This window comes from Gobio gobio (genome assembly GCF_949357685.1).
Source record: "Gobio gobio genome assembly, chromosome: 19".
NCBI classification, from domain to species: Eukaryota; Metazoa; Chordata; class Actinopteri; order Cypriniformes; family Gobionidae; genus Gobio; species Gobio gobio.
This window is the reverse complement of record NC_137112.1, coordinates 16,592,057-16,655,395: the sequence shown is the minus strand read 5'-3', so window position 1 is coordinate 16,655,395 and position 63,339 is coordinate 16,592,057. Positions and strand designations below refer to the sequence as shown.

Here is a 63,339-nt window from a genome sequence, read left to right as displayed (position 1 = left end):
GCTGTTACAACACACCCCACCTGCGCAACAGGGATTTAAACTGCGTCTCGTTTCTTCTCCTGGTTAGATCAGCATTAAAGAACGATCTCAACTGTTAAATAACAGATATAAAATTAAAATATCATATTTGTCTTATTTTAAATAAACACAAAAGAGATGAAAAATGAACTTAAGTAAGAAATGTACTTTTGCTATGGTTAAATAAATGTTCAGTGATATCTTCCAAAGATTTTTTAATTTTGGTCTAAATAATTTTGATATGGCAGCAATCAAATACACTAAGTTTCATCATCCTGGCATGTGTGGAAAGTTTTAAACCATGTGTGTTACAACTAACCCTGTGTTAGGTTGTGCCTCGCTCTCCCCTATAGTGTATTTTTAAAGCCAAAGCTTTTAGATCAAAATATTTATAAAATATTAATTTTGATCATGAGTAACAAATGTTCGAACTTGATGGCCAAGAAGGATTTTTCATTCTGACTCTAATGTATGAAGTCCATGAAATGCATTAGATTTTTGGCAACATCCTACAATAGTGCACAGACGTTTGCTTAAATGTGTGGAATTCAGTTAACAAGAGAATGCCAAACATTTTTAGACTGCTCATTTAGACCTGTAAGAATGACAGGCTATCAGGTCTACTTGTAAAGAGTGGCAGCAGGTTTCTGAACAGTCTGTTAATGTGACTGCTCTTTGCTCTCATGACCATACACCCCATCAAAGAAATGTAGCAGGGCATCATTCAAGCAAGTGTTAATAAAAGAAAAAAGAAAAACAAGACAGAGCTGTCAAAATCATATTTTGTTGATTTTACAAAAGGGTTGGGCTTACATTTTAGATAGTAAGAAGATTTTCATATCAAGATCTGTTGTTTAAGCAGTGACACTCGTTGAGAGCTAGGAGTGCCACTTGGGAATGTAAATAAAAAACGTATTTAAACATGTAAATAAGTAAAGAAAACTGTGGAATGTCAACAGAAATAGCAATGAGTTTAGTCATACCATACATTTGTACATTCTAAACTCAAAAAAGTGAAACAACTGTGTAATTTATTTAAAGTGCATTTTTATATTGGTCTATTCAAAACGTTTTTTTTTTTTTTTTTTTGTGTAAACCTGTGTTAAGTGTATTTCTTTTTGTAACATTAAGGTCGTTCGAAGAGAGTATTCCAGTCTTTATTTATAGAAAGTTAAACATTTAACAAAACATTCTACTTTAGAAAATGTAGCTTTTGCTTATGGTGAAAGTTGTAAAAAGCCAAATATATATTATTGTAACATGTAGTCCTATGTCTGTTTAGTTCATTGTGTTTTTGTTCTGTTTTCCCTGTTCAGGGGTGCGTTTCCCATGACTTAACTCACTGTGTAACTACAGTACGAAGCATCATTGAAGAAATCAAACTAAAACTAATCAAAAATCAAATAAAAACTAGTTAGTCACGACTGTTTCCCGAAAACATATTGCCGGAAATTTGTCGTTTAACAATGTTGGTTGGATCTCCGTTTGAGATGGAATTAATGCTAGATTTTTTGCTATAAATTATGGACATTTGGGACATTGCATTTGAGGACTAATTCTCATTTTCTCAGTGATTTTGCTTTATTTCCAGATTAAATCATAGGCTCATTCTTACGTAATATGCGCACTCTTAAAAAATGTTGCTTTAAATCTCTTGACAAACTAAAAGACGTAAATTACATTTGTATTTATTCAAAATAAAATATACAGATTGTACTGAATGTCAGCTTGCTTATTTTGCTCAAGATGAGGATATATAGGACCACATGTCATGCAAACAAAAAATATGCTTCTAACCACAGGTCTGACGACCTGTGTTTGCGAATGTTTGTTGGAACTACACTGACTCGTTATTCTATATTTGGTCTCGTTTGCATTTATGTTGGAAGTGGGTGGTTTTTTTTCACGACTCTCCTATGTGTTCATTATTAGATTGTGAATAAATAACTACTTTCTGCTTATTCTGCAATGTTATGCACTCAATGTAACTGGGACAATAAATGTTTTTGATTAATATTAAATCCAAATGTTTGAACCAAACCATAAAAATGATATGAGAAACACTATTAATTTGCCTGTAACAGATTAGTTTTAAGTTGGTCCTAAGTATTTTTTCCAGTCTGTAAAATGTAATTTTCATCGATTTTCATAAAATTGGGCACTGAACAGGTTTGACGTAAACACAAGATGCAAGTTTGACTTATATTGGCTGCTTTCATGATGTATTTATTGTGATTTTGCCCTTGTTGGAGCTTGACAGGTGTGGTCACTATAATTAGGGGCCAAGCACCGAAGGTGCGAAGGCACCTATTGAAACCGTTAGCGTTCCTATTCTTCTTCTTCTTCTTCTTCTTCTTCTTCTTCTTCTTCTTCTTCTTCTTCTTCTTCTTCTTCTTCTTCTTCTTCTTCTTCTTCTTCTTCTTCTTCTTCTTCTTCTTCTTCCGCCATGGGAGTCTATGGCAGCCCATAGAACCGTTTGCTGGAAAGTTATGAAATTTGGCACACTCATAGAGGACAGTCTGAAGTGTCAACATAGCAAATTTGGAGTCTCTAACTCAATCCCTCTAGCGCCACCACCTGTCCAAAATTTGACTCATGTTTATGCTAATAACTTTTAAACCATAAGGGCTAGAAACAAAATTCAAATTTTTTTCCTCTGATTCCTTGGCTCAATATGATTCGATTGCACCCTATGACGTCATTTTCCGTCATGAAAATGTTCCCGAAAACCGATCCTAGACGGTTCATCCGATTTGCACGAAAAATGAACCAGATCATCTTCAGACCATGCTGACAAAATTCAAGTGGATTCGTCAAATCGTTTTCGATAAACACGCAAACAGATTTTATGTAACGCTTGCGAAAATACTCATAAGGCTATATCTCCGCAACGCTTTATCGTATTCAAACCAAACTTGGTACACGTCATGACAAGCATGACTTGAGGCAACATACAGCGTTTCGGCGCAACGCCCCCTACTGGTCCGGAGATACAAAAAATGGCTATTTTTGCTCAACTGTTTGTCCAAAAATCATAAAAGTTGTCTTGTTAGATTCAGGACGTCATGCCGAGTCTTCTGATATCCAATTTTACCATATCGGTCATTTTGGCTGTCGGCCATTTTGAATTATATGCTAAAATGCTGTATTTTATAAAAGCATGAACGGATTGTTACAAAACTTGGTATGGGTCATCAACACGATGCCCTGAAGGAGCCTGAGAAGTTTCGAAACAGCGCCACCTAGTGGATAATCTTTTTTTTCCAAATGCTTATAACTTTGGGTGAGATTGACTTATTTTCATGGGAGTAACTTTTTTTGTCTCCTGAATCCTCGCCGAGTCCAACAATACCAGACTTGCTAGGTTTCGGCATATAGTTTGTGCAGGGTTGTAATTTAGCGCTTTAAAAACATTAGCTGATATCTTCGAAACCGCTAGTCCGATCGAGACGAAACCAGCATCAGAAATTCGGAAACATAGGTCAATAGATAAACACTAATGCCCAAATGTCAAAATATTGATAGTAAGACAGTGTAAAATCCAATCAAAGTCAGGTGTCAGTCATTTTTCATGTGTTTTTTCATATAAATGTCTATAACACCAAAACGAAACAAGATATTTTCACCAAAATTGACACACACATGTATGGGCTCACTCCGAGGACACATAACAAAATGGTAGGATTGTGCCACTTGGTGGCGCTATAATAGAACAAAACATGAAATTCCCATTGACTACAATGCAATATTATGATATAAAATGCTACGCTTTACAAATGAATTGGTGTATCATTTCGAAACTTGGTTTGTGCCATCAACACCTTTAAGCTACTTAAAAGGTTTCAAAACAGCACCGCCATGTGGTCCATACTTATAACGAAAAGGCCTCTTGTGGCTATATCTCTACAATGACATATTGACAATATATTGACACCCTGCTTTGATATATTGACACCAATCTTTGCATGTGTCATTGTTCCCTTATTCTGACCACACCACATCAATTTCGTAACTGTGCCACCTATTGGTTGAAAGTGATAAATCATTAAATCATTATTATTGACTGTATTTATCATTTTACAGCTATTTTGCCTAAAATCACCTTAATTGGTCTTTAATTGCGCATTGCAGCAGTTGATCTGACATTGCCAGCCATTTTGGCATGTCTTGTCCTCTTCTTTGCGCTTGGCCCCCGATAATGGCTGCTTGCAGCTATATTTACTATTGTTTTTGTGTTTCATTTTTGTCTGAACTATACTTTTAATCAACTACCTGTCTACTGAAATAAAATGGTGATGGTCTCCTCGTGGCTATAGGCACTGACTGGTAATCCAGATGTCACAGGTAGGTGTGACCTATGAACTGACACCTGGTTGGGCTTGAGTGACTGCTTCAGTTCATGCACTATAATTTGGATAATCCAAATAATCCAACATCAGGGTATAAGTATAAACTTAAGGTGTATTTTCCGAAATGTTATTTCTGCAATTTCACAATCTTACCTACGTCTTTTTTAATTCTCAAATAATTTGATCAAAGAAAATTATACAAAAAATGCACTCTATCTCTCTCTCCCCTATAGATTCATGTAATGTCTCTCTCTCTCTCTCTCTCTCTCTCTCTCTCTCTCTCTCTCTATAATGTCTACGTGTTTACACTGCCCCAGGGTGTAGTTACCTGTGCTTCGACACTATATAGGAATGATTGTGCTCTCAGTCCAAAGCAGAAGCAGGTCTGAGCATACACGTTCATGAGATTACTTCTCTCTGCCTCAAACTGACATTATTATGGCCACAACGATGTTCAGCCATTTGGTGCTTGTAGTAAGTACAGTTTGTGTTTCTGTCACAGATATTCAATAGATTAATTCAAGATTCTGTGTGATCTTTAAATCAAAATGTTGTTTTGTTCTATGGCTTGTTTGGTATAGTTTATTTGGTAACACTTTGCAATAAGGTTTCAATTTTTAACATTAGTATTTGGTCATGTTTATTAAGGTTAGTTAATAGAAATACAGCTGTTCATTATTTGGTCATGTCAGTTCACAGTGAATTAACTAATGTTAACAAATACAACTTTTAAAATTAGTAAATGTTGAAATTAACATGAACAAAGATTAATAAATGCTGTAGAAGGGGAGTTCATTATTAGTTCATGATAACTAATGAAACTTTATTGTAAAGTGTTACCATTTATTTTATTTTGCAAAAGAAAGAAATAGTAAATATATGATTTTGTCACAATAAGGAGTTATTTATACCTCAACTGACTAAAATAATCTAAACTAATTTGTTAACTAGTTTGGTCTAAACTAATGCCAAATAAATAAATAAATAAAATTAAAATGTAACTCAATCTACTTAAACTGTTGATTCATGTTACCACATGAATACTTTTCTATCTATTTGTACTGACGTTGTACTGAAATTAGAGGGATTATTATTAGACATTTTATGGAAGACTGTGCTTTTATATGTGTATTCCTGTAACATGAGCCACTATTCATGGGATTTTTCTTTCTTGGGGTCAGTTGAGAAAAACAGCAACAAAAGAGAGTCAAGAATAGGCTTTGCCAAACCTGTTACACAACTTTGAATTTTCTCAGGTAAAAGTATAAAGTTAATGGCTAAAAGAGTTTCAAAACATGAAAAAGGTGTCCTTGACCCTGCCTTCATGACAGAAATGACAAAAAAAGTATCTGAAACTGAACGATTGATTGGTATTTTGAATGGTAAAGCAAAGCTGTTGCGTCATTATCACCTAATCTAATTGACTTCTTTTGAGAAACTAATTCTCTTTTGATTTGGATTATATTGGGGCTCTGACCCTACACATTTAACCCCATCTTAGACATAAACAATGGCACCTTGTTTCACTGCATATTGCATTCTTATTTCGATCTTATATTCTTCTGACCTGTAATGTTGCCAGAATCAAAATCATATACTGTTTGTCCATTGGCCAGAGAAGAACTGGCACCCCGACTGAGCCAGCTTTCTCCCAAGGTTTTTTTTCTCCATTATGTAACCTGATGGAGTTTTGGTTTCTTGCCACCCTCGCCTCTGTCGTCTTTGGCTTTTGGCTTCAGTTGGGGACACTAAATATTCAACTTGATCAGCTCATTTCAATTATCATAAAGTAATTAAGAGATAATATGTTGAAAAGAGGATTTTAAATGTCCTCATTATTAGATTAAAAGTCAAAAATATGATTTTAAAAGTCATAATAGTGAGATAAAAAGTCGAAAATACAACATGCTAAGTCCTAATTATTAGATAAAAAGTAAAAAATATGACATGCTAAGTCATTGTGAGATGAACAGTTGAAATTAGGACTTTAAAAATTCTGGGATAAAAATTCTACATTTTGGATTTAAAGTCAAAATTATGACTTAAAAATCTAAATAATGATTAAAAGTCCTAATTATGAGATAAAAAGCTGAAATTAGATTTGAAAAAAGTCTAAAATATTTAATTCACACCTATAATAATCATATTTACATTAATGTTTTCATTTTGTGCAAAGTTTTTTTTTTCATGCGTTTTTACATTTTGAAATCAGTTTTTACAACAGAAATTAATCAATTAAAACTTAATTTAGTTTTTCATCTAAAACTAAATTAATTTCCTATCATCACTGTAAAGCTGCTTTGAAGCAATCTGTGTTGTGAAAAGCGCTATAGAAATAAAGGTGACTTGCCTTGACTTATTTCCAAAAGCAAATAAAATACAGATTTTGTCTGTGATTTGATCATATGAACTGCTCTTGATCAATCTTTCCCTGCTTCTAATGCATATAACGTGTTTAAATCCATACAGTATATAACACACTGTTTCTGTTGAAAGGGAATTATCTGTCTGTGCAGCACAGAGCCTCTAAGACGGCAAAAAAGATCATGGATTATAGACTCGTTTGACATTGTGGAGGAACACCCGGGGCCTTTCCCTTATGAATTGGGGCAGGTAAGTATCAATGCTCACCAAACATGTATTGCTAAATCATAAAACAATACAAAACATTAAGATTTAGGATGGTATTGGCTTTTGGTTGCAGGGTCCAGATTCACAAAATATTACTAAAAATAAAACAAAAAAGGTTTTTAAATAATAAGTTAATAAGTTATTTCTTAAGATTGATCTGAAGACATTGTCAATAACTTCTTATAGTTAGGTTTTAGATTGGTAAGGTATTTTATGAATTTATTGGATTGTTTCAAATTAATTGTTGTAGCTTATTTAAATATTACAACATGACTATAGCTACATTTAGCCAATAGGGATGTGCACGCACAAGTTATCCAGATACAAGTAATTTGTGACACCAATGATCGATAATATAAAATGATTGTTCATGATGTGTAACATGACTTTTTGCTGAATTCGAAATTTTTGACTTGAAGTGCATGGGCCCTATTTTAATGACCTAAGGGCATGGTCTGAAGTGCACAGTGCAGGTGCACTTAGGGTGTGTCCGAATCCACTTTTGCTAGAAAAAACGGTCGACGTGCCCAGTGCATGGTCCAAAAGGGTTGTACCTAGTCTCTAAATGAGTAATGGGTGTGTTTTGGGCGTAATGTGCAATAAACAAATAAGAGTCTCATTTCCCATTCCCATTAAAAGCCATTTGCGCTTGCACCATGGCGGATTCGCTATTTACATGGAGGAATTTGCGGGCGGAAAGACTGAACCCTGCTCCAGAGAGGAATCCTTTTATTTGTAATATTTAAAAATGTTTGTGCACTGCTGCGCATCCCTGTGTGTGTGTAACAAGCAGTGTGTACGCGCGTGCGTTGTACACCCACCAGTGTTGGGTAAGTTACTCTAAAAAAGTAATGAATTACTAGTTACTAATTACATCTTTAATAGTGTAATTAGATTACTGTACAAATTACTCTCTCTAAAAAGTATTTAATTACTAATTACTTTCTAAATCCTTTATCGACCTTGACAAGTTAAGTGATTCAAGGACATGAAACAGCTCTTTTAATTCATTCAAATAAATAATATAAAACTACATAAATTATTCTTATTAACTGACTAAAGTATTACAAATGTGAGAAGGATTCATAAAAACATGCATTTTAAAGTTAGACTTTAAATTTTGATGTTAATTGCATTGTTGTATTATATATAATACATATTATACAATCTATACACACTATTTAATTCCATTACATCAGAAGTAACTGTAATTAAATTACAGAAAAAATAAGAGTAATCCCTTAATTTACTTTTTCAAGGGAAAAGTAATTAAATTACAGTAACTAATTACTTAGTAGCTAGTTACACCCAACACTGGCACCCACCTATAGGCGCAAATTACTAACATGGCCTTTAAAAAACACAAAAAATACTGCAGCTGAAAAGGGCCGCACCATTGACCAACAAAAACCTGGTCTATAGTTAATAAAGCTCAACCCCTCGTTTTCAGACCAGCATGCATGGGCGAACAGCATGCTGGCCAATGGAGGTCGACGTCCGCACCTGGCGGCCATCTTTTCACATTCAGCTCACTCACTCGTCATTGTGTTTTAATGGTGCATGTACTTTTTAAAAAAACATTATTACTTGCTCAATTTTCTACCGATTTTCAAACTGTTTGGTTTGTTAGAAATGTCAGAGATGTAGTTATGACACTGCATACTTATGATTCATAGGGTAATCATAATTTGTTCAAGCATCCAGAATTATAGCCACGATAATACATTTTGTAAGAGACCAAACCATTTGTAAATCCGTCAAGATTTCAGCGAGATAAGAGTATTTGTGTTCGTGCAGATCACTCACCTTACATCAGGTTCCACAGAGCCCGCCAGAAAGCTTGCCTGTGACAAGATGGCCGCCGGTGATGACGTTAGAGACTCCGCCCTAAGACATCTAGCCTTTATTATGTATATCTATGCATGAGACAGCCTGACACCTAATTGCCTAACACAGCTGTCAATCAAATTCATCAAGCATTATGCTAAAACCATAGACTGTAAAAGAAAAAAACACAAATTTTATTTATTTTAGTATTTGAGATGTTATAATAATTTTCTAATTACATTCAAATAATAAAAAAAAACTGTTATTTAATAAATATTATTATATTTGTATAATAAACTGGGGGGGCCTAGTCATCATAGTGGGCGGGCCTGTGCCCGTTAGGCCCGCCCGCTGGCTACGCCCCTGTGTCATACACATGATGCGTTCACTCTAGCAGCACGCACAAACTCACATAGCCTACAGGACGCATACTCAAGGGAGAGAGAGAGAGAGAGAGAGAGAGAGAGAGAGAGAGAGAGAGAGAGAGAGAGAGAGAGAGAGAGAGAGAGAGAGAGAGAGAGAGAGAGAGAGAGAGAGAGAGAGAGAGAGAGAGAGAGAGCAAAAAAGACAAGAGCGTAAATTAATTAACCATCTTGAATAAAACAGCTCAATATTTAAAAAAGTACATAAAAGACCTTAACCGGAAGCAATGCAACCTGTTTTACAGAATATGGACGTTTGTTGCGCATAACCCCCATTGCAACTGAGCAGTTGTTACATCCATAGTCTGCACGCTTTTTGTGATTACAGTAAACTGCAGGAAGCACAAAAACATGTTTATTGAGTTGATCAGCGAGTCTACAGCAAGAATTAACCACCATGCTATCAAATAACACCAAAACCTGTCCAAAAAATATTTATTATATAATTGTTGTAGTTGTAAAGTTTTATAGGTGGCATTGTTTATTAATAGTGACATTGAATATTAATATCTATTGTTTTTATTCATGATTGTCAATGTTGTTGTGCATGATGTTTTTGGGTAATTCACACTGAAACATGTCATGTTAAAAACAAAATGTTATTATATTTTACTTTGCTCCCTCAATTCAAATTTGAAAAAATTACTAAATTAAGTGAAATTCAGCGCAATAGGTGAGCAATGAAAAATACTTATATTCTTTCATTAAAAGGGTGTTAATCGACAAATTAATTATGTCAAATCACATACTGTAAGTAGTTATCCTTATAATGTTATAAAACTTGCCTTCCTGAGAAAATTCCTTTACCCAAATTCTAGATTAAACTGGACCGTACCTATTTAGTGGAGTTCATGCTAATAGGAAAAGGTGTGGATGAAGACCCAAAGGGTGTCTTGTCTATTGATACGAAAACAGGAGTCATTAAAGTCCACCGTAAAGTCGACTTTGAACAGTACAGTATTCTAAAGGTAAGAGGAATCAGGTTTTTTTTCATGGTATACGAAGGGCATATATAGGTTTAAAACAAATTTCATCATTCTTTCAAAGCTAACCTTTCAAGCAAGAAATAAGTCCAACTTGGCCATTGACACACAACTAGGCATGGAGGTCAACATACTGGACATCAATGACAACCCGCCGATATTCCAGAGGAAAGTTTATGATGTCACTATAAATGAAGCAGCAAAACAAGGTCAGTGTCATTGCTTAGCATTTTCATCAACTCAACTGTATCATGGGTATTTCAGGTTTGATTTACTGCACATTAATATGTACATCCTATTATGACCTATTATGTTGAATGTTTTTTCAACTAAGGACATGTTTGGTCTTGTTGACTTAAATGTACTCCCTTATGTAACGTACTGCTCTGAGACATGAAGGCTGAGGATCCAAACGCAGCTTTATTAAGAGGGTAATCCACAATCATAGTCAAAAATACCATACACAGTAAAAGAAATGGACACAGCGACCCCATAGACTTCTTCCACGGAGAGAATTTAAGTCACACCAGTAGGAGCACTCACTTCCTGATGGCTGAGCGTACTGCGCAGCCTCAGACTGAGCTTGACGACGTAGATGTGACGTGATCCGCCTGTCGGACAGTGGCAAGTCTTCTAGTAGTTGTGCAACATAAAATCTGAAACACAGAATCTTTCAGAGACAGAGAGAGTGAGCAGGAGCAACATTTGATGAATGAAGCAGGATCTGCAACATCTCTATCTGCGTTTATGCCTCCACGTCCCCCCGATTGCTTCATAGACAGTAAAAGATTGCTACGAGCTTCTCATCGGGTCTATACGATAATTTGCTCAACAACGCGACGCAGTCGCGTGGTTATGACGCAATCGTTAGCCTATATTTTACAAAAACAGCTTCAACGGGGCGATAGTGTAAGATACAAGATAATGGAGCATTTTATACATTGTCGTGTTTTTTTAGAAATTGGTGGAAGAATCTACATTTGTGGATGAAATATTTTGCTAATATTACAATGTTATTTAGCAAAAAGTTAACACAGGAGTTTTTGGGTACTCCAAATAAAATATGATGTAAAGAAAAAACAAAACCATCAACAACCTCTTTTTTTATCAACCAGTCCTGAATTGATATCCAGAAGAATTTGGAGAAATTACATAAGAAAAAGATATGATCAGTGTCTTCAGAGAGACTATTGCAAAAGGACTATTGCAGGGGACAATTTCTATATTAAATTTTTGATTTAGTAATTTGTTAGAAGGGTAGATCTCATTTAAAATTTTAAAGTGTATTTCTTTTGCTTTAGGGGAATAGGAAAACTTAAGTAAGCTGTTCTAAGATATATTACAGTATTTTTATCAAACATGTGGTCTAATTTGTTTCTTTTAACTTGACAGGGATAACAGGTTTTTAATATGACCTGTCTTATATACTTATTAGTACAATTATCACTTTTGAATTGAATATCTCCAATGTACAAGGCTGGGAGAATTGGTTTTACTTCAGTATAGGAAAGGTAGCATCTCATTAGCATTTTTATACCAGAAGGTATTGCATTAATGACAGTGAAAAACTCTTTTGGGTGACAGGCAAAGCCATGCTTCAATGTAAAAGTATTATAGTCTAAAATGTTACCCTTTTCATCCATTAGATCTCTCACTGACCATATATTTCTGCTTAGCCAATTCTTGTAACATAAAGATCTGTTCCTGTGCAATATATATTTGTTGTTCCAAACTTAAGCATTATGAGGTTTAAAATTGTGCGTATGTGCCAATTTCCAAAATAAGAGTACTTGTTGATGGAATGTTGATAGTTTCTCTGGGAGTTTAGATAAATCAAAATCACATTTGAGAAAAAAATTAATTCCACCAAATTCTTGAAACAAAGCTGAAGGAACTGTAAACCAAAAACTATTTTCATTACATAGAAACATTTTTAACCATTTAATTTTTAACACAATATTGTTAACACAATATGTTCATAGGGTTTAATAATGTCTGCTTTTTTAATATACTGTGCTTTGTGCCTCCAAATAAAATTATGCATTTTTTGGGAGCATGTTTTAATAAAATTCGAGGGGGGAGCTAAAGAGAGAGCGGGATAAATCAATCTTGATAAGTATTCAACTTTGGTTAGCAAAATTCGACCAAAAATTGAAATGTCTCTTTGTAACCAGCAATTTAATATCCGGTTCGCTTTTTGTAAGTTATTATCAAAATTTTCTTTTGTACTTATTTTCTGGTCTTTGGTAATTGTAATCCCTAAATATTTTACCTTATCTTTAACTGGGATATTATGCAGACAAGTGATATCATTCTGATGTAGGGCAAGAAGTTCACATTTACTTAAGTTCAGCTGGAGTCCTGATGCTTTAGAAAAAGTATTAACTAATGAAATAGCCAGAGGAATTTGATCTTTGTTTTTTAAGAATAAGGTAGTATCGTCTGCCAATTGACTAATAGCTATAATTTTACCAAATACTTTCAATTTTTGCACCATTTGATCATGAATAACTAAAGTAGACAACATATCTGCAGCCAAAATGAATAAAAGAGGGGATAAAGGGCATCCCTGCCTTATTCCACGACTAATAGGAAATCTTTGTGATGTACCATAAGGAAGAGAAATGGAACTATTCATACCTTTATAAATCATTTTTTATAATATTAACAAAGGGCTCACCAAAACCAAAGTTTTCTAATACTTTAAATAAAAACCTATGTTCTAACGTGTCGAAGGCTTTCTTAAAGTCTAAGAAAAGAATGTATCCATCATCCTCTATCAAATGATTGTATTCTACCATATCCATTACTAGTCTTACATTATTATGAATGGATCTTTCTTTAAGAAATCCCGATTGAACCTCATTAATGACCCCATTAAGTCCCTTTTTTAATCGATTAACAAAAACGTGTGTAAAAATTTTGTAATCATTGTTAAGTAAAGTGATTGGGCGGAAATTATCTAAGAATCTACGATCTTTATCTGGTTTGGGGATTAAAATAATCAAGCCTTGACTCATTGTGGGGCCCAAAGAACCATCTTCAATAGATTCAATAAGAGCATTAAACAGTAACGTTTTCAAATCATTCCAAAAAAAATTATAAAATTTCCTGTAAGGCCGTCGGGACCAGGGGATTTATTTGACTCGAGTTTCTGAACGGCTAAATCAAGTTCTTCCATACATAATTGTGCATCACAAAGATCTCTTAATTCATCGTCAACCCTAGGAATAAAATTTATAATTTTTTCAAAGAAGTCATCACACTCCTTTGGAGAAAAATTAGACAGATACAAGTCACTGTAGAATTTATGAATTTCTTTGCTTATTATTGTAGGATCAGTAATTTCAGCATTATTCACCATTAGGGAAACAATACTGTTTTTTGACTGCTGTCTTTTTTCTAACCTACAAAAATAGGACGTGCTTTTCTCTCCCGCCTCTATCCATTTGGCTTTCGAACGAATGTATGCACCTTCAGCTTTTTTAATGTATAAGTTATCCAGTTGTGTTTGAAGCAAAATAAAGTTACTTTTTTCTAAGCTACTCAGTGCACTTTTACTGCAGTGTTTATTAATCTCAGATATAATCTTGTGTTCATGTTGTCTTCTTATTTTAGCAAGTATTTTACTATAGTTTATAGAAAATTCACAAATTTAAAATTTAAGGAATTCCCATCTAGCTTTATGAGAACTGAAATCATTACTATTCCCAATTTCTCTAATTAAATCTTTTATCTTTGCACAAAATCCTTCATTTACAAGCAAATCAGAATTAAATTTCCAATATCCCTTACTATGTGAAATTTTACATTTTGGCTTAACATCCAAGATAATAACACAGTGATCTGTTAAAGGTGCTGGTGAAATAGTGCAATCCTTAACAAAATGTAACAAATTATCTGAAATTAACCAATAGTCGATCCTCGATTTACTAGAGGCATTGGGTCTGAACCAAGAAAACTGTTTGGTGTTAGGGTTAATATGTCTCCATACATCCAATACTTTAAGATTGTTGCACAAATGAGTAATCTACTGCCTGGTTTCACAGACAAGGATTAAGCCTAGTCAAGGACTAAAATGGATGTTTGCACTGTCTTAACTTGGAGTAACTTGCACTAACATATCTTAAAATATGTCAATACCATTGTTTTGTCTCAAGATGCACATCAGTAATGTTTTTTATAAGTCATGTTTATAAAAGCTGCCTTAATGTCCTAATTGAACTCAGACCTAATCCTGGCTTAATATAAGCCCTGTCTGTGAAACCGGGCCATAGAGTTTGGTTGAGGGGTACTACTTTTAGGTGGATGTCTGTCAAGAGTTTCATCTGGTGTAACATTAAAGTCTCCACCTATGACAATATTATCTGTTGGAAATAATCTCTTGAAATCACAAATTATAGAAGAAACATCAGCAAAAAGCTGCTGATTTTGTTTTGGATTGTTAAAACCATAAACATTAACCAAAATAAAAAAGATGGATTCAATATCCAGAACCATTGCAACCCAATGTCCATTGGAATCAGTTTTAACAGAGATCACTTTTCCTGGGCAGTTGTTTATCAAAATCGCAGTTCCTGCAGAGTGGGAGGATCCGTGGCTTAGTAACACTTTATCTCCCCATTGACTCGACCAAAAAGCAGCATCAGCAACAGTAGAGTGTGTCTCTTGTAAAAAAATACAATTCGAGCCAGTTCCTTTACAAAATAAAAACATAGCCTTTCTTTTGACCTTGTTTTGAATGCCCCGAACATTTAAAGAGAGTAATGAAAACGGTAACTTAACTGGAAACATAAAATAACAACGTATAAAAGTAGAAAACGAATAAACACTGATTACGAACTCGAATCAGATATGTACTAAATGGGTAACAACTAACTGAGTACACATCTCACAACCTAGTATTTCTCAAAATTATCATATCTCACACCATCCTACCCGTAAGCAAGTTCAAGTGCAGGATTTCGTTGGGTCAATGCGCCTTCCTTCAATATAACCAAATGGACCTCTGTAGTACGCCTTTTTCCCTTCTTTCCGTGCTTGAGCAATCAGTGGCCACAGAACTGCACGGGCGTTTCGATCCTCCTTCGTGAAGTCTTCCACGAATCTGACTCCATGGTTTAGACAGACAGACGAGTTTTTCATGGATTTCCATATTTCGTCCCTGTATTTCCGCATCGTGAATTGTACGATCATCTGTCTTGGTCTTCCTGGTTCCTTCTTACTGATCCGGTGCACTGTGTCAATAACATCGTCTAATTTCTGTATCAAGTGCGGAGCAATTTCGGCAATCAGGTCAATCACTTCCCTGCGGGCATCCTCATCAGACTTTTCTTTCATGCCGTTGATCCGGAGATTCCATCTTCTCTTGTATCATTCAAGATCTGATGTCCTGTTTTCCAGTACGCTCTGTGTAGTAGTCAAACTCATGACCGATTTGCTCATCTCGTTGCACTTTTCTTTGCAGTCTTTAATTTCAGCTGAGTCAAATTCAACAGCTTTGGAGATTTCCGCTATCATGATGCTATTGCGTCGTATTTGATTCGCCATTTCTTCTAACTTTTCATCTTGTGAATCGAAGCGAGCATTTAGGGCAGTAATGGCTTGCAGCAGAGTAACGTTAGTGATGTCCTCTTCTTGAGATTTTTGTTTCTTCGACGTCTGTATTTTAGTGGGTGTAAAGTGAATGGAATCACGTCGTTTATCTGATGAAGCAGTCTCTTGTTTCCATCTCTGAAACTGAAGTTTGAGCCATGTGATGAGCCGGAGGAATAACAATCTTTGGATGGGTTGTTTGTTGAGATTTTCGCATTTTGGAGGTTGGTAACAATCGCACAAAATTTAACTCTTACTCTGGGTAGGTGTAATTGAGAATTATTGACTATTTACATATTAGAAAACGGGAAATAACTAGGCCGCTTAGTGATAGCGCGTGTGTTCAGCCCGCCATCTTGCCGGAACCGGGCAGGCTTTTATAGGGTGAGCTAATAGAGAATGGGAACGTGACGTCAGCAACGGAATGCATTCGTGGACTTTAGGACACTACACTACATTAGAGAATGATTAGTAGTGAAGGTAGACTTTAAAACTTGTATTATACAGTTAAAAACACATTAGAATGGTGAACGCTTGCTGTGTTATGAACTGCCATAGCCGCTCTTGCGACCTGCGTGGAAAACATATCTCAAATCACGCGCAATATTTCAGTTTACCAGCTTGGAAATAACAAGAATAAGTGAAAGTAATGCTGCCTTCACGTGCTATTGGAAATTTGACAATTCCCACTTCTGAAGTCGTGATTACGAGCTCATCCCATTCATATTTCGAAAGTGGAAGGCGTTCATGTGCAATTTTTACCATGGAAACTCCTGTATGCGCTCCACAACATCAGCAAGATCAGACCTTTCCTAACAGAGCATGCAACCCAGCTTCTTGTCCAGGCCCTGGTCATTTCTAGGCTTGACTATACTGCAATGCACTTCTGGCTGGACTTCCATCATGTGCGATCAAAACGCTCCAAATGATCCAGAACGCAGCAGCACGTCTTGTCTTCAACGAACCCAAAAGGGCCCACGTCACACCACTCTTCATCTCTCTGCACTGGCTACCACTCGCTGCTCGCATCAAGTTCAAGGCACTTACGCTCGCTTACAGATCCACCACGAGCTCAGCTCCTGCATACTTTGACACGCTCCTACAAGTCTACACCCCCACCAGAAGCCTTCGCTCAGCTAGGGAGCAACGGCTTGTGGTATACCATCACAGAGAGGCAGAAAATCCCTCTCCAGAACATTCACATTCACCGTCCCCTGTTGGTGGAACGATCTTCCCACCTCCATCCGAATTGCAGAATCACTGACAGCATTCAAACGACAGCTGAAAAAAACTCTCCTCTTCCGCGAGCACTTAACCCTATCTTAAAAAAAAGATAGGGTTTTCCTTATTTTCCTTCTCTTTTCCTCTACTTCTTCCCTGCCCTAGTGTGTGATAATCTGTGCAATGTCCAAAACTTAGTATTTCAGGCACTTTCTGTGTTTCGCTGCCTCCTCATGACGGATCACTTCCTGTACTCCTCAGTTGTAAGTCGCTTTGGAGAAAAGCGTCTGCTAAATGCATACATGTAAATGTAATGTAAATGTAGTCAATGTGTTAACTAAGGTTAACAAACCAAACACATTGTAAGGTGTTACTGGGAATAGTTTATTATTTACTAACATTTATGTCTTTACAAACTATTCTAACTCTCTTTCTTCTGTGGAACAGAATTTTCAACAAAATATGTTTTGCCCTTTTCTATACAATTACAGTGAATGGGTATTCAAACTGCAAAAAGAGTACCATGAAAGTATTATGAAGGTGGTCTATATGACTTGTATGCTATATTTCAAGTTTTTTCATGCCACACAAGTTTTGTGTGACAGTTTGAGTTGGTGTTCTTTGAAATTCTTGACATCTTTGCTCTAAAAGAAATAAGGGGCCCCATTCATCGTAAATCTTGCACCATTGCTTGCACCATTCTTTACTGTTTGAAATACATGAACACTAGAATTATTTTTTTTTTGCATAGTTTTTGAAGCATAATCAGTCCATATCAACTATAATTGTAAGGATGAAACAAGTTGTAGTAACATATGAAGAGCTTGGTTCCAAATCCATTTTGATTAATTTAAGTAAAAATGTGTTAAAGAGAGAGAGCGAGAGAGAGAGAGTGAGTGAGTGGAGATAGGGAGAAAACATGACAGAAAAACACGGTGGATATCACATTTTGAGTAAAATTAAAATATGACTTTCTAATACTGACCAGATACAATATAGATTTTGGCGGGAACTAATAAAAAAAAGGCTTTTATTGTATTTTGGAACCAAACTCTTCATATTTTCATTTTCAGGAGATCTATTCCATAAACAAAGGAATTAATGCATGTTCTTTATATTATCTGTTTGCAGGTAGTTTTGTTGTAGGTGTATTAGCAATTGATAAGGACGCACTGGGAACTCCGAATTCCACCATTGATTACAAAATCATGTCCGTCACTCCAGCCACTAAAAATGCGGAATTCTATATCCAAGACAGTGGTGCAATATCGTTTAAAGGATGCCTTGATTATGAGGTAAAAAGCACAAAAAGGACAGAAGACTTCTTGTTACATGCACAGTGCCTTCAGGCCATAACATACTATGGCCTATGGCATATGCATGCCTGTAAAACTTGTGTGTAAGGCTAACTTTGGAATATTGCTAGAACAGGACATGAGCCATCATGTTAGTGCCTAACAAACCAACAGGCATCACAGTCCAGTCACAGTGTTAAAGTAACATGTGAAAACATGTCTTTAAAATTTCTTTGTGTGATTTAATGTTAGTGTGTGAACTTTTTGAGTTTTGAGTATAACTGGTTTTATTTTTCAGGTGGCTAATAAATACACTATAACTGTTGAAGCAAAGGACCGTGGAGAAGTTGTAAAGTTGTCAAGCACAGCAACCATTATTCTCAACCTTCAGGATGGCAACAACCATCTGCCAGTTATCACAGGGAAAACGGTTAGTTTTAATCTGTCCAATATATCATATTTCAAATAATTGCATACATTAGTTACTCAGAAAAAAAAGTCACTTTAAAGGGGGGATCTAATGCTATTTCATGCTTTCTGACTTATTTACACTGTTAAAGAGTTGATTCTCATGCTAAACATGACCAAAAAAAAAAAAAAAACGGACGAATGACGGAGTATTTCTGTGCAAAATACACTCCTTCAGGATTCAAATAAGTATCGGAAAGATTTTTTAGAGTATGACCCTGTATGACTTCATAAAAGGGCGGAATTGCTTGTATGGGCACTTCTCCCAGAGGAGCGTGTCTGCCCATCAACGAGCTTCGTTCGGTTACGGAAGCCGTCGGCAGCGCTGTCATTTTGTTTTTAGACCACAAAATCAACAATGTCGCTAAAAAAGTGTGTTTTTGATTGTGAGTGAAAGATAACCTTGTTCAGCTTCCCAAATAACCCTGCGTTAAGGAAACAATGCATCAAATTTCTGTGTTTTGTTGGCAATCGGTGCGTACGTGCATATAATGTAAACAACACGAACGTATAGTGAATCGAAAGTTATCCAGAGATAATGCCATCATGTATTGTGTGTGCGCTCGTGACTCTTTAGCTCCGCCCACTGCACGCCTGCACAATCTCTACTGGTTTTCGGAAAGAATCATTACAGTTTATCTGTCTTTTATAAATATGATAAAACTAAAGACTTTGAGATATGAAGGATGCAATACTACTCTATACGTACTCAAGATTAACATGAGACTTGCAGAAACTGTGTGTGTTATGTACCCTTAAAAGAATAGTTCAGTCAAAAATAACCCTCATCTTGTTCCAAAACTCTGTCTTTCCTGGTTGTCTGTAAAATGGCAGTAAACATTGGACTCAAGTGACTTTCATTGTGTGGCAAAACAATTCAAAATATATTTGTGTGTGTGTGTTCCACAGGAAAAAAGAAATGTATACAGGTTCGGAAAAATTGGGGTAAATTGTGGTGAACTTATTTATTTATTTATTATTATCATACTCATTCAGGGTTCAGGGAATGTGATAGAAGGGACGAACGGTACTTCCCCTCTCAAAATACACACAACTGACACTGACACGCGTCTCACTGCTGCATGGAGGGCCAGATACTCCATAAAAGGGGACAAAGGTGGTCACTTCTCCATCCAGACTGATCCAGACACCAATGATGGAATCATCACAGTGATTAAGGTAAGTTTACACACTGTAGCCTATTCTGTAAATGTCAGTGTTCACCATCTCATCACAAAGAAATAAATTATTCAGGGATACAGTCATTTAGATGTATTTATTACAGTGATAATTTTGACAAATGTATTTATTAGCACACAAGCAAAGACCTGCTATATTGATATGTACATTATTGTTTTTTTTTGTTTTGTTTTAATTCTCTTAATTATCTGCATGCAGCCCCTAGATTTTGAAGAACAAGCAGAACATAAACTCACCCTCTCTGTAGAGAATGAAGCGCCTTATTTCTCTTGTGAGGTGAAGGATAAACCTGCAGATGGCCTCTGGACTGTCATCACAAATCCATCAAACCCATCCTCTATTAATATTACCATAACAGTGGAAGATGCAAATGACCCCCCATACTTCTTAGATCCAAAAAAGAAATTAATAATGGAAGAAAATGGTGCTATTGGAGCTTTTGTGGACAGAGTTAAAGCAGTCGATCCTGACACTGGACGTCCCCACAAACTAGAGTATGTTTCTTATGTGTTCAATTATCAGAATAATTTCACTGCATCTGGACTCTAAAGCCACAGTTAAAAATGTGTGGATGTTGTTGCATTCTATTACAACGTATCAAACCATATGGGACAGGTCTGACGCAGTTACCATTTTCACGTCCTGCACTTTGTTTAAATAGCAAATGCTTCTGCTACCCATGGGAAAACTTGTCTGAAAACAAGGTGTGTTCATGCGCATTGTTGGCGCGGTGCTATTTTGAGGCAACTGAAATATACTGCCCCATTGACCAACAAAAACCTGGTCTAAAGTCAATGGCAAATATTTTTTTTATTTAAAGATCGCGTTAGTAATATGCGCCTATAGGCGAGTCCACAACACTCGTACACTCTGCTTGTGACACACACAGGGACACACAGCAGCATACAAAGATTTTTATATATGAAAAATTAAAGGATTAAAATGTAAAAGATTATTATTGTGTACATAAATATAAAATGTCTACATGTCATAATGGATAGTCATTGCACATATCAGAATTAGCCTACCAATTTGCAGTAATAACAAGCAAGCAGGCGAGCAGTAATTGGACGAGCAGATCCGGTTTCCAGCTAGAGAAGCGCTCAGTCTTTCCGCGTGCAAATTCCGCCATGTAAATAGCGAATCTGCCATGGCACGAGTGCAACTGGCATTTAAAGGGAAAGGGAGATGAGACTCTTATGCCCAAAACACACCCATGACTCATTTAGAGAATAGGTACACTTTTAGACCATGCGCCAGGCGTGCCAAACATTTTCCCTGTCGTTAAACTAGCAAAAGTGGATTCGGACACGCCCTTTGTGTACTTTCGCCGTACGTTTGACCATGCGCTTAGATTGTTAAAATAGGGCCCTAAAGTCAAGAAATGTCTAAAGTCAGTTCCTTTTCCTAAAAATCACCTCGACACCATTTGCTTAAAAGCCAATAAAAAAAATCCTGTTCATTATTTTGTATCTAATTTAATGACAGTGACTAAACTGTCCAAAAGATCCTTTTGATGGCACTTCTGGAGGATCCAGATACGCTTGTTAAAATTATTGTTTCCTCCCATCAGGTATTCTATTGAACAAGATCCTGCAGGGTGGTTCAGAGTAGACAAAACAACCGGGGAAATCTTTGTAAAAGAGACATTGGACAGAGAGTCAAGTCATGTGACCAATGGGACTTACACGGTCACAGTCCTTGTGACAGAGAAGGGTAATACAATATGGTTGTTTTGTATTTGGCTTGCAAAAAACTGGCAAAACATACATCCATCTATTTTTCAAACCGCTTGTAGGGTCTTAGAGACACTGGAGCCTAGTGTCTCAGGCCGAATGCACAGACAACACCTACATAGTCTACTAAAGCTATTATCAGCTCTATATAAGTATTATTTCTTTTTTCTCTTTCGAATTACTGATTTCCCACACCAGATGACCATCCTCCAATGACAAGCACTGCTACAATTCAGATCCACATCGAAGACAAGAACGATAATGTCCCCTTGTTAAAGGAGAACATGGTTTCTGTCTGTCAGTCTGATGAAGTGTCAAGTACAGAGATCACAGCCTATGACCCTGATGGAGATCCATACAGCGGACCATTCAGTTTTGAAATAATAGGAGATCATAAGGAAGAATGGAGCTTTGACCCCAGCCATGGTAAATGAAACCTTTCCATTGCCACTGTCAGCTCACTGGAGGATGAATCATCACCTTTCATCTTGTTTTTTTTTTTTTTTTTACTTTGTCTTTTAGGTAACACAGTGCATTTGGTGAAGGATATAAGCGTTCATACCAGTCTGTACACACTGATTGTGAAAATATCTGATAAGCAGGGCAAGTTTGACCTCCAGAATCTCTCTGTTGCTGCATGCGATTGTGCTGTCTCACCAAGCTGTCTTCAGCAGCGCAACACACAGAAAAAAGTAGGAAGTGGTATGATAGGAATTATCATCTTTGCCGCGCTGATGATTTTGGGTAAGCACTGGATTCTGTTAAATTCCCAAATGATTGAATAAACACAATTCTTATCCTGTGTTGTCCTATTATTATTGGGGCAGGACATATTGAAGAACTTTTTACAGCCTTTTAGCCTTGCACAACGAGGATTTGGTACTCACTAGTAATTGTGGGAGTGCACTAAGATTTCTAATATTTGATATTGAATGTAAGAAAGTTAAATCTTGAATTTGAAAGCCATTTTTCCTATTAGCATGCCTGTTGCTGTCCCTCACTTGCTCTTGTGGGACTGTGAAGACTATAGTGGAGGTAGACAATGTCTTAGAAGATGCCCTTCTGCCTTCTAACATTGAGAAACCTGGCACTGATTGTATGGTAATATCTGACAGTATAATTTCTTATGAAAAGCTGAATGAAGCTTTCCTTTTTTGGCTTTTTTTCCGAAGTTAATTCTACAAAGATAACAAATGACTGTTAATCTGTTATTTACATTCATAAAGGTCCCGACTATTCTACTGAAGAAAACATCTGTTAGTCAGTCAAAGGAAGCAACTCTTCAATTCTTTCAACAGACATCTGACATTCAGCAGGTATGGTAAAAATATCTATTTCTTGAATAATGATGTCTTGGAAAAACTAAGGGCCCTATCCTACACCCGGCACAATGTGACGCCAGGCAAGTGTTTTTAGCTAGTTTCAGCCCGACGCAGTTATCATTTTCATGTCCAGCGTCACGTTGTTTAAATAGCAAATGCTATCACGCATCTGTTCGCCCATGGGCGTGCTGGTCTGAAAACAAGGTACAAGCAAAACAAGCAACTGAAAATGGCTGCGCCATTGACCAACAAAAACCTGGTCTAAATTCAATAGTCCAGTATATTTTGTGTTATTTAAAGCGTGTTTTAGTAATATGAGCCATAGGTGGGTGATTCCTACAGAATCCTGCAGGAGCATGACTAAAAAATCTGTCCCATACAGGTCTCTAGTTCAGTCTTTCTGTTTGCAAATTACGCCATGTAAATAGCAAATCCGCCATGGTGCAAGTGCAACTGGCTTTTAAAGGTAATGGGAGATGGTTTGGTTTGTTGGTTTGTTGCACGTGACGGCCTTTGGACCGCTTTTGGACCATGCACCTGGAGTGCAGACCATGTGCTCAGATCGCTAAAATAGGGCCCTTAGTTCATAAAGCCGCTGTCCTTCTTTACAATACAAAGAATTGTATTGTATTCATTAAATTTTTTTTTTTTTTGCCACAGGTATCTAGCAACATTATAGCCACTCACAGTCTCCCAGTTCAAGTGGACGAGTACTGGTCTAGAGACAGATCACAGTATTCTAGTGAGGTAAAACAGCCAAGTTTGTTTACAAATTTGTCACAATAATTTAAAAAGGACTCATTTAAAAATAATTCATAATGATCCTTTCAAAGTAAAAGTGGAAGTTCAATATTTACTGTACTGTCTTCTGTACCTAAGAAACAAACATGGATGTGGAAACAAATCCAGAGTGGCAACCGCTACCAGGTAAATCTTAATAATTTTAACACGTCTGAACTTTTTTTTGTTCCGTAAAATGGTTCTCCTTTGAAATCTTAAAAATATTAATTTATAGGGCTTCCCTTACATCCCTTAGGGTTCAACATTTAGCAGGAGAAGCTCACAAAGAAGACAGAGTGCCTATTTCATCAGCCAAGCGACTCTACAAAGCTTGCTTTCTCAGGTAAGTTCCAAAGTAGCAGTTTCCCACAGAAAAGCAATAGATAAATTCAACCTCGATTCATTCATTCATTCATCCATCCATCCACTGAACATATTTCTTCCTTAACTTTCAGAGGCTGCATTCAATACAGTCCCTAGAAAATGAATTGCTTGATTACGAGCCTCAGCTTTACGCCTTTGAGGACAACTCCGAGAACTTTGCAGACCTTGACCCGATAGACCTGCCCATTAATGAGTTTGATCCTGAGCTGTTCTCTGACCTTGGACCAGCGTTCAAGCATCTAGCTTCAATCTGTAACCCAGGGACGAAGTGATGAAGAATGGGACTAGATAGTCTAGTGTTTAGGGGCTGGATTCACAAAGCATTCTTAAGAATACAATTCTTTGTGAATGCTATTTTTTCACATGTGAAATTCGTCAGTTCAATAACAACAAAAACGAGTCAAACAATGTCCTTACTTTTTATTTAAATCATTTTCGGCAGCACAAATGAAAGCGGTCATATACAGGACACGTTCTCAACGCTAGACTTAAAATGCATAAATACAAATAGATTTAAAATACACAGCGTATTAAAAATGTGACACCAAGTGCTGAGTGCTGGAGTTCTTAAGATTTAAGTAGTGCACTCAGGAATATTCTTACAAACTTTGTGGAATTTATCTTGAAGTTATCATGTAAGTTTTGATAGTCCTTCATTCTCTATTGTGACATAAATGCAAGTGAAACATCTTCTCAAACAAGAAAAAATGTAGGGCGGGGCTTGATTAGATCATTGTTGTTTGCTATCGCTATGATCTCATGTGAGTGACAGGTTGTATTGCTCTCGTGCCAGTAAACATGTCATCAGAGAAGAAATGTTGTTGCAAGAGAGAGGGGAATTTATTGATGAAAGATTACAAGAGAACTTGAATATTTAAAAAAATAATGATGTGCATGGATAAATCATTTATAATACATAGTACACTGAAAAAAAAGTATATGTTGGATTTACATGATTTAATTGTGTACATCGGTCTCACATGAATCATTAAGTTAAACAGACATGTAACTTCAACATCATAGAATGAATACATTTTAAGTGATTTAATTAAGTAGTCTCAAAGTGAATTTAAATGGCTCCCTTACATGATTCAGGCAATCAATTTCATATTCATTCATTCACTTCAATTTCGTATAATTTAATGTTACTCAACTGAATCATAATACTGCACTAGTTAGTTGACAAACTTTTAGCTAGTAACAGCACACATTAGCATCTTAAACGCTAAGCATTTAAAGTTCCTTCAGCAAAGCCATTATTACATTAGTTGTTTTAGTCCACAGCCTAAGCAAATGCTCCACTCTTCTCCACAATGTTAACCCACTGTAATTTAAATTGTTCTAATAATTCCAACATAATTGATTATTAAACACTATTAAACACAAACAAGTCTCCCCATTTCTCATCTTGCTCAAAAATACATAAAATAACACTTTTACATATAAAATAACATAATTTACTCTCTCTTGATTTAGCCATATGCAGATTTAGTAATCCTCAACACAAACGGATTAAGTAAACTAATTAAATAAAAATTAAGTGGATTGAACACAATCAAATTAAGTTAAGACAAAATGTATAGCAATTGTGTTGCTTTAGCTCATTTTAACTAAGCAATTTGAACAAGCAGTAAAACATTTTTTTTTTTTCTCAGTGTAGAATATTCTCATTAAAAATAAAAAAAATGTCCTTTTTGATTTCATGGTGACTTTTAAAAATGTCAAACGTTTTTTCCTAATAAGATTTTCGTGAATCCAGCCCCAGGAGGTTGAAGGTGTTTTACATTCTTATACAGAACTGGTTATTTTGAACAGAAGGGCTAATCGTTTTAAAATAAACGAAAATCAATGGGGTACCGAATATGTAAACTGGTCAATTTGACTATTATTTTCCACAATGGATTTTTTTATGCCTGAAATCATGCGTAGCGTTAGTTCTGGCAGGTCACATTAGTCAAGCTTGCATCAGCTGACTGTCAACGGATCACGTCTACCTATATGGTTTGCTCCCAGCAGTCGCCACCAGTGTGTCCTTGAGCAAGGCACTTTACTCCACGTTGCTCCAGGGGGATTGTCCCTGTAATAAAGGCACTGTAAGTCGCTTTGGATAAAAGCGTCTGCCAAATGTATAAATGTAAATAAATGTATAGGAATACGATATCTATCACAGCATACATATATAAGCTCCTTCAGTATTATCAGCAGCTATCGCGTTTCTCCAGAGCTAATTGCCCTCCTCCATCCCCAGCTCCTCCTCTCGTCAATTAGGATTTGGCATTTTGATTCCCCTTGAATCAGACTAAATTCCCGAATTATATTGTACATTTTAATTTTGACATTAATGCTATCTGAATTACATTGTTGGCTCTGTTCTGTTTACCCTAGGGGGGCTTATCTCTGCTCTCCCTGCTCTTATCACTGCTAGGCTGCATGGATGCGCAGGGAGTTCTTGCCCAGAACAGAACCATACCGCCAATCCAAACGATATGCTATTTGTCAATCATCTTTGAAGATAGTGGTCCTGACAGAAAGAGGATTGTGGGATTGCATTGTTTATTTTGTCATTTCTATGAAAAATGGGAAATATTTTATATGCAATCATTCAGACACTTGCCTAGGGTTTTCCAGGTTATAAAAATCTAAATTTCTCAATTTGCCACTTATGCAAATGGTCTCAAATCTTGGCATGATAGTGTTGCAGCTAGAATAGCCTATATTTCAAGTGCAAGTAAAATGCACCTGCAAAAAAAAGTTATTACTACCTCAATTTGAAAAAATGCAATGATCTGTATTTCATTCTTAGATTGATGTCTTAAAATATATGATGTAAGTAAAAGGGTTACATAGAATCATATCCCAATTAATAATTTCCTACCTGTACTGGCCTGTTTTGTAAGATGATTGTATATCTTAACCATTTAATTGCAGAAAAAAAATCTGTTATTAATTACTGACCCTCATGTTGTTCCAAACCCGTAAGACTTTCCGTTCATCTTCAAAACCTAAATCTTTTTGAGGAAATCTGAGAGCTTTCTCTCCCTCCATAGACAGCCACGCAACTACAACTTTGACGCTTCAAAAAGTTTATAGAGATCATAAAACTAATCCATATGAATTGAATGGTTTAGTCCAAATTTTCTGAAGAGACATGATTGCTTTATACGGTGAACACTTTAATTTAGGCTTTTATTCACATAAACATTCATCAACGCACATATCAGTTATGATGAATGGAAGCTCAAGCATGTTTGCTTGACGTGCAAGAACGAATGAGGTTCAATCTCGTGTCTTACGCAGCACGGTTGAGCTTCCACAAGAACCAATGACTTCTTGTGTGTCAAGCAGGTTCAGTTGAATTTCTGTTTATGTTCAATGATCATAATTTTATTTGAATAAAAGCCTAAATTCAACTTGTTCATAATTGCGAGTCTCTTCAGAAAATGTGGACTAAACCACTAAATTCCTGGATTCGATATCTCTTTATGAACTTTTTCAAGCAACAGAGTGGTATTTGCGTAGCTGTCAATGAACAGTACAGAACTGGCTCCGATTTAATCAAAAGGATCTTCATTTGTGTTCCGAAGATGAATGCTATGAATCCAAGCTTTCACGCCTGGCACGTCTATTACAGTATGTATGCGCCGGTGTCAGACATTCCCAAGGAGATAATTAGTATTTTTGGTGAACAGGTGAAATATCTGAGAGAACAAGACAAAAGGGACTGCAGTATGCATTCGAGGGATATATCCGCAACATAATATGCAACCATAGAATAATAATTGGAACCGTCAAAACTTTTAGGATACCAGGTATAAGATTTGCACAATCCATAAACACAACGCTTCGGCATGTTGCCTTCGCTCGAAAGCTTGACAGAACCTCCGTGCCTAGTTACAGTTGCTAAGCCCCGATTGGCCTGTGGCGGTTTTCGGTCATGGCTTAGCGAAGGGTCAATTGTCTTACATTGTTGTGCTTTTCCAACTGTCATGTATTCTTTTAAATTGCGAAAATAAAGATGAGTTTTCATGATCATACTGGACATGGAGTTATAATACATTTCAGTACCTACAGCTCTGAGTCTTCTGCTATAATGCCTGATGAGTTTGGAGAACACCTGACAAGAGATCAGAGACCATTCCTTCATACAGAATCTCTCCAGATCATTCAGATTCCCAGTTCCATGTTGGTGCTTCTTCCCTTCAGTTCACCCCACTCATTTTCTATATGGTTCAGGTCAGGGAACTGCGGTGGGCATGGCAGACACACATTTTTGTGTTGATTTTGATGTTTGTTTTGGATCACTGTCCTGGTGGAAGATCCAAACTATGGCCCATTATAAGTTTTCTAGCAGAAGCGGTCAGGTTTTTGATGAGCGAGGAGGATTTTTCTGGAATCCCTCCCAAACAACATGTGGTGATGTAGGTGCTGTTTGATATATTTTTTTATGCTTTCTGACCCCAAGACTCAACTAATCTCTGCAATTCTCCATCTGTGATCCTTGGAGAGTCTTTAGCCACTCAAACTCTCCTCCTCACTGTGCATTAGGATGATATTGACAATATGTTGACATCTGTATTTGATTGGGACTTCTGAATGAATTGCCCTAATGCTGGAAATGGGGATTTTCAAAGCTTTAGCTATTTTACAGCCACTTTCTATTTTGTGAAGCTCAACAAGCTTTTGCTGCACATCAGAACTATATTCTTTGGTTTTTACTCATTGTGATGAATGATTAAGGGAATTTGGCATTTGTGTTTCCTCATATTTATAGTTTACTCCTGTGGAACATTAAGTCAATGTCATGCTCCTAGTCACCCTGGTGTGCTAAAATACATAAATATAAATGGGAATATACTTAAGAGACATTTTACTCATAAGAATTTCTAGGGGTGCCAATAATTGTTGGTGGCCAACATGCATTGGAGAATTTTTTTTTTATTTCATAATGTGAGTTTCCCCCCACTTTCAATTGTTTTACTTCAATGAAAGGTTAGAATTTTATGAATTATTTGAATGAAAGATCAAATGGATAAACAATGCAGATTTATTTTCACAGCCACCTTTGCTCATATTTACCAATGGTGCCAATATTATTGGAGGGCACTAATATATCAGTGGTGCGCAGTGGTGTTTTAAGATGAGGTAAAGTCCTCACATTTTTTTATTTATCAAATGTAAATGTATGTCCCTGTTACACTTAATTTTTTTTAGGTTAAATAAACATTACATAAAAAAGAGAGACCATACAATTCTGCTTTGTATTTTTACACTATGAAATGTACTATTTATTAAAACCAAGTATAAATTTGATCAAGTTAGTGTTTTATGCATTTTTACATTTATTCCAAAATAACTAAAAGGCAGTAACAATTTAAACAATACATTTTATTTGTGAACTTATGTTCAGCTTTTCTTGATGTTGTTAATGTTCAGTCTACTTATTTTCAGCAGTCATCAAGCCACAGACACGAAGATGTACCAATCATAACCGATCATATCTAGTCATAGCGTGATGGAGACATTGCCTCCTCTCACGTGACATTCCCCCATTCATTCTCAATTACCCCCCACTAAACCCACTGCATGCTATTAGGTTGTCTGTTTTTCCCTTTTTACACTGTCTGTAATATTTGAAATGTTTTATTTTTTACACTCAGTGCCAAGATGGGTCAGAGCAGTATACTTAACTGTAACAAAGTTCGTAAAGGGACAAGGAAGAAGACAAGGGGTCGGCTTACTGGGACACAAACTTTTATTGCGTGATTACTTAGATCACAAACAATGTTTTTTAGTGAGGTCAGTCAGTGGGCTAGTGAGGTCCGAATAATTAGGAACAAATCTCCTATAATATCCCGCTAGCCCAAGGAACTGCCTTACCTCCTTCTAGGTCTTGGGTCTCGGGCAGGTTGCAACTGCTGCTGTTTTGTCAATTTGGGGACGCACCTGCCCATGACCCAAGTGGAAACCCAGATACCTGACCTCTACGCGCCCAATTGCACACTTCTTCGGGTTGGCCGTCAGCCCAGCCAGTCTCAGCGACCTCAGGACGGCGCGCACATGCTCCACATGCCACTGCCAATTATTACTATAGATGATGATATCATCCAAGTATGCAGCGGCATATGCAGCATACGGCCGTAGAATTTTATCCATGAGGCGCTGAAACGTGGCTGGTGCCCCGAACAACCCGAACGGAAGTGTCACAAATTGGTGTAATCCAAACGGCGTCGTAAAGGCTGTTTTTTCTTTAGACAAAGGCGTTAAGGGGATCTGCAAATATCCCTTTGTTAAATCCAGCGTCGAATAAAACCGTGCCGTGCCTAGCCGATCGAGCAACTCTATGCGTCGAATTTCGACACCTTGCGATAATCCACACAGAATCGTACCGAGCCGTCTGTTTTAAGAACTAAAACTATCGGGCTGGCCCAATCACTGTAGGATTCTTCTATTACTCCCATGTCTAACATCGCCTCTAATTCTTCTTGAACCACTTTTTTTCGGCCGACTGCGAACCACCACGCCCGGCTCTGTCTCGATATGGTGCTGAATGAGGTTTGTTCCGACCGGGTACGGGCGAGAACACATCCACAAAAAGTTCCTGCAACTGGGCTATGTCAGTGAGCTGCAGCAGCGAGAGGTGGTCTCCCCCTGGAGCCAGGGCGAGGGATGTACTTTTTGTGCTCACCTCTGGCCCGAGATCCTCCTCTCCACTCACGGCCGCTGCCAACATCACTGACTTCGCCTCACTCCATTTTTTAAGGAGGTTAAGGTGGTCTATTTGATGTGCCCCACTCCTATCCGATCGAACCACCTCATAATCGAGATCTTCTATTCGCCGTGTGACCACAAATGGCCCTTGCCACTTGGCGAGCAATTTTGAGCTAGAAGTTGGGAGTAATACAAGCACTTTATCTCCCTGTGAAAATTCGTCCCCCTATTGTATAGCCGGCTCTGTTTGTCTTGAGCCTGTAACAAATTCTCCATGGACAGCCGCCCCAATGTGTGGAGTTTTGTTCTCAGGTCCATGACATACTGAATTTCGTTTTTGCCTTGCGATGGTCCGTCCTCCCAAGCCTCTCTGAGGACGTCCAACACCCCACGGGGCTGACGTCCATAGAGAAGCTCGAACGGGGAAAACCCAGTGGAGGCTTGCGGGACTTCACGTACCGCGAACAACAGGGGTTCCAACCATTTATCCCAATTTTTGGCGTCTTCCTGTACGAACTTTCGGATCATTGTCTTCAAAGTGCGATTAAAACGTTCCACTAAACCATCCGTCTGTGGGTGATAGACGCTGGTGCGGATCGATTTAACGCCCAATAATCCATAAAGTTTGCGTAATGTACGTGACATAAACGCCGTGCCTTGATCAGTGAGGATCTCTTTCGGGATCCCCACCCGGGAGATTAAACTAAACAAAGCCTCCGCAACACTCTTCGCAGAAATGGTACGGAGAGCAATTGCTTCTTTGTATCGTGTTGCATAGTCCACCAGGACCAATACAAAACGATGCCCCCGTGCGGATCGCTGTAATGGTCCGATGAGGTCCATGCCAATTCTCTTGAAGGGGACCTGCATAAGCAGAAGAGGGCGCAATGGCGCTTTTGAAACGGCCGGTGGATTTACCAGCTGACATTCACGACACGACGCGCACCATCTGTGCACGTTCTCGTGAATGCCCGGCCAAAAAAAACGGACCATTAAACGATTCAGTGTGGCCTCTTGACCTAAATGACCGGCCATAGGATTAGAATGAGCCGCCTGGAAAAGCATTTCCCGACGGCTTTTTGGTACTAACAACTGGGTTGTATCTTGGTTTGACTGAGTGTCCTGGGTCACTCGATACAACCTGTCTTTTAATATGGCAAAATAAGGATGAGAGAGTGGCTGCTCAGGATGGAGAAGCTGCCGGTCGATCGCTCGGACCTGGGCAAACGCATTTTTCAGCGACTCATCTTGGGACTGCTCCAGAGGAAAATCATTGCGGTCAGTGAGGATCAGCCTCTCTACACCACTCTGTTCCTCTGCAACAGTACCCGATGGTCCCGGCTCAGTCTCCCCAACCTGCACAGCCGCTTTCTCTCCCCGCCCCTTCTTTTCCCCAGAGACATCCGCACATAGACACCCCAATAAACTACCAAATGCTGGCCAATTCGTACCCAAAATTAGCGGATGTCGGAGGTGCAGGTTAACTGCCACCTCCACTCTATGCTTTTGTCCCTGAAATTGAATTATGACCGTCACCAGCGGATAACTCACCACATACCCGTGCACACACCGTACTTTAACCATGCGGCTATTATCCAATGCCAACAACTGTATCAGGCTTTGATGGATAGAGGTCTGGTTACACCCTGAATCCACCAAAGCCGGATAGGTACCCCCCTGAATACTGACTGGTATTTGGTACAGCCCGGCTCGATCGGGGGCAGCCTGAGGCGCATTGGGGACCCGGATCAGCGTTCCCATCTCCATCACTGGGCAACGATCTATAAAGTGACCCGGGTTCCCGCACCGCCAACAGGCCGGCCCAGACTTCCCCGCCACCCCAGTGGCAGGAAGGGAATCAAGGGATTGGCGTGGAGAGAGAGGGGAAACGGGACCAGAGGCTGGAGGGAACCTGGCCGGCTCCCTGCCCCTAGAGGTCACCCGCGAGCCCGATGCTCCGCCCTGGAGTTCCTCGACCCGTCCTCGGGGCGGACCTCGGGACTGGAACCCTCCCCTCGTCCGGGGAGCTGGCACCGGCCTAAAAGAAAAGGAAGCAGAAGAAGAGGGGAGAGAGAGAGAAGCCGCCGGCAGGGGTACGCTACCATTTGATCCTCCGCCAGCTGGATGGCTTTGTCCAGCGACGCCGGCCCGTGGTACTGGACCCATTGCGCGGTCTTCCTGGGCAACCGCGCAATAAACTGCTCCAGTGCCACTTGATCGATGACTTGGTCGACTGTCGACTGGCCAAACATCAGCCATCTGCGGCAGGCGTCCCGGAGCTGCTGGGCCAACACGAAGGGCCGGGTGTTCTCCCCTAGTGTCAGCGACCAGAACCGCTGACGATGTTGTTCAGGGGAGAGCCCGACCCGCTGGAGAATGGCCCGTCGCAGGTGGTCATAGACCAGGAGATTCTGGACTGGCAGTTGTTGGGCGGCTAGCTGCGCCTCTCTGGACAGCAGCGGGATGAGGCGCACCGGCCAGTCCAGTCGTTGCCACCCACATGCCTCCGCGGAGCGCTCAAACAAATCCAAGAACGCTTCCGGATCATCTTGTGGCCCCATCTTTGTGAGCTGCATGTGGGTGGATTTGGCCAGGGCAGAGGATGTGTCCCCGGCCGGAACCTCCCGGTCGATGCAGCTCCGGAACAGCTCACGGTCCTGCTGCTGGGCCAGGAGGAGCGCCTGGAAACGCCGATCCTGCTCCTCCCGGATCTCCAGCATCGACTTATGTTGCTCCCGATGCAGGCCCGCGAGCGCCTGGATGACGTCCGCAAATGGCGTCGCTGACGGTGTTTGCATGGCGGCGGCTCTGTCTTCTTCCTCCCGGGTTTCGGCACCAGTGTAACAAAGTTCGTAAAGGGACAAGGAAGAAGACAAGGGGTCGGCTTACTGGGACACGAACTCACTTTTATTTTGTGATTACTTAGATCACAAACAACGTGCACATCGCACAACTCAAATTAAAAGTTCTCTCTCTTTGTCAACGGTTTGTTTCTGGCAGTTCCTCTCTGCAGCTCTCTTCTCTCGTGTCCCAGTGTGTGTCTGTCCAGCTCCTCTCTCTCCGGTCCCATTTCCTGGGTGGCTTATATCCTGTCTCCCCATGCCAATCACTGAAACAAGAGACAGGTGTTTCGCTCGTCCTCTGACTCTCTCTCCCGTCACAGACTTCGCTAAACCATGCCCCCCTCGCCACATTAACATTATGGACGACAGACTAGAATATTAAACATTTGTTGAATTTAATCTAGGGTGTACTCATTTCTGCAATCCTTAATTTAAACAAAGTTGGCTAATTTACCTATTTTACATATATTAATGACATATATTTTTCTGTTGTTATTATGTATATGTTAATACATTTCAATTTTACCATCTTTCCATGAATGGTTTTAGTGATCATTAAGAAAATACATATTTTGTATTTGTTCAGAGGGGGTGTGCTCATTTATTCTGTGCACTGTATATGTATAAACTATTTTACATGTAGTGGTTATAGAAAGAAAATGCAGGATGTAATTGGAATGGTAGGATGTTGGTCCTGGAAATGGGGATTTTTAGTCGATAACTAAAATAGTCTTTGTTAACAATGAAAATGGTAGATGACTTGAATTTAAAGTTATATGAAATGTAGGGAAAAATATGGGTGTATTGTTTTTAAGTATCCTTTTAAGTATCCTTTGATTCAATATCAACATGGGCCACATGTAATGTTGCCTGACAGGAGTAGCAGGGTGTAGACAGAAATGCCATTAAAACATGTTTTAATGGAATTTCTGTCTGCACCCTGCTACTCCTGTCAGGCAACATTACATGTGGCCCATGTTAATCTTGAATAAAAATGTTTACTTAAAAACAGAACACCCATATCCTCCTGCACATCTATAGTCTAAGGGCCCTATCATACAACCGGCACAATGCGGCGCCAGGCACGATGCAAGTGTTTTTTGCTAGTTTCATCCTGACGCAGTTATCATTTTCACATCATGCGCCACGTTGTTTAAATAGCAAATGCATTTGCGGCCCTTTGTGTGCCCATGAGCGTGCTGGTCTGAAAACTAGGTGTGTTCAGGCGCATTGTTGTTGCGTTGCTATTTTGAGGCAACTGAAATAGACTGCATCTATCTACCTAGTCTAAAGTCAATGGCGCAATATTTTTTTTGTTCTTTAAAGAGCATAGTAATATGCGTCTGTTTCCTCTCTGGAGAAGCGTTCAGTTTTTCCGCTCGCAAATTCCTCAATGTAAATAGTGAATCTGCCATGGCGTGAGTGCAACTGGATTTAAAGGGAATTGGAGATGAGACTCTGATTGGTTTATTACATGTTACGCCCAAAACACACCCATTACTCATTAAGAGAATAGTGACCCTTTTAGACAATGCACCGGGCGTGCCGACCATTTTTCCCATTCTTAAACTAGCAAAAGTGGATTCGGACACGCCCTAAGTGCACCTGCGCAATGCGCTTTAGACCATGCGCTTAGATCGTTAAAATAGGGCCCTAAATCTCATCTAACCATAGATAGCCTATATACTGGCTATATGAATTGGCTATAGCCAGTATATATGAACTGGCTATAGAAAAAATTCTAACTTAATTATAAAAACTAGTTTTTGTATCCCCGTAGGAAATATCACTTATTTAGTTTTTTTGTATGCAAACATTCAGACAGCCGCGTTGCCATTGTGTGTCTCTCAGAAATTACAGCTTTCGCAAGAGTGAACTAAGATACTACATCATAAATAAACTAAGATAAAACTAAGATACTACATCATACACATTTTCTACTGCTTGATATACTTAGGCTATTTAAATGTTTTAAACCATTGTACGATATATATTTTTGTCTCACTCTCTCCCTGAGACGACAAGCATTTACATCCTTTATAATTTGTTCACATTTGCATGCATAGCAAAAGTTGTTTTAACAATGTCCAACCACTGAATATTTTCATGTTCTCTAATCAGCTATTTTATAGAGTTGTAGTGAATGTGGCTTACATAATTCACCTTTGAGGTTAAACTTAGTTATATACACTGTTCTACACTGCTGTATAAATGCAGCACTTTGTTAGCGTGTTTGTTCATGACTGTTCAGGGACCGCGGTCCCTTTAAATGTGCTTAACGCGCGTTGATGTGGGACGCTTGTCAGCAGTTTTCTGCTTCACTGAATAAACGAGACACGCGCTCGTGTACTCAACGTGAGAAATTGTCGCTTGTTATTTACTGCAATTTCCACAGAGTCCTCTTATTTGAAGTTGTGGATGACTGTCCTGACAAAACTCTGTACACAAATTCTAAATTATATAATTAAAAGTATGATTAATTCAAGGCATAATATAGACTATTCCTGTTATACAGTAACTTTTCTCTCTCTATGATTTCCTTAAATTTTCTATAAAATGAGTCACATATTTATAAGAAATGGCTTAAATTCTATATTTAGGTCTTCTTTATCACTTAAACAGATATAATAGACATTAAAGCAGCACTAGGTAACTTTTCAACCTTTATAATATATTTTCAAGACTCTTGTGATGATACATCGACTTACAATAGGTTGAATGACACGTCTGCCATAGCCTGGTAGTCTTCGGGTAGTAACCCGAGAACAAAAAGAACTACAAAATTCGACTGCTTTACGGCATATACGTCACTTCCACCACCTTAAATTCGGACGTGCGAGCCCAACTATCATTTGTTTGCCGAATGTTATAGTCATGGCCGAAGCAGCACAGAAAAATAAGAAAGCAAAGGTTTTGTCGGAGGAAAGAGGAAAGGAGAAAATTATAGGTTTAAAGGCAGGATGAGGATCAACATTGGGCCAGCGTTTGCTCGTTGGCGTGAGCTGAAGGAGGAGGGGCTACATTCTTGCAAGTAAATACGTAAGACGTACAAAATCATATTTTAGGATACCTAACATGTCTGTGATATTGGTTTATTTGTCTTGCCTCAAGCTATAATTCAAATCGATTTTTCAAATTTGCAGATTCATCTATGGTATCTTGATATTATAATATTGACGATATATGGTTATTACCTACCACTCAAACATTGAACTGAAGTATCATATAGATTCTGTAAAACGGGAACCAATAGACTAGGCTACTATAATGACGCTGGCTTGTAAACGTGAGCATCGCGATCATTTGGCGTTTGAAAAAAAATAAAACCCATGAAATTATATTCATATGACATGCTGAAACATATGCCACTGTAACGTTACCTGGGATGAAGACATTTCACACGCGACGCAAGCAGAACACCTGCATGTGAACTCCTGCAGTGTTCAGGGCTATCATGGTTTTCATGTCAATAAATGCACGTGCAATGCATCCCCTGATGTAGAATGACAGAGTTTACGACAGTAGTAGAGGACAATACTGTTTCCCAACTGTAGGGGGACCCCGAGAGCAAAACCTACCTAGTGCTGCTTTAAACATACAATTTTGTATTTTACACACCTTTTTATTGATATAATATGCATTCAATTTTATCATGTCCTCAGTGCAAAGTAATCAACTTCCACAAGAACTATGAACCACGCATTTATAAAAATCTCAAAATATTTTTAGATGATGTTATAGAATAGGCTAAACTGCCTCTAATCATGCATATAAATCATGTCAATTATTAGTAAATGTTTTTTTTTTTTTTTTTTTACAATTTTCATTTACCGTGACCCTAAAGGCTAGCCTGGATGCCAGCCGAACTTAGCCCCGCCCACAACATTTTTACTCGGGCAGTTCGGTCTGGAATTGATCGGTAGAGAAGTAATTATGCCCGAACAGAAACTGTTCGGACCAATGAAATTGTCAGGGCGGGCTTTAGACGATGATGGACAGATGATAAACAGTAACGTAATCATCCACGTCATCAAAAGCCGCTTGGGTTGAATTTGTTCTAATCCTAAAAGGAGAACTTGTTCGTATATGCATTCACCTTTACTATTTCTCTCAGAAATGATGATCGTGTTGGTAAGTACTCTGTGTATCCTTAAATAATTTTTTTACAACACCGGCAAAGATCGTTTACACTAATCTTGTTCTTCTAACGTTAGGCTACTTATTCCAGCGTGCGTGCAGACAGGGTTGCCAAGTTTTTACAACAAAACCCGCCCAATTGCTAACGTTCCTCAAAACTAGCCAAAAACAAGCCCAATAGCTTTCCAGGGGGGATTCTCCGGGAAAAAAAGGCATTTGGGGGGTAAAATATGTGTTATTTTGGCAGGGCTGCCTGCTAAAATTCGCATTCCTGGGTCTGTATATCACATAATTGGGGTCGCTTCAACCCACGGACATGGCAACACAGTGCAGTTGAGTTCTGTTGACATTTGACAACTAACGTTATGCGTCGCTCCGTTGCTCTGATTGGTTGTAGGTCTATCCAATTGAGGTCTTTCCTGGTTCGGTTGAAACACGCCCCATAATCACAGCCCAACGGAGCGGTATCAGACTCATATTCTGACTAGAATTGAGTATGACGACGTCAGGCTACCTAAAGGCATCTTCCACCCTTTATGTATTTCTCGACTTCCAAAAAAGACCACAATTCCATTGAGACCATTTTCAGGAAATTATATAATTTATTTTACCTGCTGGAATTTAACTGTACAAACTAAAATAATCTTCAACTCTTATTCCTACTTTTTTTTATGTTATCCTGCTTGTCCCACTCTTACAGTTCCACCCTGTTAGGCTATGTTATGAAGAATGTTTATCCGGTCAAAAATATGTAAAAACATATCTGACATACCGGTAGTTCTGTTTATCTGTAGAAGGTTAGCTAGCTAAATGTTGATCACTCAAAGAGCTACACCTAACTTAGCTTAAAATTTTCTAAATAATAAAATTCTAATAGAATAAATTGTATTTAGTGTATATATAATATATAAACAATATTATTTAGGTGCAGTTCCACACATTACTGATGGCAAACCATGCAGGACAATGACGGAAAGCTCATCCACTGTTATGGTGTTCCACCTTTTTATACTCAGTTCCACCCTGTTATGCTCCGTTACACCTTGTTAGACGAGTCATTTTTAAATAATAATTTGACAGCAATGTTAAATGTTTTGCATATTTATGTCGTGGGAGGTGAGGAGCATTAACAGCATATACAGTTTATGTTTTTGAATTTTTTTATTATTTATTATTTACCATTCTGTTGGCAAAAATGGGTACAAAAAGTACCTATTCTTTAGACATTCTATTAATCAATAATTGTTTTGGTATTGTTTCAAGAATAAAAAAATAACGATGGCATAAGGGACATACTATCTAAGAAAAGCTTGTTAGTGTTTAACATTTACATTATTAACATATTGTAATAACTATGTACTGTATATGTCCCATCAGGGTGGAATACCTTCACGGCCATTGTCTGGACAATTAATCTACCCATAATTATTATTTTTTAGTCCCTGAGCTTGACCAATATGTATTCCTAATAGTTAAATGTCACTATTTTGGTATAATGCTAAAAATATGAAAAACATGCAACTTTTTTTTATTATTCAAAAATTATGAAGCCAAAATGCTATACTAGCATTAACAGGAATTACCTATTTGTTGAAAACAATTGAAGGGAATTGACAATTGACTTACGTTTAAAACGTGTTTCTCATGTAATTTCACGAAATTCCTGTTAAAGCCCCACACACTTCTGAATTTATCAGAATACACAAATCATTTTGAGATTTTTACAGATACAGATACAGAGTAACACTGGCTTCATTGCACAGCCCGATGGTATGCTGTTTCGCCTTGCCACGTTGCCTTTAGCTTGGCTTGCTCAGTTTGGGACACTAAATAGCCTAATATTCAACTATATAGCCTATTCAAATACATTTTCAACTAAATTACTGATCTACCCGCATTGTCACTATATGATAATTGAAATGAGCTGGATGACATCACTGTTTTCTCCTGTTGCATTATTTTCCTGTTTAACACTGTGAAGCTGCTTTGAAACAATCGGCATTCTAAAAAGCACCAGTGGTGTAGTGGTGCCTGGAGAAGTGGGTATACTCTTAATTTATGCACCCAATTTTTTTTTGAAGTGGCCCAGCAGTAGATGAACATCCTGTGTTATAAACAGTGACATGTAGGACTAGTCTTGCATATTTAGTTCACCCGAAAATGAGCCAGTGGTATTTGCACATTGTCTCTTTTGCTGCTTGACTTCACGGAGTAAGGATGACATTAATATTAGCCACGGAAGAGGTGCAGATTTTGCAATCAATACTGGCATACAGACAATAGAGACAACATAATTATACATTTTGACTATTCCTTATTCCAGGGGTTTTTAAACCTGTCAAACAACTATTCTCTCACCTTGCAAGTAGTCTCTGCCAATAGTTTATTTTGTGAACTATCTCTTGGAATGGCTCATTTGCAACAGATAGTGTAGGCCTGAGTGTGCCAACATTATAAGTTTAAGTTGCAATTTGCAAATATTACTGGTCCTACGCAGGCCTAATGAATGAATATAAGATATATTCAAGATGAGGCAAGCATGGTGTCAGAGATTAGTTTTTTTTTTTTTTTTTATATCATCATCTTTCAAAGAATTCAACAAAATATTCAAAACAATATGTTAAACTATTATACAGGGTTTGGCATTAACTCTTTTGCTCAGCAGTCACTGTGGCTCGTGGTTTTCCAAAGTTACTAGCCACTCAGGATTTTCACTGGCCACAATTTTGCTGTTTGGAAATACATTTTATATGATTAAAGTTGACTTTGGCATGCTTAAATTACTTGATTTTGAGTAATTTTACTTGATTTAGAAGATTTAAAACCCTTTCAAACTTTCAAATGCAGAGTGACCACCCAAATCAAGACTACATTGCATATCAGCTGGTATGTGCAGGTGGGCAAGGACTATAAAGCACTAGCCAATATAAATAAAGGTGACTACTTGATTTGACTTACTTCACACAGAGATCTAATCTCACTATCATCGAGTCAGTCTGGGATTACATGAAGAGACAGGGAAAATTGAAACATTAAATCCATACGAACTGTAGACTGTGGCAAGCAGCAACACATCTTCAAGACGCTTGCAGAAATCTACCTGCAATTGCTAGCGGACTCCGTGCTCCGTTTCGAAAGGTGGCGCTAATGTTCCGAATGGTGGTAGTCAATCGCCGTTAGACACATAAGAAGTAGTTCCGTGACGGAAGAAGAGAGAGTTTATAAAATAATAGCGTGAAACAAAATTGACCATGATGGGACTAGAGTACATTTATTCATTTATGATAAAGCGCATGATGGCAGTCGCCGATGAAATATTCGATTCTTTAAAAGACAGTATGATTGAATATGAGAAAGAGATAGAGCGTTTAAAGCAGGAGAACTGTTCTCTGAGGAGCCGAAACTGCAGCGGTTCAGAAACATGCCTTGGTCAGTAACACGTCCATTATTATAAGCTAATAATAAACAAGAAATGTATTCCCTCTCTAGTTATCTTTCTTAAAGAGGTATATCCAATGTAACAATATTCAAGTCATATGAATGTCTCCTGTGGAGAGAGAAAAAAACTTTGTACACTAACAAAAACTACCATAGTATTAGCTACTATGTTTTGATTTTGACATGGTTCAATTGCAATACCATGGTATTATTTGAAGTACATTAACTGTTACGGTTTCCAAATAATGATCATACATAAATATTTTTTGGGCATCATTACATTGTTTTTAATTTAAAGGTAAATAAATCAATATCGTGAGTACAGACTGTTTAATTAGTTTCTCATTTTAATTAGTTCTTTAAAGTAAATTTATGAGTTAAGTCCAATTGATTTTCAAATAAACTTTACAAATAAGTAAATACACCAGATTACTGAAGTAAAATGGGTTGCGGTCTGCATTTCATTTTAACTTGAATATTGATGTTTTATTGTTTCCCTGTTTTTGCTGTTAAAAACTAATCTTATGCCTCATGTCACACAGGTACTCAGAGAGATGGAGGTCTGCAAGGTCAGACGGGTTCAAAACTGTCAGAAATACAAGTAAAGGTGGAGGTTGCCACTGGGATGTCCCATGAGCCTTTGAGTCAAGCTTCTTCCATTATTTCTCCTCTGTCTGAAGCGGTCACAGGGCAGGAGCCCCATCAGTGCCTCTCACTTCTGCCAGAGGTGATGCTGAAGAATGAAGATAGTGGTGGTACAGATACAGAACCATCAATCAAAGTTAAGTCAGAGCTGTGTGATAATCAGGCCAGTGAATCGAACTCATCTGCGGTGCAGTCTGGCAATGATTGTCATGTTGAACTTAAACTAGCTGAACAAGAACCATCGCCTCTTCAACTTGACATTGAAACCTTTGAAGAGGTGTTACAAAAAGCAAAGCGAAAACACCAGAATGCATCATGCAAGATTTGCAGCAAGTCTTTCAGGAACAATGGACATTTGCGGAAACACATGTTAGTGCACCAAAATGAGAGACCTTTCTGCTGTAGTTCATGTGAGAGTCGTTTTAAAACGAAATCCAGCTTGAAAGAACATGAGAGACTTCATACAGGTGATTATCGCTACAGCTGCCCAAGATGTGGAAGGGGTTTTTCTCGATCAAATCATGTCAGAAAGCACCTTAAGGCAGCTTATTGTCATAAGCCTTAATCCTCAATTCTCCAAATAATGAATTCTAAATTAATGCTTTATTAGATATACTGTATTACAAATTAAAGTATCAAAACAAATATCTAAGAGAGAACTCTGCTTTTCTTCTGAGTGATGTAATATATGTATGAAATATTATTTAAAATATTTTGATTGCTTTATTCAGTGCCTGTAACGCCAAACAAATTAAGTAATATCTATCCTTTTAGATTCCCTTTTGATGTGTCCATATTCAAGGCCCTAGTACATTCCCAGCCATATTAGGCTTTCACTGGCTCCTTGCATAAATTATATTATACACATTTTCCAAGGTTAAAAAGCAAATGTGGGTCACATGGCATGATGCTAGTTTTCCTAATCCTACAAATCAAAGGTCAACAATTCCTTTTTTTATTAAACATCAATTATAAGCTATAGGAATGAGTTTTATAGTTTGAGGTGATCGCAGTGATTCTATTGCATATTCTGTTATTGCCAATGGCAGTTTATATTATATAAGAGGTGTGCGTGAGACTGTTTTCTTAATCCTGCTCCCGCTGAATTTCTAACCATTACCGCCTGCTCCCTCAACGTGTGCGTTTCACTCCCGCCCACACCCACGAACATTGTTACAGCTTGTAGAAATTGTGGAAAAAAATTACGGCAACATTAGGGCTATGCTAAAAGTTCAGAATAACAGAGATAAAGCATTGTGTTTAATTAAGCTGATCATAAGATAAAGTAATACTAGCACCACAAAAGATAAACACATTCTTTTAGCCTTATAAAACTTTGGTCTCTCTATCAACTCTGAAAAACAAAACATCACAACTAGTGGAGCCTAAAAACATACTTAAACGTATGCGTAACAACATGCACTCCACCCAAACAGTTAAACTCTTTTAACCTAACAAGGCACAATATTTAATTGAATTACTTATAAATGAAATAAATATTAATCAAAAAAATATAAAACAAACTAAATGAAATAAATAGGAAATGAAAACCTCACAGATATCACAGGTGTTTATGGAGCCTAGGTAATTGAGATAGCAAAAAGAAAATAAATAATACTTAAAAACATTAAGCCTGTTATGAAAGAAGAGAATTACTGATCAACGGTGGCAAACTTAATTTGTTGATTCCTTTCTTGTTACGTGGCAAACCGCGGGAACTGCACTGCATTTTTGACCACTGCCTCCCACCCGCAACAAAGGTAAAACTGCCTGCAGGATCCCAATCATGTGGGTATCCCTCTATATTATATGATCTACTACAGCATGCCTATTTAACAAGACTGGACAGGAACTTCTGTCATGGAAATACTAATAGGCCTGTCTAAACAACAAGGTAAAGCAAATAAATGTCTTAGCAGCGTAGGACAATTGAACAGGCCTGTACTTAAACTTCTAAAACTAAAATATAAAAGGTGTTCTGGTATTTTTAGTGTAATAAACACAGCAACTTAAACATCTGTGTTATATTATATTTGCATGTCATAATGACTTGTTCGCATAAACTGCTTTAAAATCTCACAAGTTTGCCTCATTTTAGTTTAATCTTAATTTCAACACACAAATTATATTAATGAAACACTTCTTTGTCAGGTTAATGCACAATTTCATTCTGTACCACAATGGGTGAAGCACATACTGGCTTTGTTTTAAACCTTGCGAGTTGCCTTAGTTTTTAAGGCAGCATACTAACTGAAATGGAAGTATGTGTAGTATGCTTGGATTTCCAAGCGATTTAACATGGTGGGGAATTAAGAAATTTCAGTTCTCTCTCTGAACCACTAGGTGGTCGGCACTATTCTAATATTGGTGTCTCCATCTTGTGCAAAGGAAACCAAACTTCTGCTAGGGCAGGGTTCCTCAAACTCAGTCCTGGAGGGCCACTGTCCTGCAGAGTTTAGCACCAACCCTGATCCAAACACACCTGAGCAAGCTAATCAAGGTATTCAGGATCACTAGAAAATCACAGGAAGGTGTGTTTGATTAGGGTTGGAGCTAAACTCTACTGGACAGTGGCCCTCCAGGACCGAGTTTGAGGAAACCTGTGCTAGGGAGAGACACTATCAGGGTAGATTCAGCATAATGTAATCAATCCCTGAGGTATTCATGAATAAGGGCTTTAGTCCAGAAAATTCAAGTTATTTTCCAACTTTGTGTTTTAACAGGTCACCATATTTGTAGACTTCATTACAATAACATTTCTTTTCCTACAGAAAGACAAGCAGAAGATCGGTCAGTAGAACCATTGGACTCACAGCTCTCTCATGTGGAAATAATTCTACAACCAGACAGTGTAAATGTGGACCCACAGCACTCTACTAAATTAAGTCTTTCTGATCAGGGCCCTGGGAAATTTCACAAGATATGTGATAGGCCATTCAAGCTTCATCAGAGCATGAAAAACGACATACATTTGCCACAAAGTGATCGAAAACACCCCTGTTCATTTTGTGGGAGAAGATTCTATAAGAGATGTCATCTCATAGAACATTTAAGAATTCACACAGGTGAAAAACCATTTGGGTGCAATAAATGTGGAAAGTGGTTTGTTCAATGGAATCAGGTAAAGGCACATATAATTAAGCATCATGAAGGAGATATGTCACAGATATCAAAGAAAAAAAGCCTAAATTTGTAAAACCGGTTTTGTCATTTCCACCTCAAAGAATTTAGAATTATGTTAGTTGTGAATTTCAAATGTACATTTCTAATGATTTATAGAGACTTGGAAATGGAATTCACATAATGTTTCCACCTATCATTTCTGTCATTAAAAGAACTTTCAAAGTGATTTTTAAAAATGTGCTTACATCTGCATTGTGTGTGTGTGTGTGTGTGTGTGTGTGTGTGTGTGTGTGTGTGTGTGTGTGTGTGTGTGTGTGTGTGTGTGTGTGTGTGTGTGTGTGTGTGTGTGTGTGTGTGTGTGTGTGTGTGTGTGTGTGTGTGTGTGTGTGTGTGTGTGTGTGTGTGTGTGTGTGTGTGTGTGTGTGTGTGTGTGTGTGTGTGTGTGTGTGTGTGTGTGTGTGTGTGTATTATTGATATAGCGCTTTACAGAAGAATATTGCGGCGCTAATATCTGAAAATTCATAGGTTGTCATTAAACAGTTTAAGCTTCATATATGCCTATATTTGTTCTTATGCCCTCAGAAAGGAACAAAAACTGTACAGTGTTTTTGTTTATACAGTAAGATATATATTAGATATATTTAATATGCTTCACATACAACTGATGGATGTATTAATCAAAAATGTATACATTTATAGATTTTTAAAAAAAGCTTAGTGTTCATAAGGTCCATCTCGTATTATTTGTTGAGGTACATGTAGATGGAATGTCCTGTGTTGTTGGTAAAGCCCCACCTAGGATCGCAATTTGATCGATAATTGGTGTCCGGTTTGGAGCAGTTAATCTTAAATTAAGTCCATCACCATTCCCTTAAGTGATGCATAAAATGATCAAAAACATCCTCAGCTATCTAGTTGGTGCAGCTGCAGACCACATTTTCAAGAAATCAAAGCAATAAATCAGAGTAATCAAGAAATGCAGGTAATTCCAAATGATTCACAAACGTTTTTATTGCAACTCTTCAATAATTACAAAGAAAGACAATAACATTCAAATAACTTCCCTATCAATCTCCTTGTTATGACGGGGGGTGAGGCAAGAAGAGGAGAGGTGGTTCTAGCACTATTGGTTTATAAAGAAGGCAGTCTTACACAGTCAAACATGTAGGAGCAGGAAGAAACTTTAGATTTACATGAGTGATTGTCTGGAGTTGTTTTTTTTGTCATAATTACGTGGCATGCAGCCTGTGCCAAGTTTTGAAGTAGCAATTTATTATAAGTAAATGTATATAGATTTATTGCTCAGTTGTTATTGGAATGTAATCTTTGTTATTTTGCATATAGGCTAATTGTTTAATATACACCGTAAAAAATACGATCAATAAGTCATGACAACATGTTTTTATATTCCTTTTTTTAATAAGTTTTATACAAGATTCAACTCATTTTTAAGTCAGTTTAATATAAAGTTTAAATTATTTATATGACTAAGTAATTGTACTTAAAAATTAAAGGCAGCTTAAAAATGTAAGTGTACTTTCCAATCGTGCATTTTAATTTTCATTACCATTTAAAATATTGCACAGTCTGTTTCAATATTGTAATGAAATACTGAGTATTTCATCATGTATATAAGTTAAGTATATACACGCATATGAAACATCTGCTGATTTAAACAGTCACTTTGAAATCATGAAGGCATAACCTTGTCTGCACATCTTTCTGCATATTACTAAAAATGTTGATGCTGAGTGTTTTCATGACCTCTAGACTAAATTACTGTAATGCATTACTAGCTGGCTGTCCTGCATCATCAATAAACAAGCTACAATTATTACAAAATGCAGCTACGAAGAGTTCTTACTAGGTCAAGAAAATATGATCACATAACACCAATTTTAACATCGCTACACTGGTTATCTATTAAGTTCTGTATCAATTATAAAATATTGCTACTGACCTATAAGGCCCTAAACGGTTTAGCTCCTGCGTTTTTAACTGATCTTCTATCACCTTATAACCCATCACGATCTTTAAGATCACTAAAGGGGTTTCTGGTAATACCTAGGATATCCAAGTCCACTAAAGGAGGAAGAACGTTTTCATGTTTGGCACCTAAACTATGGAGAAGCCTTTCTAATAATGTTCGGGGCTCAGACTCACTCCCCCAGTTTAAATCTAGATTAAAGACTCATCTCTTTAGCCAAGCATTCACATAATGTAGGGTGACCAAACGTCCTGTTTTCCCAAGACGTCCTGTTTTCAAGTCCTGTCCTGGCCCTATATAACAATTTTATCCATTCAGAGGGGGCATACTTTAAATGTCTTTGAGTAAACTTCGAGGATCATTTGAGTATCTCATTGCCGGGCCGAGTGTCCTGGTTTTCGGTAATCAAAATATGGTCACCCTAACATAATGAATCACATAACCTTGTACTCCAGTTATATCAGTGCACATGATTGTCTTTGCTTAATGCTTTGAATAGCAGCTACGCTAATTCTGCATCAACTCTGCATCAAAACGTATCCATGCTCATTCTACATACCCTAATCATTGACAACATGTATTCTTATTTCACTTATTTCTGTGCCTTAATTTAATTATTATATTGATTAATAATACATTGTTAGCTAAAATGTGTGCTTTTGTATATGTGCATTTCTGAAATACATAACGTGGACAAATCACTTTAAATTGTAATGTAGACGCATGCATTTTCTGTGAAGCTGCTTAGAAACTATATATATGTATTGTGAAAAGTGCTATACAAATAAATGTGAATTGAATTGAATTGAGTGTTTTGAATTCTGATTTCTGTCAGTTCTACAAAAGCAGTGGATATACTTCATTGTCACCAACATCAGCCCTCATAGACAAGTACATATATGAATATATGGAATATAATAAAATAATATAGAATATAAGACATTTACAGTGCGTCTGTAAAGTATTCACAGCGCTTCACTTTTTTCCCACATTTTGTTGTTACATTACAGCCTTATTCCAAAATGGATTAAATTAATTATTTTCCTCCAAATTCTAATTATTATTTACACCCCATAATGACATCATGAAAGAATTTTTTAGCAACTCAATGTAATAATTTCTTAAAGCGTAATAAAATCTTTTAAAATCTGTACAAAAGTATCTTCTATCTCCCTACCCCTAACCTACCCAGCACAAAATGTTTTGTGAATCCGCATTTCTTCGTATGTTATTCGTATGACACAGGAAGTGTCCTCATAAACCATAAACGACATATACCTGTACACACACACACACACACTCAGACACACACACACACACACACACGTTTGTTTTTGTGAAATGTGAGGACATTCCATAGGCGTAATGGTTTTTATACCATACAAACCGTATTTTCTATCCCCCTACACTGCCCCTGCCCCTAAACCTAACCCTCACAGGAGACTGTGCAGTTTAAAAACTTGTTCTGTATGATTTATAAGCATTTTGAAAAGTGAGGACATGGGGAACGTCCTCATATTTCACCCTCTTTTTGTAATACCTATGTCATACCCATGTCATTATACACATTTGTGTCCTGATATTTCACACACACACACACACACACACACACACACACACACACACACACACACACACACACACACACACACACACACACACACACACACACGTTTTGTTTTTGTATAACATTTTCACACAGTGTTGGTATTTAACACTATTTGTCATTTAACAGTAAGCATACCATATGTAAGTAAAAGTAGAAATAGTAGTAGTGGGAGTAGTAGTATAATAATAATAGTATCAGTAATCTGGTGGATTTGGTGGGCAGGTTAAGACTTAAAATGTACTCTAAAGGAATACCAATGCTTTATGTTTAATAAACATATAATAATAATAATAATAATAATAATAATAATAATTAATTAATAATAATAATTGTATGAATATTTAAATGCTGCATTTCACAGATAGTTTAAGACTGGCTTTAGATTTTTAAAAATGTACTGTAAGGGAATACTAATATTTTTATGTTTTAAAAGCTATTACAATAATGAAATGAATATGACATGTTTTTGGTGAGTTGATAATGTAATAATTTTCTCATAATGTAAAAATTGTTATTACATTATGAGCTCAAGATTTTATTACATTTTGAGAAAAGTATTACATTATGAGCATTTTATTACCAAAATAATGTAAAACTTATTACATTATGTGATGTTTTTTCATTATGTGCAGTTATTGCATTATGAGTTCCTTCAAAGTTTGTTCGAAATCTACATAAGTATTCACAGCCTTTGCCATGACACTCAAATTTGATCTCAGGTGCATCCTGTTTCCACTGATGATCCTTGAGCTGTTTCTACAACTTGATTGGAGTCCACCTGTGGTAAATTCAGTTGATTGGACATGATTTGGAAAGGCACACACCTGTCTATACAAGTTCCCACAGTTAACAGTGCATGTCAGAGCACAAACCAAGTCATGAAGTCCAAGGAATTGTCTGTAGACCTCTGAGACAGGATTGTATCGAGGCACAGATCTGGGGAAGCATACAGAAACATTTCTGCAGCATTGAAAGTCCAAATGAGCACAGTTGCCTCCATCATCTGTAAATGGAAGAAGTTTGGAACCACCAGGACTCTTCCTAGAGCCGTCTGGTCAAACTGAGTGATCGGAGAGAAGGACCTTAGTCAGGGAGGTGACCAAGAACCCGATGGTCACTCAGACAGAGCTCCAGCGTTTCTCTGTGGAAAGAGCAGAAACCTTCCAGAAGAACAATCATCTCTGCAGCACTCCACCAATCAGGCCTGTAGAGTGGCCAGACAGGAGCCACTCCTCAGTAAAAGGCACATTTCGGCCCACCTGGAGTTTGCCAAAAGGCACCTGAAGGACTCTCAGACCATGAGAAACAAAATTCTCTGGTCTGATGAAACAAACATTGATCTCTTTGGCCTGAATGACAAGTGTCATGTCTGGAGTAATCATGCACCTGGCCAATACCATCCTTACAGTGAAGCATGGTGGTGGCCACATCATGCTGTGTGAATGTTTTTCAGCGGCAGGAACTGGGAGACTAGTCAGGATCGAGGGAAAGATGAATGCAGCAATGTACAGAGACATCCGTGATGAAAACCTGCTCCAGAGCGCTCTGGGCGAAGGTTCATCTTCCAACAGAACAATGACCCTAAGCACAGCCCAGATAACAAAGGAGTGGCTACGGGACAACTCTGTGAATGTCCTTGAGTGGCCCAGCCAGAGCTGTGCACTGAAAATGGCTGTCCACCAATGCTCTCCATCCAACCTGATGGAGCTTGAGAGGTCCTGCAAAGAAGAATGGGAGAAACTGCCCAAAAATAGGTATGTCAAGCGTGTAGCATCATACTCAAAAATACTTTGAGGCTGTAATTGGTGCCAAAGGTGCTTCAACAAAGTATTGAGCAAAGGCTATGAATACTTATGTTCAAGTGATCCCCCCCCCCCCCCTCCCTTTATTTATTTTATTCTAGTTTTTTTTATACATTCGCAAAGATTTCAAACAAACTTATTTCATGTTCTCATTATGGGGTATTGTTTGTAGAATTGAGAAAAAAAAATAATTTAATCCATTTTGGAATAAGGTTGTAACATAGCATAATATGTGGAAAAAGTGAAGCGCTGTGAATACTTTCCGGATGCACTGTAAATATGTCATTGCTCAATTAAACACAGGAGGTATTCTGTGTTAACTATGGTATTTGACATAGTATGTAAGTGTGACATGAGTATGTGGTAGAGAATTGTACACCCACAAGGGCATTCAGTTTTTTTTCAACCTCAATTATTAGATACTTCGAGTGGTAGGCACAACGCTTTTTAACGCTTGTCCAGTTTGTGTAAATCCACTTGCAGTTCAGAGTTTTTATTTTTCCCCACATTAATTTCACACATGTCTAGTACAATTATGTGGTTTTGTTTCATTAATACAGTGTATACTTTTTTCTTGATTTACCCCGAAAGAATGGAAGTGAACTGTGACAACATGCCCCATAGGTGGGGTATATTGTAACATGTGAGGGGGCACATTGTAACATGACCAAATGTCAGCTTAAAATGTTATCTGCTATAATCAAAAAAATATCCAAGACAAACTAATATATTTTGTCAATGAAAACAGTTTTAAACTTTTTTTTTTATAAAATTAAGGCATTTTTTAATAATTAAAAATATACTAATTTTTGAATTTGACAACAAACACATCGCTAAATACAGCTAAACAGCATATTTAAAAACATAATAATGACTAATTTCTGAACATTAACTCAGTCATTATTCACCCTTTTTTCATGGTATCTCAAAATAATTCATAAAAGTATAGACTATAATAGCGTAGTTCTATGGGGCTAATTGTAACGCAGTGTTACAAGGCACCCCACTTGCGCAACTGGGATTGAAACCGCTGCTCGTGTCTTCTGCTGTTAGATCAGCATTAAAGAACAATCTCAACTGTTAAATAACATATATATGATTACTATAATATCATATTTGTCTTATTTTAAATAAACACAAACAATAGAGATGAAAAATTAACTTAGGTATAAGAAATGTACTTTTGCTATGGTTAAATAAATGTTCAGTAATATCTTTCAGAGATTTTAAAATTTTGGCACAATTTTTTCATTAAATAATGTTGATATGGCAACTAGTAAATACCCAGATAGCAGACCAACACTGAATCATCGTTGAATCAATGTTAATGCATCAACTAAAATATCATTGAATCAACAATGATGAAAAATAGATGAAGATGGGCTTAAAATCAATATTTTTTCAACTACAATTAAATCACTTATTTAACACTGAATCAACATAGAAACACTATAAAATCAATCTTGCTTTATGTACAGCAGGATTCTATGCCAGTTATTTTCATGTATGGCTGCAATTGTAGACAAACTCCTCACAACAAACGACGCATGACAAAACTGAAAATCGGCCGACCGAAAGAAGAGTTGCACGAGTCAGAATTCGGCTCGAAATCGGACGAAAATCGCACTGGTATACCCAGCTTAAGAAATAAAGTTTAATAAAAATATGATAGGGTTTGGTGAAAAACAAACTGGAATGCAATGTATTAAAGAATATCCTGGCCGTTGGTTGTGCACGGAGGGCATTCACATGACTTTATTAACGTCGCAGTTCACTCTGACTCGCCCAGGAGAAGCTCACAAGTTGTAAGAAATAAAGATAAATAAAAACACAAAATGAAAATTGAGATGAATTGTATTAATCTTTGTGTACTTACCTCTAAAAAAACACTGCTGCTGTCCTGTCTCTGTCTCTTCCACGCTTGAAGTCTGTTATGCCGCGCTTTGATCTGAAGGTGCATTACCGCCACCTACTGGATTGGATTGTGGCACATTTGATCGGTAGGGGAAATATTAAATTCTTTATTAACCCTGTATTCTTTAGATAAATAATTAAATGAATGTAAATTATACATGATTTTTTAAATAATAATAATAGCCTACATTATATACATTTAAAACAGGCTATGATTTATATAACTGCATGACCACAAGAACTAAGGACTCTGTTACAGTCATTATATATCTCTGCGTGTGCTAGCTAGCCGAAAACACTAGAGGATTGGAGATGTTTTCCATGATGGAGGAGATTTTAAAACAAAAATTAAAACATTAATATTAACAATATGCTTACTTGTAATAACCAACTGGTTTGTCCCATTGAGTTCAATTTATGGTAGTAGTTCTTTGTTAATCCACACACTCCTTGGTGGAGATTCATCCTTTGAGAATAATGAACGTGCTTACATTTCACAGAAATGTACCCAATTGATTTGGATTTGCTTTAACATGTTGAATGATGGGACAGATAGATTGATAGTAAGCCTCACCAGTGGAGAATTAAGTTGACCAAAAATCAACATTGATTCAATGTTTGTCTTTTCAACACTGAAAAGCATGGAATTATCAACATTGATCCAATATTATTTAGCAATGAATTTTCAACATTGGTCCACTATTTTTTTAGCATTGAATTTTCAACATTGATCCAATATTACTTAGCATTGGCATTTCAACCTCAACCAAATTGATGATTCTGATGGAATTTCAACATTGACTCAATGTCACAATGCTATCTGGGTATACACTAAGTTTCGTCATCCTGGCATGTGTGGAAAGTGTTAAACCATAACACTTAAATCTAACCCCGCATTAGGTTGTGCCCCACACTCCCCTAGGTCTGTCACTGTATGCTGATGATGGGACCTTATGGATAAGAGGGAAAACAAATTTTGGACAGCGAAATTCTCATTGGGGCTTGCAGGGTCACAAAAAACAGGTTGAGAAGAAAAGATGCATGTTAACTGCTAAAGACTTTAACGAGTTTCTGGTGTTTTCACACTTAATTCTTCGCCTTAATTCTTAGTCTCCAGGTCTACCGTTTTCCAGAACTGCAAGCTATCAGAAGTACAAGGTATCAGGTTCTCAGTGCTAAGACATGGAATCCTGAAACATGACCCCCACTTAATAAGAATCACAAGCTGAAGTGTCATGAAATAGATGAACATTGATTGTTAGTTTTGTTTTTTTGACAGACAGACAGGTTGAGAGTTACTCTTGAGGTACAAGCACCATTTCAAGTCAGACAACAGCGGCAGTGGCAAGGAAATCATGGTGCGAGCTGCTACTAACAATAAGCAAGACGGACCTTTCAGGGTAGCAGATGGACTTAAAATGAACAGTCAGGTCTTGCTGCCAGAATTTGGAAGATAAATTCTTCAAACAGTGGTACAAATAGAATTGCATGGTGCTGGTCCCTCAAGAGTCACTCTCAACCTATTTGTCTATAAAGCCTTTTTTTTTTAAAAATCAGTCACTTCACTTCAACTTGTGATTCTTATTAAGTGGGGGTCTTCAGGATTCTTTACTTTAGCAAAGCCTATTGTTGTGAACTTCTGTTGTTTCATGAAGTAGAGACCAGGAGACGTCGGGATCAAACAGAAGTTATTCTTTTAATGAGAACTCTCTGTGCTGCAGGTCGTTCGAAAACAGTCTGATTTAACAGTATACCTGATAGGTTATATACATTCCAAATGGGGAGCGATTTACATTGAGGTTGAACAAAGCATGTTAATTAAATATACAGGTTTTGGGAAAACCTGCCCAGACAGAGTCTCACCAATACTCCTAATCAGCATAACAATTCAAACGCATAGAGGCAACGACGGTGAGAGTCTGAAAACAGGTCCGGCAGAAATCTCCTGCTGGAAACTCAACAATCTTCCTTTGTACCTCAAATGCTCACTGTGAAACAGGCCCAGCAGGAAATCTCCTGCTGGAAAAGCCCCAGAATTATTATCTATATTAAATTTGTAAATACAATGTACTTTCTTAAATTTGTAATCCAACAATATCCACAAGTTTCCTACGCCCCATGAAGCCTTGCATCCAAAGTGGGAGAGTCTTCTGGTTCAAAGTTAACAAGCGGGCCATTATGCATTTCCATCGTAGTTTATGCGCCGTTTTCGTATCGGATAAAAAATGTATCAGACTCAAACGAGCACATACGCTTTTTATGCGCATTTATAGAATTCAGCTTAAGTGTGCATCGAGGGCGCAAGGCAGCCGCAAAGGGGGCGCTCACGAGCACCCTTCTTTAAGCTTAAATGACGAATGGGACACCCTACGGCCATTATAAGTCCACAAGACCGAAAGTGCACATGAAGTGTGCCATTTGGGACAGGGCCATAGTATAATGTTGATTCAATAGCATTACCATTACCATTTTTATCTCACCATTGATTCAACATTAAATGCGGGTGCAAACGTGAAATTGAACTAACATCAGTTCATAATATTGATTCAATTATATTACAATTGATTTTTTGTTGAAATCTCAACATTGTTTGAACAGTAACTGAGGGTGCAAAAGTGATTTTTTAAAAATATTCTATAATGTTGAATCAATAGATAAATCAAGATATTATCATTGATTTATGGTTGAAATCTCAACATTGTTTCAACAGTGCTAAAGAGCTCTTGAAAAAAATATATAACTTTGTAATGTTGAATCAATGCTATTACCATTTATTTATGGTTGAAATCTCAACATTATTTCAATATTATCTGAGGGTGCAAAAGCGATGTTGAAAAAATATCACTTTGTAATGTTGAATCAATAATATTACCATTGATTTGTAGTTAAAATCTCAGTATTGCTTCAACATTAACTGAGGGTGCAAGAGTGATGCTAAAGCAACATCACTTTGTAACGTTAATTCAATGTAATTAACATTGAAGCATCAACACTGACTCAACATAATTCCAATGATTACATGCTATCTGGAATATATACATAAACACATTTTTTGCAATGATCATTCAAATGTGGTGATCAAACACTTATGATGTGACAAAGATAGGTAATGTAGGCAGGATATTTAACAATAAACATTATTATCCAAAATGAATATAATGCATAACCAACTATGTTTACAAGGATACTCACCGAGATGGGCATTTTGATTTCATTTTGTGTGCTAAGCTCAAAAGAAAGAGACCTGAATTGGGCGTTCACGTGCTGCCAGGTCTGTGTGTGTGCACAGAAAACAGCGAGTGAGTTACAAACACATGCAAATGATAAACTTTCACTATGATTATCATTATGGTTAAACATCCATCCATCCATCCATCCATCCATCATCTTCCGCTTATCCGGGGCCGGGTCGTGGGGACAACAGTCTAAGCAGAGACGCCCAGACTTCACTCTCCCTAGCCACTTCCTCCAGGGAAACCCCGAGGCGTTCCCAGGCCAGCATGTCCTAGGTCTTCCCTGGGGTCTCCTCCCGGTGGGATGTGCCCGGAACACCTCCCTGGGAATGGCGTCCAGGAGGCATCCGAAATAGATGCCCGAGTGGAGGAGCAACGGCTCTACTCTGAGCTCCTCCCGAGTGACCGAGCTTCTCACCCTATCTCTAAGGGAGCGCCCAGCCACCCTGCGGAGAAAGCTCATTTCGGCCGCCTGTATCTGGAATCTTGTCCTTTCGGTCATGACCCACAGCTCATGACCATAGGTGTGTAATAATTAAACTTTTGGGCCCAAACAAGGGATGCCAATTATGTAGTGATTTTACCTTCGGCCATCCAAGGACGTTAAATAAGGTAGTGATTGGTACTCACATCACCGCGGATGTTGTGATTTTTGGATCACACGTCACTTAAGGTGTGGTTATGAGTACATCAGATGACCACCTTCCCCCTCTCTTAGTTTGGGACACTAGTCAAGGTCTTTTACCTTGGCTCTATGAGAACACTCCAAACAGGAGGCTGTTCAATAATTTTAGATTGAATGTAAAGTGGGGAGAGTTGGTCAGCTGATTTATCTGAAAGATTGGTGAGATTTCTAACTTGTAGAGCCTTTTCTGTATTATCAGCACAAGTAAGACACAATTGTAATAAAATAGATTTTATTAACAAAAGATAAACAAGAATTACTAACACAACTACTAAATTAATACAATGAATGATAAAGGAATAAAGTGCATAAGATACATGAAATACATGTGATTAAGTGGAGTGTGGCTATGGAATAGTTGCGTTATCTTATGGAAAGATAAACTGTTGTTTCTCTGAAACTAAGGTGAAGAACCTTATTATGCATCAAACAAATAACGAAATATTATTTGTTATTAACTAGCATCAGTTAAATTACCTCTAATGTAAATTAGAAAATCATATACTGATAATATACAACAATGCCATGGTTTCTGGAAAGAGGTTTGGTTAAGTGATATTTACGTTCCACTTTGTTGAGAAAGCAGTCCGATGGCGGTGACTTCTTCCACTGGTTGTGCTGGGTGACAATGCCGTGGGAAAGGAGCAGGAATCCGTTTCAACAGTCTTCAACACGAAGATCTGTGGGATGCTGATCTCCTGGAGCACCAAAGGGTCCTAAAATCTGGAACACGCAGGTGAGGCCCTGAAGTAGGTGCAGAAGGTCCTTAATCTGGAACACGCAGACGAAAGAACCTCGAAGCGAAGGTTTGCTCTCCTGAGCTTAACCTTGTTGCAAATGTCTCTGTGTGTCTTCTGACTCTGTGGGTCAGACACTCAGGACTTGGTCAATCTGCTTTGGTCTCTCTGGCATGGAGACTCGGGACATGCTGTAGTCTCGCTGGACTAAAACTGAACGTAGTGGTTGTTAATGTCTCTTTCCTCACAGGCTGGAGGCTCAGAACGTGGTCGTGTCTGTTGCTGCCTCACAAGCTTTAGATTCAGATCCTTGGATCTTTTGTTGTCTCTCTGAATGAACCAGAGGCTCAGAACTTGGTTGCTCTGTCACAGTCTCATCCTCGCAGGAGAAACTCAGAACATTACGGTGTATCTGTTATGTCTCTCTTGAAGGGAGACTCAGAACAAGGTGTGTCAGTTGAAAGGGTACCTTTATCCTTTTCCGAATAGGAGGAGATTGCAATTTGGCGCTTCTCCATTCCAGTGTTGCGATTGGCTGCTGGCATCAGAGGGGGTCCACAGTGAGACTCACCCTCCTTTCTCCTGTGGAACTCATTTGCATACTGTACACAGTTAGAAGTCTTTAAAGTGTCTTTAAAGTTTACCAATGCCAATTACCAATGATTTAAAAATCGATAATTATTATAATTTTTTTTAAATTACAATTATTTCTGTATTTATTTTCTGTATTGACAGGTGCAATATTTAAGAATCGATAATTATTATATATATTTTTTAAATTACAATTATTACAATTACCTAGAGACTTTCAAACATCAAAATGTCACAGTCTGTACTTTTTATTAATTTAAATGCATTAAATTAACTTTATCAATTGAAAAAATATGTCTAGCCCTTTGGCAAACTTGCCTTTAAAGTGCAATAGTAGGCCTACCCAATTATTAAGGTCTGTTTAAAAAAGACATTTAATTTAATAACCTTTAGTTTATTAACCTGTCTTAAGTCCAACTTAAAAAAAAAATACACAAGCTACAATTTTAGGCTAATTCATATTGTGTGTTGGCAATAGGTTATTTTTAGTTTCACTTATATGATGATTGCAACGAATTAACAATTCATTATCACCCGTCAGCATGTTTTAATAATTTGTTTCCTCATTTTAATTAGATTGTGGCTACATTGTAATAATCCGTTCCCTAGTTTTAATAAAATTGGAGAACGAAATATTAATTTGTGGCCATTGGCCATGGTATATTTTTGTCTGCATGTAATAAGAGCAGGGCTCCGTATACACGATAGACCTACCGTGCCTTACCTATTTATCTATTAATTTATTATCGAATGGTATTTATAGCTCACCTTTTGCTGCACTGCCATGTTAGCACATCCTCGTGCTTTCTGGCAATGTGTTGCTTTAGATTCCAATATCTTTGCTAACTCTCACAATCTCTCCACACTCCTTTCAATTTCTTCTCCCTGCTCTTAACTTTGATTTTATGTATAAGGCTCGCAACTTCATTAAAACAATATTTGAACTCCATAACCTATTGCTCCACTATTGCTTAGCTATTTCACAGATTCTAGATCTAGCAAATCACCAAAGGGCATTCTGGGTTGAGCGGGTTGAGCGAGCGGCGCTGAGCGGACTGAGCGAGTTGAGGGGAATCTTCTGAAAGGTGCTCACCGCTCTGGAGGAAATATTACCGCTATGCTCCCCGCTCCGCTCCACTCACATGCTCTGCCCACAACATCCAGAGACTTGAGGTACTCAGGGCGGATCTCATCCACCCCCGGTGCCTTGCCACCGAGGAGCTTATTAACTACCCCGATGACTTCAGCCCGGGTGATGGACGAGTCCACCTCCGAGCCCTCAGCCACTGCTTCCTCTAGGAAGATGTCGGTGGGATTGAGGAGATCCTCTAAGTATTCCTTCCACCGTCCAACGATATCCCCAGTTGAGGTCAACAGCTGCCCATCTCCACTGTAAACAGTGTTGGTAGGGCACTGCTTCCCCCTCCTGAGGCGTCGAATGGTTTGCCAGAATCTCTTCGAGGCCAACCGATAGTCTTTCTCCATGGCCTCACCGAACTCCTCCCAGGCCCGATTTTTTTGCCTCCACAACTACCCGGGCTGCAGTCTGCTTGGCCTGCCGGTACCTGTCAGTAGCCTCAGGAGCCCCACAAGCCAGCCAGGCCCGGTAGGACTCCTTCTTCAGCTTGACAGCATTCCTTACTTCTGGTGTCCACCACTGGGTTCGGGGATTGCCACCTCGACAGGCACCGGAGACCTTATGGCCACAGCTCCGAGTGGCCGCGTCGACAATGGAGGTGGAGAACATGGTCCACACGGACTCAATATCTCCAGACTCCCTCTGGATTCGGTCGAAGCTCTGCCGGAGGTGGGAGTTAAAGATCTCTCTGACAGGGGGTTCGGCCAAACGTTCCCAACAGACCCTCACAGTACGTTTGGGTCTACCGAGTCTGTCCAGTTTCCTCCCCCGTCATCGGATCCAACAAACCACCAGGTGGTGATCAGTTGCAGCTCCGCTCCTCTCTTCACCCAAGTGTCCAAGACATACGGCCGGAGGTCAGATGAGACGACCACAAAGTCGATCATCGACCTCCGGTCTAGGGTGTCCTGGTGCCACGTGCACTGATGGACACCCTTATGCTTGAACATGGTGTTTGTTATGGACAAGCCATGACTAGCACAGAAGTCCAATAACAGAACACAGCTCGGGTTCAGATCAGGGGGGCCATTCCTCCCAATCACGCCCCTCCAGGTGTCACTGCCCATGTGGGCGTTGAAGTCTCCCAGTAGAACGATGGAGTCTCCAGTCGGAGCACTTTCCAGAACCCCTCCCAGAGACTCCAAGAGGGCCGGGTCCTCCGCACTGCCATTCGGCCCGTAGGCACATATGACAGTGAGAGACCTATCCCTGACTCGAAGTCGCAGGAAAGCGACCCTCTCGTTCACCAGGGTGAACTCCAACACATGGCAGCTGAGCTGGGGGGCTATAAGCCATTTTCCGTGTCCAGAGATCAGGTTGTCGGGGGCCTCACCTTCGACTGTCGCCCGATCCACTATGCACCGGCCCCTTATGATCCCTCCTGTAAGTGGTGAGCTCACGGGAGACGGCCCCATGCCGCTCTTTCGGGCTGAGCCCATGGGGGGAGGCCCGGCCACCAGGCGCTCTCATACGAGCCCCAACCCTGGGCCAGGGCTCCGAGCTCGGTATTTGGCACGGACCCAGAGTACTCCCCCCGTATCTCTGGTTAGGAAAGTAACCAGGTGAGTGTGAGGAAGACGGGGTGGTGGAGGGATGCTTAAAACCTGTCAAGGAACATTGTTGAGTTGACTGGGTATTTATCTAATGCTCCACTTGTGCTGATTGGGTAGACATGTTGATTACTGATTGCTGACAGCTGGTTGGAATGACATAATGATTGGATGGATCATTTGAACATGCTCCTCCTGAACTTTGTTAATGAAACATCATTTCACGAGTTCACACTTACAAATAAGTCCGGATAAATGGTATGCGTATTTGGCGTGCTGTCCGAGGAGAGGGCTCCGAGCTCAGTAAAGTTGCAGAGCACAAAGCTGATGCTGTGCCAATCATCGTCTGAGGTTTTGATGGTCGTGGTATCAGAAAGGTGAACCTCATTGGTAGTCAGCTGGGGATGGTTGCACGTGGGTGAGAGGAGATAGCACTGCTGCGGCAGTGGCAACAAACTTCCTTCCTTTTCCAACTTGCTTTCCAACTATCCAATGAGCCAGTTGTACAGAGAATTGGGCTCCTGTGGGAGTGGAAGAGATGACACTGCTGTGGCAGTGGAGCGAGTTTGGATAAAATAACAGAGCTCCTGCGGGAGTGGAGTTGACGATACTGCTGCGGCAGTGGAGACGAGCCATTTTCAACTTGCTTTCCAACTATCCAGTGAGCCAGTTGTACGGGGAATCGGGCTCCTGCGTGAGTGGAAAAGATGAAACTCATGTGGCAGTGAAGCGAGTTTGGATGGAATAACAAAGCTCCTGCGGGAGCGGAATTGACGAGACTGCTGCGGCAGTGGAGACAAGCAGTTTTCAACTTGCTTTCCAAACTATCCAATGAGCCAGTTATATGGGGAATCGGGCTCCTTCGGGAGCGAAAGAGATGACACTTATGTGGCAGTGGAGGGAGTTTGGATGGAGTAACAGAGCTCCTATGGGAGCGGAGTAGACGACACTGCTGCGACAGTGGAGACGAGCCGTTTTCAACCTGCTTTTCAAATATCCGGTGAGCCGGGTTGGACGTAGAACTGAGTTCCTGCGGGAGTATGGAGATAACACTGCTGCGGCGGTAGGAGCAAGTAGAACGGAAATAACAGAACTCCTGCGGGATCTGTGGCGGTATTACTGCTTCGGCAGTGGAGGCCTTTTGGGCAGAGAAACTGGGCTTTTGTTGGAGCGAAGGAGATGACACTGTTTTGGCAGTAAAAACCAGTTGGATGGGGAAGCTGAGCCTCTGTTGGAGCGAAAGTGATAACACTGCTGCGGCAGTGAAAGAATGAGTTGTATGGAGTCAAAATAATGCCTTAAAGTTTTGCACAAAAATAAAGAATTGCAAAAGAAAAATTAAGTATTGAGAGAAAAAAAAATTGCAGACAAAAAGAAAGAATTGCAAAAGAAAAAAATAAGTATAGAGAGAAAAAAATAAGTTTTGCAAACAAAAATAAAGATTTGCAAAAGTGGTTTCATTTGCAACGCAACTTTTACTCGATACTGTTTTCCCCTTTGCACTTCACTTTTCTGCGCGTGTCACTTTATGGCACTGTTTTGACGTGGGGGTGGAGTCAAGAAACTGGGGCGTGTTTAGCGGACATGGTCACGCCTTCCTCCGAATGACATCATCTACCCGAGACGCAGATCAGCACAGATGAGTGGCAGAGAGGCATGCAGTGGATCGTACTAACACTTTTACTAGCATTAAAAAGGGCATGGTTTTGTTTTGTTACGACTAAATGTGTATTAAAAGCGTTTGCTGAAGTTAGAGATCATGTTAAAGTGGTGTTTATTATTAGCTGTGGACTACTGGCTAACGTTAACTATCTGAAATTAGCCAGCATCTGCTGTTTATTTCTCTCAGTCTCAGTGGGCACACTTTTATAGCTTTTGAATGTTTGGTTTTGTTAATTAAATGTGTATTAGCAGCGTTTACTTAACCTGTTAATTTCAAAGTTACTGCTAGTTTTAAGTTGTATAGTATGTAATTAACTTGACAGACTATACATCATTGAAAAGGTCTAAGACTCATGCTTAAATTTGAGTTTATGATCATTATAAGATCATTAAGGCCCCCGTGAACCGGAAATAGCCCTGAGTTTACGCATTTCCAAGTGTAACGGTTATTGAACACGGTAGGGTTTTACTTCAGCGCTCCTCCTCTCCATCTCTCGCTCAGCAGACTAACGGTTGCAGGGCATTGTTTGAGGATATTCAAACCCAAGCCGTCAAACTGACATATCGGGCGCTTCTCAATCACCTCCCTAGTTCAGTAGTTACTGTCTTCACACGTGCTCTCGGAATTATATAATACCAATATTATAGGTAAAAATTGCACATGAACGCCCTCCCATTTCAAAATTTGAATGCGATGAGCTCTTAATCAGGACTTCAGAAGTGGGAATTATACAATTTTTGATAGCACGTGAAGGCAGCATTAGGAATCAGTCAATGGGCTGACTCCCTGATCAGTGCCCTGTCTACTGAACTAGGGAGATGATTGAGACACACCAACGCCATTCTAGACAGGAAGTAACTTTTCAGATTTTGATTAAAGATTACCGTGACAAACTTTTTTTTTTCTTCTGTGTATTAACTTGCACGGAATAATTGTTCACCACAAGACTAATATGCGCTAACAAATTAAATAGGGTCAATTTTTATTTTGTGACTACTTTAAAAGACTTCCATTGGAGAAAATATAGTCACTGCCCGTTACTCCATTAGATGGCGGCAAAAAGTGAGGCAAAAGAGTGAGTCTCTCAATAGCAAAGACTTTTATATTGAAAGGACTTTTATATTGAACTTCTTGTGAACACAGAACAAGATACGCAACTGACAAATGCTTCTGTCAGGCATGGAAAACCCCATAATGGTTTAAATGACAAGATATCGCAGCGGACATTCAAAATAGATGTTTTAGGGTGCTTTCACACTAGCAGTTTTGGTGTGCACCCGGGGTCGATTGACGTCAGATTTCGGT

At 38.4% G+C, this 63,339-nt stretch overlaps 2 protein-coding genes across 3 annotated transcripts; both read left to right on the top strand.

The window, feature by feature from the left end:
• Positions 1 to 4,732: 4,732 nt before the first annotated feature.
• Positions 4,733 to 28,262, top strand: cdh27 (cadherin 27). Its single transcript, XM_079844222.1, has 17 exons — positions 4,733 to 4,841; positions 6,864 to 6,980; positions 10,066 to 10,215; positions 10,295 to 10,439; positions 18,178 to 18,341; positions 18,640 to 18,771; positions 19,806 to 19,988; positions 20,208 to 20,503; positions 21,583 to 21,725; positions 21,944 to 22,171; positions 22,268 to 22,489; positions 22,725 to 22,846; positions 22,972 to 23,061; positions 23,728 to 23,814; positions 23,947 to 23,994; positions 24,104 to 24,190; positions 24,303 to 28,262. Exons 1-17 carry the CDS (start codon positions 4,806 to 4,808, stop codon positions 24,501 to 24,503), a joined length of 2,451 nt encoding a protein of 816 aa, XP_079700348.1. The 5' UTR covers positions 4,733 to 4,805; the 3' UTR covers positions 24,504 to 28,262.
• A 12,821-nt stretch (positions 28,263 to 41,083) lies between these two features.
• LOC307142796 (uncharacterized protein) lies at positions 41,084 to 45,355 on the top strand. Of its 2 annotated transcripts, XM_079843906.1 has the most exons (3): positions 41,084 to 41,348; positions 41,900 to 42,469; positions 44,774 to 45,355. In XM_079843906.1, the coding sequence occupies exons 1-3, from the start codon at positions 41,171 to 41,173 to the stop codon at positions 45,196 to 45,198; spliced, it is 1,173 nt and encodes a 390-aa protein (XP_079700032.1). In that variant the 5' UTR covers positions 41,084 to 41,170; the 3' UTR covers positions 45,199 to 45,355. The 2 variants fall into 2 exon arrangements, with proteins under 2 accessions (XP_079700032.1, XP_079700033.1); XM_079843907.1 differs by lacking the exon at positions 44,774 to 45,355 and having other exon boundaries at positions 41,140 to 41,348; positions 41,900 to 43,594.
• The last annotated feature ends 17,984 nt before the right edge of the window (positions 45,356 to 63,339 follow it).

Coding starts and splice junctions, on each gene's coding strand:
- cdh27 (XM_079844222.1), top strand. CDS start 4,806: ATGGCCACAACGATGTTCAGCCATTTGGTGCTTGTA. Junction 18,342..18,639: donor AAGGATGCCTTGATTATGAG/GTAAAAAGCACA, acceptor TTTATTTTTCAG/GTGGCTAATAAATACACTAT. Junction 21,726..21,943: donor AGTCCTTGTGACAGAGAAGG/GTAATACAATAT, acceptor TTCCCACACCAG/ATGACCATCCTCCAATGACA.
- LOC307142796 (XM_079843906.1), top strand. CDS start 41,171: ATGATGGGACTAGAGTACATTTATTCATTTATGATAAAGCGCATGATG. Junction 41,349..41,899: donor CGGTTCAGAAACATGCCTTG/GTCAGTAACACG, acceptor CATGTCACACAG/GTACTCAGAGAGATGGAGGT. Junction 42,470..44,773: donor ACATGAGAGACTTCATACAG/GTGATTATCGCT, acceptor CTTTTCCTACAG/AAAGACAAGCAGAAGATCGG.